The following is a 70940-nucleotide window of genomic DNA, read 5'->3' as shown; positions in this document are numbered from 1 at the left end:
ACTGACATAACATTTTTCAGTGGAGAGAGCCATCTGTCTTACCTGTATTGCATATCACAAAGAAATATTGTTTAAAACTTTCCATACAAGTTCCTACTCCAGAGGAAGAAAATGCATTTCACCTTTCATTTAGAAGAGATTTCTTTTCCTCAAATATGAGAAATTGTGGGCATATGGCCTTACTGAAAACCCTTTGTTCCCTTGTGTCTTGTCTCTGGCATCAGTGAGACCAAGGAAAGGTTGCCAGGCTGAAAAAGGCCACTTTGATTAGACAAATGCAGCCTGGGAGTGGGGTTAATGGCAGCCATGTTGGATTGTCTCATGACTGAGTCCATGTGGTCCTCTCTCTCTGAAGGGGAAAATCAGCAGCATCATAGGTCCCAGTCACAAGGCTACAGTCTTCGACCAAACAGTCCTCAACCAAACCACGTAATTCTTCCCAAATTAGTCACCAACTCTTCCGTTAATCACCTCCTCCTCTAGGAAGCGAAAGCAACAATACGCTCAAAGAGGACGCCACACCTTGTGTCCCCCCGCCCACCCACACATACATACATACACACACACTTCTGAGCTACGCTATAGCTTGTGCCATCACACACTGCCCAGAGATCCACATTAAAATGGATTGCGAAGCTCTGAGCAGTTGATTCTGGTGGATCTGCCTTTTATAGCGAGGAAAGGTGTTGAGTAATGTTCAATTCAAAGCCTTTCCCTTAATGATTTTCACGTCAAACACTGCCCAAGGTTGTGTTTTCTGTGTGCCAGACGCCATGCAGTAAATTATGTAAAATGAACTCTTGGCGTTGCTTTAGCATTATCTGGCACTTGGCATTTGGGTAATATTATATAGGCCTAGCATAGCATGGGCAAAGAGGGTTTATTTACTGTAGACAACGTTGAATTTATTGATAAGCACCCAAGGGCTTTAACAGAGTTGGCAGCAAAACTTGCACAGTGTTCTTATCATCACAAGATGAAAGGAAGAAAATAATCTTATAACATATTGCAACATACAGGGGAAGGGTTTTGGTAGAAAATAAGTTCTCCATTATTTGAAAAGTGACACCCCTCTTACACAATGATATAAAGGCAAATTATAGAATTTCTTTTTTTTAGTTTTCTTAAAACTTTGCTTATGAAATAGTAATAACTTTGATAATAGAGTCATCTGTATCATATATAAAATATACAGTGTTTAGTGTTCAAACTGTGTCACAAATAACATGACATGATAGATGAGAAAAGGTGAAACATATGACCAATTCATTGCCATTTTCTGCATCATGCCTAACAGCGCTAGCCTTACTATCCTTCCTCATCACACACACGCGCGTACACACACACACAGTAGAACCTCTGGTGGGCCTCTTTAGGAAAGTCCCCAGATGCCAGACAGACAGGGAGGGAGGCAGTGTTGTGAGGTCACCTGGGTTGGTGGCGCTGCTGTTGTTTCTCTGTCCCAAGCCCGGCCAAGCAGAGACTAACGTAATAACAATCTGTCTCTGCTCTACCTCCCCGCCCTCAGCGCTGTACAGGGCCAGGGCCAGGGGCCCACAGAGGCACTCACACACTCTGCGCTGCAGTGTTGTGTAACTGGCTGCACAACTGCAAGGGAGTGTGTTGTAGTCAAGTGTAAACTTACAATACACATTGGTGCTCTCACTTTTTCTCACCTATTCATTGTCTTAGTTTTTCTCAATTTCAGTTATCTCTGACTCTGGATCTGTCTCTCTCCCTCTCGCTCTCTCTCTGTCTCTCTCTCTCACTAGGAATGGGAGCTGGTGGTGTTGGGGAAGTTGAAGTGGAACCTGGCGGCGGTCACTCCCAACGACTTCATCGAGCACATCGTGAGGAAGCTGCCTCTACCCGAGGATAAGCTAGCACTTATACGCAAACATGTCCAGACCTTCATTGCCCTCTGCGCCACAGGTAGGACGCAACGAGAGGCGATGTCACACGATGTTTAGGAAATTATGTCATAAACTTCCTAACTGATTTTTCACCGTAACGCAGTGAAACGTGATGCAACAAAGAAGAAATGTCTCTGTTTTGACTAGGTGTCATTTGGAAAATTGATCCAAAAGTGCGATATCATCCTGATATCATATCTTTCCCTTTTTTTGGTGTTAGTTTTGCAAGTGGCAGTAATCATGGATCAGCTGCCAAGTCAAACCAGGCGATAATGGCTTGCGTCAACATAGTTGCGTGTGTTGCAAAATATCCTCATCTGCACCTTCTTCTTTCAGCACCAAATCAAAACCTCTTCTCTGAATAACAGTGACATGCGGGAACAACTCCGTTCAGAGGCGCGTCGTGGGCCAGTCATGGCGCGCTGTAACTTAAGTGAGACGCATTACCTCCATGTGAAAATATTCGGCCTTAGAAAAACATGTGTCACGGAAGACATCTCGGCATTAGACTCTCAGATCTAACGTCCATCATCTGTCTTCTCCCGGGCTGGTATGTGGTCGTGTTTTAGAGGCGTATCAGTGGCTTCCAGAGCATCCAGTAACACTTCAAAGGAGAGCCTGCCTGGTTGAGGGGCATTCCCATGTCGCGCGGGGTCGAGGAGAGGAACGGACAGGGGCGGAGGCAGGCAGCCCATTGTCTCTCTGCTCTCGAGGTGAATTGTTCCCGCAAGATCAAACATCCAGCGAGTCACGGGAGGGACGGGGAGCCGCTAACATGATCCGAAGACGCGGAGAGAACGAGGAGGAGGAGGAGACGCAAGAGGGGAAAGGGGAGTTTGAGGGAGCCGGAGGAGTGTATTGTTTTTGCCCTGCCAAAATTCTGAGGCATGTCATGTTTTCATATCTCTTTCCCCACCCGCCTTCCTTCCCCCCCTCTCCCGCCCCCCTTTCTTCTCACGCCTCCCCGCCCTACCGCTGGAGGGCATGATAACTTTCCCATAGTTGGGAGTCTCTGTGGGGCAGGTTCCTCCTGTTTGTGGCACCTCCAACGCCAGGTTCAAAGCTACAAAAGGAGGCAGGGGGAGCAGCAAGAGGGTCGCACCTCCACCAGTCCTAATCTTCACATTTGTGGGGGAGATTGCTCAATTCAACCCAGATCCATATCTCGGGGAAACTTCACCCTATTCCCGACACCTTGGAAGGGAGATCCGCACGGCTCCAGACCTCCAGCAGCGGGCTGGTTGACCTGGTGGCTCTCCCTAGGATGGCACTCCTTTCTTTCCCATTTTCCAAGCGACAACCCTCCTCTTCCCCCCCCACCACCACAACCAGCTCCGTTCTCTACACATTACTGGCCACAAACAGGAATGCTGACTACACCCCCTCATGGGAAACAACTGCTTGTGCTGAGATCATTTAAAGGAGTGTGTGTATAGCTAGATGAATAGGTACAAGGGAGGGTGACAGGTATTTAAAACATAAAGTGATGGAATCCCCTGTACTGATTGTGCAATGGATATTATAGGGTGAGAATAGGTTCATGGTTTCCAAGTGGAACAGCACACGTCACGGTGAAAAAATATTCATAGAAATGTCTCTTTTCTTCCTCCTCTCTCTCTCTCTCTCTCACCCCCTATTTTGTGCCAATGGATTAATGTGAGGAATGACAGCGTGTCAGTGATCGGACCTATTCCCAAAGCAACATTGTGAAAGACTCAGCATGCACTTTGTCCTTAATTGCTTCAATGAGGCAGTGGAAATAAATTTACGAGCCTCCTGGAGTCGTCCTCCTGACATTTTGTGTTTTAGGAGAGGCTTTCTGGAGATAGCTCTGGATTAGCAACAGGCCATTTATCTGTGTATGCTCTCCTCAGACTTGTATCCAGGCAAACAGAGAGCAAGGGCAAGATAGAGAAAGAGAGTGGAGAGAGCGAGAGTGAGTCAACAATTTGGTGCATCTGAAGATCTCTGGGAATTCGAAACCCCATTTGTGGAACGTTCCCAGCCGTAAATCTCGGGTTATCTGGTGAGAATCCTCCTTGAGACGTCCTCTGAGCAGAGCTGAGAAGGTAAAGCCGGAGCAGGAGGAGGAGGAGGAGGAGGAGATCTCTCAGGAGGATTTACATTTGCAAGACAGTTGACAACAGGTCACCTGTGGCCTTCCTATTTCATACAATCACATTCAACCCAGCACCACTCCCACCGCTGCTACCCCTATATTGAAAAAGAAAACGTGCATAAAAACCGGGGCTTTCTGTTTTCGAGGGAACAAGAAAGAGAGAGAGACGAGGAGAAAGTGGAGAAAAAGGCCTCTCATTTCTAATGGCTCCTCTCTTTTGATGAAACAGTTCCGTTCGGGCCACTCGGTGGGATTTTGTCAGGTGGCGCAGGCTGGCTCTGTATTAATTAATAACATTGGCTGGCCCATTCAGGACTATGCAAATGGCTCGGGGGCTCAGCTAGAGGCTGGGAGAAAGGAGACAAAAGGCCTGGCCCCTACATTTCATATGCAGAGCCATGCGAGGGTCAGCGCTGCAGGGCCACTTGATAGGAAACACCAGCGTTTCCCTCAGGCAGACCGCCGGATAATAGCCCAGAAACAAGCTCATTAAGGGAGATTATGAACCTCCATTCCTACACACAGACACCAAGCACTCCTAGTTTCCTCTTCTATTCTTATTCAATTGAGGTAAAGTGGGAGAATGGAGGGGGTGCATGGGGCAGACAGATGCACCCCAACCTGTCTGCTGCTGTTATTGAGCTCCGTCTTCTCGCCATATTGGCAGGGATTATGGTGTCGTTTTTTTATACCGACTCCAATAGCTCTTGCTGTAATGGTATGCATGGAATGGTGACAATGGTCATAGGAGTTGGTCAAAAGGAAAGCCTGGAACATGGCCAACAAAGTGTTGTCCAAGAGAGAGTCAATTGTCCTGGAGGACATCATGTCGATCTGCTACAAGACATGAGAGCAAATCAAGATTCTGCGTGGACAGAAGTGCTGGAACGCAGGAGGATGGGGATAAAATTCACCCAAAGTATTTCAATTTTATTTCAAAGCAATGAATATATGCACAAAGGACCAATCAAGCATTCCAAAGCCGTTACACCCTGACAGATTTTGCGAGTTTGCCTTTCAAGATCCCAGCTCTCCAAGCTGTGTACCTGAATCCCAGAGGCCTATTGCCCATACAGGAAGAGAAGTAGGCAAATTGAAACATGCCTGTTTATTTTTTATGCAATGGAGGACCGACCAAACATTCTAAAATGATCCATAAGCCCGCTCTCCTTTTAGCTATGAAGACTTAGCGGTCCTGAGGCTGGCTGGAATGCACCTCCCAGCTTCCTTTCCAAGTTGCTGTTGTATGAAGAATCCCCTCCAGGCCCAACCCATTCTAGAGAAGAATGATTCATCTCAGATGTGGTCAATGAGATGGTCTTTACTTGTGTTTGTTTACACTAAAAACTCCTTCATGTTTGATGAGTCAGAACCCCAACAAATTAGCCACCTCCTCCAACAAATTATCGTCTCGCTCCACACGCTCCACTGATGTTGGGAATCATGTCCGGTCTGGCCGTCTCGTCCACGGCTGAAGCAGGAGGAAGTTTCCTGACAGTATGCGCCCAGGAATGTGATACACAGAGTGAATCATCGAGTGGCATGTCCTGAGCTCCCCTCCTCACCTCACTGGTGTAATCAGCACCACACTATAAATACTGTGGCCAGCTGAGTCACACCAGAAAGGCCAGAGAGAGAGAAAGAAAGAAATTTATGGTTCGGATGTTGCAGTTGTCCCTGCAAAGCTTCAGAAATCAGAATCTTTTTTTATGCTTGGAAGTTTACCTCTGAGGTCATGTTAACCACAAAGACTAACATTTGTGGTTTGAAGTAAAGCAAATGTTAGTGGCAGCTCACTGGGGTACGGAGGCTCCGTAGTTTGACCTGAATGTTGTTCTCATGACACCAGAGCCTCTCTCTCTCTCTCTCTCTCTCTGTCTCTCTCTCTCTTTTCTCTTTCTCTTTCTCTCTCTCTCTTTCTTTCGTTCCATTCCTTTCCCTCTGCAAGCGCAGCTGGTCTTTCTGGGTAAAGAGGCTTCAACTACTCCTCCTGAGCTGTTTATTCAAATCATATCAGCCCTGAATTCTGTCCAAGAAGACAACAACAGAGAGAGAGAGAGAGACAGACAGAGAGAGAGAGAGAGAGAGAGAGATTAAAGTTTGCCATGGATGCGTACAGAGCGAGATGAGTATTCCAACAGGACATAAATAACAAAATTACCAATTCATGCTCTTCCAATTTGGAGAAAAGTGGACTTCTATGCTCCCCTCACTGGATCCGGTCCAAACCTGTACGCTCCTCTATGCTGCCGTTGCCCGAGCCTCTAGGCTGCAGCTGTGATAGTGGAGATGATGGTGCAAGACTGAAGAAAGTTGTCACAGGATGCTACAATTAAGGAAGAATCCTGCTTTCTGGCAAATGAGGTGAAATCTCAATTTCAGCACACTGCGTGACTCAAACTCTCCCAAGTTTTGTTGTTTGTTTGTCTCCAGAGTGACCGTCCGGAACGAGAAGTCGAATGGGATATGACAGATAGCAATATCAAATTATTGTTTTCTCAATCAGGGATTCCTCCCTGTGTCATGTGTGGAATAACTCCTTAGCCCCAGTTGTGAAGTTGTTGTTTGTGCCTCTCAAGGAGCTACGCTAGGTGTACCGTCTGAGTAGCTCTCTACAAACCTTGTTTTGACTACCAGGCCCTACTCCATTAGTGGTGAAACATACTGTCATGCCAATCCCAAAATGATGTTTGTGTTTGACCTTAATCAGTCAACAGGCCTGGGTCCTCGTAACGCTACCCCTTTAATAAACAAAGTCAATAAGCTCTACATGTATAGAATACAAGACCCTGATTTATAGCACTGGAAAGAGAGAGAGAGCAAGAGAGCGTTTGGGGTTTTTTTTTCTTCTTTCTTTTTTGGCTGTTGTTCAACTTTCCAACTTTAATTAATTTACAAGTTTAATGTGCATACTGTGCATCGCAGCCACCCAGGAGGAGTGGGCCATGTAGGGCAGCAGACTGTGTGACCAGAGGCCTGAGGATGAAGTTTCAGGGGGTAGAAACACGGAGGAATGGAGGAGAGGGGGCGTAGGGAGGAGAAAGGGCCATTGAAGGGGGTGAGAGGCGTGCAGGCCAGGCCAGCCAGCCGCTGCTCACAGGGAGCTTTCCATCGCAGGCGTCCCCACTCAGCTACATACACTGTTTATCCTCAACATGAATATCAATGAGGGCCTCCTAAAATACGGCCATTCTTCCCCCCACACGCAGCAGCCACCAGGCCGGAGTGTCAGCCTGCATCGGCTGCACGCGCGCGTCCTTGTTCTGCTACAGACCTGTCTTGTCTTGAGTGCGAAAAATCAGCTTGCTGCCCACTGCCCGCCACTCAGCTCTCCCACAAACCTAAGTCTGTGCTGTGTGTGTGTGTGTGTGTGTGTGTGTGTGTGTGTCGGTGTGTGTGTGTCGGTCTCTCTGTCCGTGCGTCTGCGTCTATGTGTGTTAAGGCATGCACGCATCGGTGCATTGTTCCCTGTCTGTGTCTCTGAGGTGTCTGCCTCCTCGCCTGTCACTCTGCGCTCACTGCACACGTACAGTAAATCCGTGTATGCCTTTGTCCTTTTTCCCCTCTATAGAAAGCTGCGCTCTTACAGCAGTGATGTAATGCCGAGGGGCTTTGTGTGCTCTTTCCTCTTGGCTCGAGGTAGCCTTTAATAAATCGCCCCTTGGCAGAGGCCCAGCGGCTAACACAGGGGTGTATAATAAGTTCATTTATTTGTCAACACTGAGCCCACAAGATGAGAAAGCGCCTGGCTGTGCATGTTAAAAAGGCAGTGAGGGGCTGCCTTTACAGCTATCAAAGGGCCTACCTCTTTGATTCCGGATAAAAAAAAAAAAAAAGAAGGAAGAAAAATCTCCTTCAGAGCCATCGCACGCAGTTTGCTTTGCAATTGAATATGGCAATATGTTAATGCGCAGGCTGTTTCTATGCCCCCACTGCCCACTCCTCCAGCCCATAGGTGGCCCAGGAACAGAGGCATACTTGTGGGGGGAGGAAGGGGGTGGCGAGGGTCGCTGGAGGGCGACTCTTTTCTTCTTCCAAAACCTCACAAGGGTCTGGACACAGACTTGAGAGCGATGTGCAGCAGAGCGGTGTTGTCTACCCCCTCTCCTCTCCCCACCACGCCCACCACCTTCCCCTTTTTTCTCCTTGTTGCCTTGTCGCCATACCATCCATCCCTCCTTCTTCATCTCCCCCCCCGTCCACCCCCCCACCCCCCCTCTAGCTACTCTTTGTCCAGCCTGTCTGACTGAATTGGTATCAGCAGAGAGGGGATGGATGCTGTGTCTCTCAATTGGGTGAAATGAGGTGATGACTCTGGACAATGGAGTCACACTCTTCTGCCTTCCTTCTCGCAGGCCCGCCACTCTATTAATATGCTAAAAGATAGGAGGGCCGCCAATGCAAACCGCTGCCTGTTGTAGCAACAAAGACTGGGGCATGTGTGCCATTCACTGGCCCCATCTAAGGAGGCCATGTGTTGTCCAAAAAAGAAAGGTAGAAGTTGAGCAAGACATAAAGAGAGAATAGAGAAAGGAGTGAGTGTGAGTGTGTATGTGTATTTGTGTGTGTGTCTCTGTTTGTGAAGAGAAGAACTCTCTCTCTCTCTCCCTCTCTCTCCCTCTCTGTCCGTCTCCCTTGCTCTCTCTCTCTCTCACTCTCTCTCTCTCTCTCCCTCTATGCCAGTCGCCTTGCCTTTTCGGGCTTCTGGCCCGTTCACAAGCTGTCTCATTTGCATTATGAATGACAGTGAGGGGAGCTAACAAGGTTATTGGTCTTTGAGACGCACGCCTGTGACCACACGTGGAAAAAGGACCTACAGCAGTGAGCATTGGCAGAGGCACTGAGCCTCTTTATTCCTCCCTTTCCAAGCGCTATGGGGCTTTTTTCAGCGAGCACACGATTTACTCAGGAGATGGAAGAAAAGGGGCCGGGCTGGGGGAAAGGGGGACGGGGGTGGGGTGGGGAGCGGGTGGGGGTGGTTGCTTTTCAGCTCCTTTACAAGCCAAGTGAACCCTCATTATCCAGGCCTCTGGTCATTAGTGAGCGCTGCGTTCAGACCCAGCGCAATAGAAGGATTATTTATTAGCTGACTGCTAGATTACCAAATCATATTGTCTCTGGGAGGGACGTATCTGTACCCCTTTTGTGGAGCATCTGAATTGAACAGTGCAATTCAGAAACCTCACCAGCTGAATACAGCATCCTGTGGTAAATCAACTGTTTCGGTCATTGGAGTTGATAAACTGAGCGTAAGATTTGAGCCCCTGACTTTCAGACAACAGTAAATGTGATGTCATCCCTTACCAGATGGGATATTATATAATTTAAAAAACAATAGCTTCGAAGAGACCAGATACTCACTGAAGTGTTTCTTCCTCTAACAGATTTCAAATTCGTCATGTACCCTCCTTCCATGATCGCCACAGGAAGTGTGGGGGCGGCGATCTGCGGCCTACAGCTGGATTCAGCCGACCAGTCACAGTGGGGCGACAGTCTGACAGACCTGCTGGCCAAAATCACAAACACAGAAGTGGTGAGTTTGTTTTATACTCCGCTGTGACGTCCAGAATACTCAATGCAGCTTGGTTTGGTCAGGCGTTTTTTTGTTGTTTTTTTTTATAAAACATAAATTGACTTTAAAACGGTGATTTCCAGTGTGGTCCCAGGATATAGCTTGATATTCCTACCTAGAAAAATTTGGGAGGATGTTTTTCTGAGTAATATTTACATGAGGAGGAGTAAACTATCTCTACCAGGCAGGCTTAATAGCTATATCTAATCAGTTTGGTGTTCACTGCTATTTATCTAAGTACGGTGATTCCAGTGAAGCTGTGATTCAACTCTGAAACAGCTGCTGCAATCATTGGAAGTTTTTGATCTCATCAGCCAGTATCCCCCTCCAGGGAAGCATCACAATTACTCAGCGTCTGATTACCACTGAAATATACAGTTTTAGAATCACACTTGTCACACTTGAAAACAAGCAAATGCAAATGTTTTTCTCCCAAATGTTCCTTTGCAACCATGCTGACTTTGCCTCTGGCAAAAAATTCCCTGTTATTCACGTCTGATGATTTCCCACCAACTCTGATCAGGGCTTTTAATGCCAACACGTGCTTATCAGGTTCATTAGGTTTAATATCCAAGTACTATCTAAGCTCACCACATCAGTCTCTATCTAGTCTCCTGTGTCATACACTGTACTGGACTTTGACCTCGAAGCACGCGGCAGGTTTCTTTCCCTCTCCCCAGCAACACGCTCCGGTTCGGCTGCTCGGGGCCCCTTCGTATAAAGAAGCCTCTTAATCCAGCCGGGCTGAGAGCGTATAGCTGCTCTGTCGCTGACAGGAATGCTGGCCAGGCTGTTGTGTGGCTCTCCGGGTACAGCGAGCGGTGCGGCGGTGGGGAGTTCAGTCCAAACACAGGCAGGGCCTCGGCCGACTCTGAGATGCCTGGCTTTCATCACGGAGAGGGGAGCGGGGTTCAGTTTCGAGCGGCGAGTCGGTGGGCAAAGCCGCGGAGGGTACGGGGCGAGGGGAGCGAGGCCGAGAGGCGCTGATGAGAAAGCCTTGGTTCGGTTAGTAATAGCTGTGGTAAATCAAACATGAGCGTGTGAGCCGATGTGTGCACGCTGCACAGGGAGCAGATCTGAGGGCATGACACTGATCCCGGGCCTCAAGCCTGGTATGTTAAATTCTGTTGTAGCTGTCCCAAAAGGAGGTGAAGGAGGAGGTACAAGAAAGCTGTTGAAGTGTGAAAAGGACACTGAGGGGGTGTCACGCCTCCCTTGCGACAGTCAGCCCTCTCTCCTCTCCTCCTATGGCCCATAATGCATCGCTGCTGGAAAGCATGGCTCCCTCTGGTGCGAGGCGTGTGAAGTCTCGCTCAGCAGCGGAGGAAAAACAAATAGCTGGCCTCAGCAGCACAGGGCCTCAGTGTGTCTAGGCAGCGAGGTCTTAGACTTGAGGGAATTAAGTCGCTCCATCTCTCCATGATCAACTCCTCACATTCCTGGATTCAGACAAGCCATGGCTCTCAGAAAACACAGGAGGCAAAGCAGAGGGCACCCCTCCTGATTCAACGTGTATGAGGGGCTTTAGTATGAAACGCTAAGCAGCCAGCCAAAAATAATCAAGGAGAGGATATTTTTTGTGTTAAAAGTTACTTTAGCGCACAACTCACCCCCGACTTGTGCACCACTTGTGATGCAACTTCAAATGAAAAGCTTCATCACAAATTTCTCATGACGACTTTCGGTCTTAAGAGGTTGCTTAAACGCTGCTAACCCTGTTTGTCACTGTTGAGCAGACGAGCTTTCACACACTAAGAAAGAGGAATTGGTCATCGCTGGCTGTGCCGCTTTAACACTTACGCTACCTTCCTTTCCCATAAGCTGAACCACTTAATACGTCAATTTAGCACCCAATGGCCACCTCACCCTCAATTATCTGTTTGACTGCAGTCATCAGTCTGGTGGTATGAAGCAGAGTGTAAAAGTGTACACACGACATATTTGGTTTTGGCCGGGGGTGTGCAGGCTTGGCGAGATGGAGAGATGTAGGGCAGCGAGACCTGGGGCTTCTCGTAGCTCGCCGGCCAAACAGCCAGGCAAAATATGAAGGCAAAGCAACTTTCGCCAGCCTCTGCAGCTGCCGCTGCCAACAGCATCATGGCCAACGCCACCCCCCTGGCACCCCGCTGGCATCTGTGGTATCCAGAAGCTGTGGTTTTCCAGTGGAAATGTGATAGGGCCAAGTCACCATCTCGGGCCGCCCGGAGGAATGTGTGTACAGCCTCACACACACCTGGTGTGGCCCAGTGGGGCTCCCGGTTGGGGACAGCAGACGAGTCTGCGTGCCAGGGAGCCGAGCCATGATGGGCAAAGGGATTGGCAGAGAGAAAGAATGAAAACTGTGTGAAAGTGTTGAGTTTGGAGAGGGAGGGAGATCAGTTGTGATTCCTTTAAACTGTACGGGTCATCTGCAGTGACAGTAAGTATGCTGGCACGTGTACTTCTCCGGAAAAAAATGTAGACTTTGTGGAATCTGTTGCAAGGGTAGAGTGTTGCTCTAATAAAAATAATACAGTTGAGGATGATGGTGTTGCATTCAGGCCAAATGTGGACAACTTCCTTTTATTCTTGGGAAGAGCGGGAGTAAAACAGGAAGAGAGGTTAGAGAGATGCAAGGGGTAAGACCACCACTTCCTAGTTTTCATCCTCTGGCACTCGTCCACTCTCACTCTCTCATTCATCTTTTTTTCCGTCCGGAAACACATTTCCCCGTCTCTCCCTCTCTTCCTCCTTTCATTCCACTCTTTCGTCAGCCTCTGACCAACGCTGAAGTCGTCCTAAATAAGTTATAAGATGGTCGAAAGTGTTTTTTGCGAAGGGGGATTCACCAGTAATGTGTTTGAGCCAGAATACATTCAACAATATTGCATTTATTGGGAAGGATAATTTCCCCATTAATAGAGCCTGTGGCGTCACTGCTTGTGATGTTTCAGCACACAGGCGAAAGAAAGAGAAAGGTCACATTTTCTATTGTTGCTTGTGCAAATTTAGGTCATGTGGTGACTACTTATTTCCAGCCTCAGCCTCAGGATACATTTTTTAAGATTCCCTAAGATCTGTGTGTGTGTGTGTGTGTGTGTGTGTGTGTGTATATGTGTGTGTCTGTGTGCCTCTGCCTGTGTGTGTTTGTTTCAGCTGTCTGACCACCAAGTCCTCCCAGAGTAGCAAACACTGTTTTGTGTGGTACAGTCAGCAGTTAAAATACATTCCATGGCTTCACACATTTCTTCCTTTTGGTTTTGTCTGTCTGCACGACTTCCCCCTACCGCCGGCTGTGATGTCACAAAGGCCGCCCAGGGATAATCCGCATGCCCCGATTCGTCAGAAAGCCAGTTTGTTGCAATATGATGGATGTTTGAGGTGGGGCAGAGGGAGGGCTGTAACGGCGAGGGAGGCTCGGAGGTGGTCATGTGTTTTTCGGGGGCTGAGGCTGCAACAACAAGATGCTGCAGCGTAGCACTGCCTTCCATTGCCCGGCTTATTCGGTGCTGTTGGCCCCCCCTCGGTATCCAAGTACCTTGAGCCTCTCTGAAAACAGTATTGGTGTTTCCAGTAGTCACACATTGAAGTCATTAAAGTTTCTCGAATAAAGCCCACGGGGCTTGGCATGGGATCCGAACTGCCGCTATAAAGAGCAGCAGAGAGAGAGGAGGGGGGGGCAGAATGTCTTTTAAGAAGTAAAGGCCTGCATTCTTGCGGTAAGACACAGGCAGTTCCTTTACATGTTCTGTGCTTTACTTAATTTTCTCACAGGAATTGAGATTTTATGACTAATGGGGCACATGTTGGTGGGAAGATGTTGTGTGTATGTGTGTGTGTGTGTGTGTGTGTGTGTGTGTGTGCGTGTGCGTCTGTGTGCGCACGCTCGTGTTAGTGGCCAACCTCTGGAGGAGATTAAAGTGACAGACGCCGGTCGGGTTTCCTCCACGTCAAACCCGTTGCCGGGGGAAACGTTCTGCCAGAGGCACCCGGCCCGGAGCAGTCCAACCTCCCCAGCATCACATCGATCCTCATGGATTTTGACCAAAACAAAACTCACTAGAAGTAATCATTTGTAGATGTTGGAGCTCTTAAAGAGATATAGATGTCAAGGCAGGAATTACTTCAGGCAGACTGCAGATATCAGCAAAAACCTCTCTAGGCTCATATTATGGATTATTTTGTCAATGGTCCTGTGATGTAAGGGGTTTCTCAGCTTTCTTTACAAGAGCTTTCATTCAGTAAACAAGTTAGCCATAACAGCCACAAGTGTAGAATTTCAACAAATTGCCAGTTAGTTTTAACAGTAGAGGTCGTTGTCAGTCAGAAATTCGTATAATTTACCTTTGAGGACGTAGTGCATGTTCCACCCTGTAATGTGTCATGCTGCTTGACCTTTGACACTGTGACCTTCTGTTACTCAGCCGTGTGCAGCTCCTGAGGAGCAATTCCCATGTGAGTGAGGTCTCTGTTCTCGTTTCACCGAGGCGCAGCAGCCCCCAGAAGCTATAACACAGGCTCAAACTGTGGCCCATCAGGTTTAAATTAGCTGTAAATTTCTAAAGAATGTTTCCCCTCTCCACAAGCAGTATACATTCACCCAACCCTCCGGCCATGGGGCGCTCTCTGTCATTTTTCCCACAGACGCCTGGTGCTTAAGTCCGGGGCGTTATGCGTGTGTGTGCGTGAGAGAGCAAAGGACTCGGCTTCAGGTGTGTTGCAGCATTGCACCACCAGAGAGCAGTGTTATCTCTGTGCTCTGGATGATGGGAGCCTACCTTATATGAACATATCACATGGCTTGTACCATGGCAGCAGTCTGGTTTTACTTCCTCAAGATCTTGAATGACTGTCATCGCCGCTCCTCACCACACAGGAGCAACATATTGGGGTTTTTTGTTACTGTTTCACCCCCTGTCTTCGATCCTCTTTTTTTACCACCCACACTCCTCCCTGTAGGAACTCCCCGCTTCTCTCCCTTCCCGGTTAGTCACTCCCTATGCCTTCGCGGTGCTGTCCCCTCTGTCAACCCTCCATCAGGGAAGGATATGAGGGCTCTGCGCTGTTGAGAGGCTCCTCTCCCGGGAGGATTCTCGGATTGCCGCGGTGGCCTTTGATGGTGAAAGGCGAGCCGGCCGGGTCTCAGATGGATCCCCTGCAGGCAGGCAGGCACACAGACTGGCTCTCGTTAAAAAAGCACCACCTTTGTGTTCCCACAGGAGGTGGATGTAATTAACATAGCTTTAGTACTACCTGTGTTTTCACCCGGCGTTGTCAAGGCTACTTCTGTTTGGGTTTTGTGTGTGTTTTTGGAATGGCGGAGGTGGGATAGGTGGGTGGTTTGGATGGGGGGCAGGGAGTAATGTGTGTGCATGTGTGTATGTATGGGTGTGTGTGTGTGTGTGTGCGTGAACACTATAGGGGTGGTGTTCAGTGCACAACCCTGGTGGGCTGATGTAATGCTTGGTCTGCTCCTTGTCTGTGCTCAGGCTTGGCAGTGTGTGGAGCTGCTGGGAGGGTAGCGGTCATTCAAAACCCCTGGCCTCTCCTGCCCAGGGGCCCCTGCGCCACCGCACCACAGACCCCCATTTCCCGTAAATTCACTACAGTTTTCCCTATCTCTCTTGTCACTTCTGATGATAGCTGTGAAGGGCAATTTCCCCACAGGGGGAGAGCAACTTGTCCGATTCAGGCCAAACTGTGTGATTAAGGACAAGCCGAACAGCCTTCTAGCCATATGAAATATCGAGCAGATAAGTAACTGTGACAGCAGCTGTTTTTCTACTCACCTGTGAGAAACTCATATTTGCTTTGGCTTGTGCACTGAAAGTCTTGGATTTGCCAAAGAAGTCATGCAGACACAAAATTCTAAATCTTAAAAACATTTTGTGTCATATTCAGTCTGAAAATCTTATTTTCTTAAAAACAAGTGAACAATTCAGCCAGTGGGAAGAGATACTTCCACTTGTTGCTGGTACAGTTTTACTTGTTGCATCAATTTTCTAGAAACAAGGCAGAATAAAGCAGATCACTCCACTAGTATAAAAAAAAAGACACTTCAAGAACATTCTGATTGATTTGAATTGGAACCAAGAGAACTGATTTCTCCCTCCCATTAGCAGCTTAAACGACTTCTATGAGACGGACATCTTTTTTGACAGCCTGTGCTTTCTCTCTCGCTGCGTTGCAGGACGTTCTCAAAGAGTGCCAGGAGCAGATTGAGCGTGTGTTGGTGAGCAGCCTGCGCGAGGGCCGGCAGCAGCAGCAGCAGCAGCAGCAGACGCAGCGAGGCTCCGGAGGCAAAGGCCTGGACGAGCTGGACCAGTCCTCCACCCCGACAGACGTCCGCGACGTCAACTTGTGAACCACCAGGGGGCAGCGTTGCGCAGGATTTTAAAAAAAAAGCAACATCAAAAAAAATCTCTATTTTTTTGAAAGAAGAAAAAAAAACGACAAAACAACAAAAAAACATTTTAAAAACAAACAAGCCCTTGAGAGAAAGAGAAAAAAAATGCTTGCTAGTTTTTGTAGATTTCTATTTTTCCATACAAAAACACGTGCCCATGTATCATGAAATCAAAGCTATCTTAGACAGAAAAAAATAGATGTTCTACAATGTTCTACTCTAAAAAAGCGATGAATTTGATACGAGGAGAAGCTCTGTGGTGCCTTGGATATACAGAAGGGAAGCCAATCATATTTTGCATTCTGCTCTTGATTGTACAGTATGATCATTAAGTTATATCTTAACCATAGCTTGATAATGAGGCTTTTAAACCTAGAAATGGGGAAACCATTCGAAAATTGCATATATGGGATCACAGTGGGGCTACCGTTTTTTTTTCTCTGTTTTGTTTTTTTCTTAGTATTATCACTATTATGTTTTTGGCTGGTCTAAGAGAGGACACTTGTCGGAGCTCCTCAGACCGTGAGAAGGTCCTCTCCACGTCTCTGCTGTGTGTCGGAGACGAAACGGAGAGGAGGCATTGAGAACATAATGCTGAGAGCTAGTAGGTCCCAATTCCAGGGAAGAGACAGGATTATTATTATTATTATTATTATTAATATTATTATTACTGAACATATTTTGGAATTCCGAGTAGTAGAGATCAATAAGCTCCTTTTGTCAGGCTGCTTGTTAGTGTGTGTCTCTGTGTTTGTATGTGCATGTGTGTGTGTGTGTGTGTGTGCGCGCGTGCGTGTGTGTCTGTATGTGTATGTGACTGCTATATGTGATCCTGTATCTATATCAGCAGTGTGCGTTCTAAGGCGTGAGGCACTTGAGCAAACATTCGAGTCGAGTCAAAGACTTGCGGTTCGATATTAAAAGACTATGGAGCAAGCCGAGGCTACAGATACTATGTCCGTCATTTTAACAGGGCATCTACGCTATGTCACTGCCTTCATGCGTTAACAATGTCTCATGGTTCGTTGTTGGCCAACAATAAACTCATGTGCATGGACTATGAGTGAGAACGAAAACTAGTTAGAGAGAGAGAGAGGATATGGGTGAAGGGGGGCGTCACTTGGAGCCCCTCATCTTTCCAAGAGCATTTTTCCTGAGGTGTTTCACCTCAAACTCAGAGGTCATTTTAGGTGTTTGTTGATCACTGCCATTCTATCAATTAAATATTACCAGATACTTCATTTTTCACATTGTTACTATATGGTGTTTCCTTAGTTGTGAAAGGTGTTTTAGGCTGCTTTGAGTCTGGACAGAGGAGTTAATGGTCACACTTTCACACGTACAGCCACGTATGGCACATGTGAAAACAGAGGAAAGGACGATGTCTTGAAGAGAGTAAGGCTTTTTTTTTAAAGTCTGGAGGACTTTGACTCCTCTGTGTTAGCGGCGAGGGAACAGGGTGTGGTGCGGAGAGAATGAGGAAGAGAGAGGGACAGTTTGCAACTAGGAAGGCACTGTGGAACTGTGGAGGGCACGGGACGGTAGGGCAGGGGGGCTGGTAGAGGTGCAGGAGCTTGCTGCTGTGTAGGAGATGGGGATGATGTACGGCCAGTGGCTGGAAGATACAGAACAAAAGACGCCCAAAGGCCTCACGTTAAAACTTTGATATCTGCATATTTGGCTGGATTGAATCGACAGTAATTTCTCGTAACGGATGTCTACAGTGACACGGCTAAGTGAAAAAAAAAGAAAAGTTCTGGTTTTCCAAGTAAACGGAAAATAAACGAGGAACTAAGACTGTACGCTGCCAGATCATCGTTTGAGGATGAACTTTTTTTTTTTTTCGGGGGGGTTTTAGAGGAGTTACAGGAAGATAATATACTATCAATGCATCTGGAGTCCCACATAGGGTTGCTTCAGCTCCCCTATATGATTTCAATGGCAAAGCACTTTGAAAACATGCTCCCCAAGAGACAAATGAAATGAAATACGGTGGGTGGGGATTGGAGATGAATGGATGTGTTCTATTTCCTTGTTAGCCTTTTCTTTGGTTTACTTTGTAGGGCTGGTTTCCCAATCGTCAGACGTACCCTTGTCAAGCAGGAGTCAAACTAAGAGGCTTATCGCAACTTATGATGAGAGGACATTCCCATCGCAAAAAAACAAAAAAACATTCCGATTCAAATAAAGTGCAAGTTTAAGGGGAGTCTGACCATTTCATGTAATTTGAACAAATACAAAAATGCCAATATGAATTGCAAAAATGCCTACATACAAAGTTCACTGATCGATGGATTTTTGTCTTTGTTTTATTTTCTTTCGGTTATCAAGAAATGAAATATTTGTTTTACTTGAATTTTTTTCTTTCCATTTTGATCTGCATCACAGCGACGAAACGTCACGCAGGCAACGAGCGACAAAGAAACGGTGGTCGTAACATCTAATATTTGCACATGTTCCTCAGAGGGCAATGAGGTTTTAACTGTTAAGATAGACCAGAGCCTTTGTTCGAAACCACCTTACCTGATGTGCGTCGCCATGGTCGGTCAGTTTTTTTTACGGCGCTGCCTTGTGTTTGCAAACTGTTCTATGTTGTGTAGTTCAGGCCTGCTGTCTGTCAGTCAACACCTCTCTCCCCTATGAGCTTTGCTGCTTCTATCAGATCATTGGCAAGGGGGTTTCGTAAGCCAGGCAGACATCAGCGCAAAACAAGAGACAGATGATTTTTTTGTTTTTGTTTTTGTTTGTTTTGTTTTGTTTTTGACACATGGTGTTGCCACAGCAAGGTGTTATTGCCTTATGCTTGAGTTTTCATGAGGGTATGTTGACTTTGCTGAGTGTGCGTATGTCAGACTGAAGAAAAATGTGGGGATGTAATGTTTTAGTGAGTGAAATGTTTTCAGAGAAGCATCATGGAGGAGCTTAACTGATAAAACTGGGCAATTTGATGACTCACGCCAAAACATCCCCCCCCCCCCCCCCTTTTTGAGCAATTGATACAACCCCTGAATTTTGCCTCTGTTTGCCTTATGTAAGCTCTCTCCCGAACATACTAGTTGTGATTTTTCTTTCCTGCGATTTACTGTTGCCTGTGTTATGTATTGAGACCACCTTTCAATTTGTGTTTGTTATGTTTTACGGGGTGACCAGACCCACAAAAGAGTTTTCTAAGATTTAGAGATACTGTATTCCAAAGTGAAGAGAGGACAGAGGAGGAGGTGTGAAGACATCAAGAAAAAAGTGTCAATATTTTTATTGAGTTATTGTTGTCTTTTTGCGCTGCTAAAAGCTATGAATTTGTTTCATTTCTTATATACAACAAAATAACATTACCTAGTTGTGATGTGTCACTTGAGTGTGCTGCTATTTTATAAACATTTGTATTATAATATAATTATTTTACTGCTTAAGAGATACATTCAGAAAACCGAAGTAGATGGTGATAGAAGAACATGAAATGAGTATTCGACTGGAAATGTTCTTTGTACAGTTTGACAGTTTGCTTAGATAGCATGTCTCCTTTCCCCTCCTTTTTTTATCTATTTTGCTCTCCTTTTTCAGTCACATTCTGCATCAGTGGTATTTCCTATACCTCAGGATTACTGGACAAAAAAAACAAAAACAAATCCATCACCTATACCTCTGCAGTTAGGGAGCCTGGAATGGAGAAGAATGGTACAGTGGGGGGAAAAAAAAAATCGCTTTATTGTGGATTATTCCTACTGTTCTGGCGGGGAAAACATCTTGCTCAGTGAGATGAGAAACAGGAAATATGCAAGGCTTCCACCTGGACTGAACCTATATTGGAGGGGGGGGCATGACGACATCGCAACACTTCCTTGGGGTGTTTATACCGTAGATAGTTCAAGCATGTTCATAAGTTCATGTTGGTGCTACATCTGACTTGTTTTGTGCGAGGGAGGGAAAACAGCATTCCTATGATGGCCAAAGTACAGTACTTGCTTTATACACCACAATCATTCTGAATGTCAGTTGATATGGATTCTGTATGTGATAAAGATACGTTTTGGTCTGAAATATTGTGTGTGTGCCATTGTAACTGCCACAAAATAATGGGTCGGCCTACACCTGTCACAACCAACCATAAATATCCTGATATCTGGAAGTTTCAATGGCGCAGATTTCCCTTTTAGTTGCCCCCCCCCCTCCCCCCCCTCCACTATAAATCATATCATGTACCTCAATGTCTGTTGCACAACCTCTGTTCAATAAACTTCTGCTTTAAAGAGTGTGACACCATATCAGTTCGCTGGTATTTCCCACGCCTGCTTTCCTTTTCATTTGTGTTTTGAATTGTTTGATTATCAATAGAATAGTTTGTGTGGGTGCGTTCATGTGCACATATTTGTATGTGGTGTGTGTGTGTGTGTGTGTGTACATAGCCAGTGATGCTACTTTGGTGCAAAGTTCAGCTGTATCAATTAATCACTAGAAAGCAATACAAAGCAGCGATGACGAACATGGGACAATACGTTTTCCTCTGGTCAAGATATGAGGAAGACCAGTTATAAACACACCATGCAAATGTGTTCAACAAATGGACCAATAAAATGCCTTGTTGCTCCCTGCTGTCCAGTAAATCCAAAACCAAAACTAAGGAAACACACACTGATCAGAAAAAAAAACAACTCTCAACCAAAAACACACTTATCAAAGACTGCCCTATCCAGATGGCTGGGAAATAGAAATGTAATGGGGTGCTTATGGACAATAAACTGTATGCAGAACAACACACTCAGACAAACAAAAAACAATCAGAGGGATACTAGGCTCCCAATAGTCCTGTCTGGGCTGGGGAACATCTTAGATGGCTAAATCAAGCGAATGAGGCAAGAAGACCTGTATAAAAAAAAAAAAAACTTCAGACATGATATTATGTGATCTATGACAGGTTAAGCTAAAAAAAAAAAAAAAAAGAAACAAAGAAAGTAGGCTACACAATGTTCCTTAGATGTTATTATTTGGGAAATGATCCTCTGTCATTAACTAACCTTGCTGTTCTAAGTTAGATCATAATTATTAAGCAGTAAGGTGTGAGGCCCTGCTTAAGAGGCGTTGTTAGGTGTGATGTGGAGCACGGCCTCCAGGCTTTATTGCTTTCATTAGACAGGTAGCACACCATTATATTGAAAAGGAAAGAACACAAATGTTTGATAAATCTTTGATTTTTAATTGATAATAAGCAGGCTAATAAGATTAATAATGTGCTTCTTCCGCCACGTAAAATAGTTCTTGAGCAGTGACTAAACTAAGTGGTTAAGTAACACTTAAGTATGTCACGTGTATGCATATCGGGTATTTTACAAGTTAACTCAGCCAATCAGAAATGAGGAATGAAATCAGAAATGAAATCAGAAATTATGTTTTTATAATTCATATTTAATATAGCCTAGCTGCAGTAAGCAAGGTTTACAAGGGGTTTATTATTATTATTTTACAACGACCAATATTACTCAAAAAAGTAACCTAAAATGTTACTAATTTGGCGACTCGTAGCCTACTTATTTCAAACTCGTTACATTAGCCTACTCTTCCACTACACTAAAATTGGCAACTGTATCCACTCTTACCTTCAGAAATTGGGATAACTGAATCACCTCTCCTGTGGATAATCAGGGAAACCTTTCACCGGGAAGAGGTAAACTTGTCAACGACGAGCAGGGCCTTATGGTGACTTCAACCTGATATTTGGGTAGGGTTACAACTTGAGTAAACAACTTCAGTGAACAATGACAGTAGGCTGTAGTAGGTTATTATTAGTGGAACTCAAATAGTAATTCTTTATACTAGCTACTCATTAACGGGGAGAGTAATGCTATCACTGTAACGCGTTACCGGGCCAATACTGATTACCGGTGCAATTTAAAGCACGTGGCTGGCCCAGATTTAGTGCGTCGACGTGACTGCGTCACCAACACGCTACGTCGTCCTCAGTTGACAGACACGGCAACTGAACTACCAGATAGTTAATCCATCATAACTTCGTCGTTACCTCAATTTCCAAAGCATGACATTGCTTACATTTGGGCTAACCATTGTTCGACAGTAAGTGCAGTTGATATAGTTTGTGTTGTGTGTGTGTTTAATTAAATGTAGTCGATACCTTCCCTGGAGCGGCTAGTGTCGAGGCTCGGACTGTCGCTGCCAGCCGCTTCAGGACCTGACTTGGTTTTAAAGTAACAATAACAAAAGGAACATATTGATATGTACATCGGTCTGAAAAATGAATAGCAAACACAAGCTGCCTGTGTATAGGCTATATATTTATCATATGAAGTTTGCTCTGAACTGGTGTCACATTTCCCAGTGACAAGTCTCTAATAAGAGTGGAGTTACACTGACAGAGAATATTTTTAAGCAGCAGTCTATTTATTTCAATACGGACAAAACGTTTTCTCCACTCTGGCCTTTATCAGTGTGCCTATTGTTTGCGGGTGACAGCTGAAACCATTCAGCTCAAATTAAAACAGTCATATCAAGTGTGTTCACATAAATCAATGTTAACAATGTGCATATGAGAAATTAAATAAGAAAAAATAATATAATAACGATAATGTGACTTCTGTAAGCATCAGGTGATGGTTCATAAATCAGCCTGGACAGAATGGAGGCACATATCCAACTTTTACTAAAATATCAGAGTGCTCAGCCATGCGACTATGAAAGAAAACCTGGGGCAGCAGGGGGCAGCAGGGTGGAGCAGGGAAACAGTCCCTCAGTCACAGGAACCAGTTTCAAGCATCCGCCCTGCTGAAGTGCCCTTGAGCAAGGCACTGAATCCCCACCAGCACCAGTGCTGTTCTGTAGCTGAGCGTGACCTCTGACCTCCCTGAGGAGGGGGGGAAGCAAAAGACAAAATTCTCCAACCCGCTAGAAGAAAGCTGCTTCTCTCCACAGATATGATAACAGCCCCACATGAAGTGAGCATGTGATGGGTGAACAGCAGACTTCATGAGCCTCGTTGGTCAACCTGTTGAAGATGACATTACTTACCTTCCAACTGACTGCTCATCTTTTATCTCCTGCAGTGGGGAAACGCAATACAATAAAGATGGCCTGCTACAAGGTACAGTATGGTTGAAAGTATCATCACAAAGCAGACAGTAGTAATGTGAAATCTGTGGCTAATTACTTTGCCCTCTAAAGCCTGCTGTTCATATTGGTCCATCTGTCTCTGTCTTGCTTTCTCTCTCTCTGTCTGTCTATCTATGGCCTGTCCACCCAGGCCAGGCCATAGATACTTCCTTGTCGGAGATAGGGCTGCGGCAGGCGGAGGCTGCAGGCCAGTACCTTAAAGATGTCAAGTTCAGCAACGTCTTTGTCAGCGACATGCTGCGGGCCCGGCAGGTAACATGCTCTGCTTTCACACAAGGAATATGCTAAGGCTAAGATTATATAATTTATCACACAAACCTGAAAATGTACAGCAAATCAAAATGTGGGCCATCTTTATTTTACCATATAATGAAATGTTAGATAGATAGATAGATAGATAGATAGATAGATAGATAGATAGATTTATTGAGAGAGCTTTTGAGGCCATTCTGCTCTTCAATACAGTATGTCAGTATGTAATGCAGATGATTGTGTATTCTGTCTTCCAGACTGTACAAACCATAATAAAACACAACAGCAGTTGTTCTGGTCTAGAAATGGTGTGTGACCCTTTACTCAAGGAGAGGGTGAGTGTTTGGTGTTACATTTGCATATGTATTCTATTCAGTTGTGTGGCCTGAATGTTAAACCTGAACCCCGAGTCATCCAGTAAATGACTTGTCATTTCTCAGAGCTTTGGGATAGCAGAGGGGCGACCGGTGCAGGACATGAGAGACATGGCCAAGGCAGCTGGTCAGTCCTGTCCAGACTTCACCCCTCCAGGGGGGGAGACTCAAGAGCAGGTGAGGCTGAGAAAGAGTCTCTGTTTCTCTGTCATTTCATATGTTTAATATTTAAGTGTCTTGTTATTTCTTTCTCTCTCTGTTCCACTCAATGACTTTCTCCCTATCCCTCTCTCTATTTATTTCTCTCCCTTTCACTCTCTCTCCCTTCTTTTAGAAGCAAGTAGCCAGTTGTGATATAGTCATATGGCTTGGCTTAACATAGTATAGCATGTCATGTTGTGCATGGCTAACATTTAGAATGAACTGCACACCATCAGAATTGGATTCGGGATCCATGTGCACCACAGGCCAAGTTACAAAACCCAGTGGTCATGAGACTTGTTGAAGTGGATTGCTAAATGCCAGCTGGTGCCTCATTCATAGACACATAGCCTACTTGGATTTCATTGTCAACTCATTGGATTTCATTTTCAGTTAGTAATCAAGTTGCCAGTGTTAGCCTGATTTATACAAATAAGTATAATAAATAAATAATACATTTCATTTATCAGTTACAAGTTGTTACCAACTTTTAGTTCCTGGACTAATCCACAGATCAATGGCCTCTTTAATAGAAATGATTGAATCTATTTTAGTAGCAATCCACATCACCGTCTTTATTTATAAAGCTTAGACTTGAACTGAAAAAGCGCTGGTGCTTGTGTAACCAGTGTACCAGGGCTGTAGCACTCAAGCCCAGTTTCGGTCTCAAGTCCAGTCTCAACACCACTTTTTTTGACGTCTCAAGCTTGTGCGTTTTTTGTTTATGTGCAGGTTGAAAAAAAGTTCATGTATGAGGAATGTGTGATTTATTGTTTGTGCTACACAAAAGCTTTTGGAAAGATGTACAAAATGTATCTGTTCTGGACTTCTGTCATTATACCTTTAAAAAATACCAACCTTACAAAAAATACTAAAACTAGAACTGAAACTTCTAAAATTACTAAACCTACACTGAAAACAAACTAGAACTAAACTGAAATTTAAATAAAAATGTAAAACTATATACAAATAAAAACTAATGAAAATCCAAAATGATAACTCTGGTTCAATGCATTTATCCCTGAACAGAGAGCCACAAGATGTTTCTCTTGGCCACCTCATGTTTTAGCCTCTGTTCACCTCATAGCATCAGGGTGGGCCAACCATTAGTGAGCCATACCATTCAGTCAGCACATGTGATATAAATCAGCAGTGACTCATCACATAGGATAAGCCTGTGTGTCCTGATACTAATGATGTCCCTAGTGGCTGCACTCTTTCATAGGAAAGGTGCTGACTGCCTTTCAGGTCATTCCTGACATACAGAATAGTATAATGATGACAAAGAAGCATGCTACAGATTTATTTGGAATTGATTTGTATGTTCTTGATTGAAGGAGACAGGACAACTTAGTTTAACTGAGTGGCTTTGCTGTCTTTGCTTGTTTAAGTAAGTTGCTTAACTCACTTAACATTTGCACTGCTTTTCCTGTTTAAGTGAAAAAAAATATCTAGACACAAATTGCACGTTCTGCAGTGTTTTATACCTAACTGATTTGACATGCAATCAAGTCGATTCCTGAAGATTTCCAGTTCCAGCTGTTAATGCAGCAACAAAAACATCAGATCTGTACTGCATATGGTAATAACATTGAATTTGTATGTGCATGTACATCCAGACTTTACTCCAGACTCCAGACTGGTTTCACCTGGTGCAGTGTACCCCAAGTACCACTAGGTGGCAGCATGCACACATCTCCTCAGTCGACCGTTGGTTCTGCAAGGATGTAACTTGGTATCCCAGGGCCTCTGCATCCACATGCGTTTATTTCTTATGAATGTGGTCGGTTCGCTTGGTGTGAAATGAGTGGGATCAAAGTACATGCTCTTCTACTGTCACGCAATCATACAATGTTCGTCACTGCCCCTGATTAAAAAGTCACCACTTAGTTTTGTGTTACAGGCTGTGAGAGGTCAGTGTGTGTGTGTGGGTGTGGGAAGGAAGGATGTTCTATTTGAAAAACGGCCTGTCGGGCCTCATCCATTAGATCCTGGCTTGGACGTTAACTCTTCCAGTATGATCCAACCCAGTACGTGACCAGCACATGGTCCGGGGGTGATGATGCAGATATGCAAAGATATATGTGACGTAAATACACAGGGCCCCAATCAATGTCGCCTAGCTGCCTCCCTCCCAGCTTTCCTAAGCTAGTTACAGGTTGTTGCATCAGGATGAAACTGGTGTTGGCATGTGTGATCTGGATAGATGGATGGGAGGGGTTCAGGCTGTGTTGTGTTGTTTTGAATACATTGTACTTCTAGCTTATGTCCTTCACATTTACAGGGAATCATATTGGGATGAAAGTGTCCTCAACAGGAGAGGTCCATATCAATAACATATGCTGTTACAGTAGAAAAAAGCCCAGTTTCCAACGAGTTCCTTGTTCTGTTTAGGTGAAGGAGCGGGTCAAAGAGTTTCTAGAGCTCATGCTGCAGCGAATCGGGGCCGAACACTGGCAGAATGAAGCCTCCTCGTCTGCTGAACAAGAAACGTCTCCTGTGGAGGGAAAGGCGGACGATGGGGTTCGGTGTGTCCCAGTCCACGCCCTGGTGGTCAGCCACGGGGCTTACATACGTGTGGCGGTGCGCTACTTTGTGGAGGAGTTGCACTGCCCCTTGCCTCAGGGTTCTGACAAAGCACACATGTTCTCCTTGTGTCCCAACACGGGCCTGTGCCGGTTCATCCTGACCACGAGAAAAGAGGAGGACAGGTTCAAGTTGCTGGGGATCCGCTGTGTGTTCGTCCACAGGGGCGACCATGTGAAACAACTGGGGTAGAGAGAAGAGGAGATGGAGGGAAGGAGGAAGGAGGTGAAAAAGCTGCAGAGACTCAACACTGAAATAAAGTTTATAATTTATATGAAACTTTTATATAACACATTATATATTTATATTGTGTATTTATTTGTTTCGTTAGGAGCTCAGTCATTACCTCACCTTGCAGTTGATTCAAATGTTAAACACTGGTTGAACAAACTGATTTCTAGCTTTTTCATAGGAGTTCATTGTAAGCATTTTATGACAATGGAATTGCAAAATACATTGCTTAGGTCAGATATTGTTAACCACTGGAAATCTTGACTAAAAAAAAAGGTTGTGTACCTACAAACACTTTTGTGGCATTTGATTAGATATCCAATTAGTTGGGAATTCCATTAAATCAAATCACAAAGATATGGAGTAAATTACAAAGATGAGCGACATCCGCCAACCAGTTTCTTTGTACATTCAAGGTGTTTCCAGCTTTAACTAAATTGAATCATAATCTTTGAATCGTACAAATATAATGCTTCTTCCTCTGCATTTTGTACTGTGGCCTCCAATAAAACACATATGTTTTTATGATTTGGTTTGTATGCTGTATCATAACTGGATCTCAGCACCTTCGTTCAACCTTAGATGGATGCTTGCTGTTGCGGTGCAGCGTCATCATGGCTTTGTGGCTCTCTGGCTGTTCATTACTGTAAATGTGGGCAGCTTTGTGCTCTAATGAGTCTCTGTTTCTATATTTATCCTGTGGCAGTTTATAGATGAGTGTCTGGACATAGAGCAGAGCTCCACCGGTGTTGACTTTTTGGAAATCAGTGACTTTGTCATTGTTGTGAATTAACACTATGGTCAACAAGGACACATGCATGCCAACACTTTGTGTGTTGTACTGTACCATGTATAAATATACTGTTTCTCTGTGTTGCAGTTTTTCACTAAACCTACTCTTAGACTAGGGTAATACCTTTGATATTAGATGATTATTTCTTCAATCCCATAATCAAGAGAATATTGATCTGACTAGCATTCAGGAATTAGAGTGCATGGGAAAAAGGTTTACAGACCCAAGTGCACTTGGCAAAGGGGGTTTGTAATGAAAACACTTTATAGTTGTCAAACAAAAATGATTTGTGCCTTTTATGACATACTATACAAGTCAGACAGTGAAGCAGTTACCCTTTATGTGTGAGTGTTTAAGGGAAAATCAACCAAAACTAACTAAGTTGTCCATTAGTTGTTGAATTACGAAATATAGCTGTTGTGCCTTTCCACACATCATAGCATTATCAATATCAATTGTACAAGTCTTTTCATATAAAAACACCATATAACACCACACAACCAATATATACCGGCTCCAGTAGAAGGAATTTTTTTTATTATAAAAAGCATATATTTTCATTGACTATGCTTTTTCATATAAGCATGTGTCTTTATTTGACATATATTTTTTTTGTGGATATTTGTACTTTCAGAAAAGCACAGACATTGTGCTTGTCCAGAACTAATATTTGCCAGTTGCATAACCAATTGGCTGAAATTAGTGTGGCTAATAACCATCTGATTTGTGTGTCCTTTCCCTGGAAAACTATGGGTTAGCTTGCAAACTGTGCTGATGCAGTTGTTTTGTTTGTTGTTCTGGCATGTTGTGTGCAGTTGTCTTCATTTCTGGAGAGGGGTGAATGAACAGAAAATGTTTAAATCTCCAGTGACTCCGACACTTCATGATGCCTTGGGGAATGTACTTCTCAAAAGCCGTTCAGAAATAAACAGTGTATAGCACATTTTTGTAGAGGATATGATCACATATTCATGACTCTTATTAAGGGACCTTAATGAACATGTGATCAAGTAAGTACAAAGGAGAGGAGACAAAGGAAGAGGGACCCACATTCAGTCCCAATTCCTACTCATATCCCTGCAGTATGCAGTGATTTATGAGATAGGAACTCATTTTTAGTTTTATTCAAAGTAATCATTGGCATTAGAAAATATAAAGATGAGAGTGCACAGACCATCAAGGGTCATTACAGGTCATTCCTCCATTCATTCTGATGTATGAGGGCCTGTTTCACATGTTCCTGACCAGGTTCATGTCTGTGACACCATTGTTGTTAAAACAAGAATGTATTCATGAGTGCAGCAGAACGTGTATACACTATGTATTATTGACAATATATTTTTGGGACAGCATGAATGTGTAGAACAGTTAAAATCAGACAATCCACTGAATAGTTACCATTTATTTTGCCACAGGAGAAATAACAAAACACGAAACATATAAATAATAAAACAGTAGGCTATATGTGAATTCATTTTACACATTTCAATAAATAAATACTCTTGTCCTGCTCATTGCTGTGGCTATCGGTGTCCGGCACCTGAAATAATTTGATTTTGTTTATAAATGGCATCAAATGACAGGTGATTCATCTCGGCATGCAGTGACATCTAAGGTTGATTTTTATATAATTAAATTCCCATTATGCAACATCTTTGTCATTAGATTCCTGAATAAATATTCATAATTACTTACAGATTACACATTTTTACACATGCACAACAAACATTGCCACATCTGGCCCTATGCCAACCTGGTTTAAAATTTAACTGACAAAAGAGGTGAAAGGACAGCAGGACACTGGTCCAAACTCGCCTCACCTAAAAGGTTAGCATAATGTTGAATGTTGCCAAACTTGCCCTTCATCTCTCGCTATTCAAACAGAGGATCTGTACAAGCCGCCGCATGATAAGAAACAATGATGTAACGCCCTTTGCGAGTGTGTTGAATCACCGTGTCTGATTTAAGATCTCATAAAAATAGCATCTGCATTCTCACAATCAGTTGTCAAATATTTAATGCTCAGAAAAACAACTTTCTCCGAAAGAGTTCACAATTCCAATGCAAATATTTCAAAGTGCATCACCAAACTTGCGTAACTATTGGCCAGCTGTCTTCAGAGATTACGGTTGTTTGAAACGTGGTAATTCCCATTATTTCTTAACTGTGGGATATTTTACTCTAGCTATAACATATTATAGCCTTGATATCCAGCCCAGACTGTCAGACTGTCCGAAATTATGGGTCAGGACCCACAATTGTGGTTCGCTGTATGACAAAAGTGTGTTTTGATTAGCCTGGGTCCCAAGGTGAGAAAGTTGAGGAAACATAGCAGTATGTATCAGCTGTCATGCTTGTTCTATTCATAATACCAAACCATCTCCTTGTGTCAGTCTACCAGCCCTTTCTAAGTTTTTCTGAGGTTCTTGACCTTGACTTTGATTGATCCTGCGTTCCACAAACACAAGACAAGGTGCTTACAGAGAACTATATCCACTATGCAGTCAAACAAAAAGTGAGTTTTCAAAACAAAAAAAAAGAAAGACTTCCAACCCCAGCTTTCACTTATTAATGGATTCCCAGTCAAACCCAAGTTCAGTATCTTAGTCTTGCTCTGCCCGGTCTGCAATATTGGTCTTGACGGGACTGACCGGCCCGCTGGAATGCAACACCCGCAAGGGGTCATCGCAGGAGGTGATGGTCTCTTTGGATACAGCGCCTGCCTGGTCTTGCTCTGGCTGCCCGTGCTCCGGGTCCTGGTGGTCCTTGGCAGGATTCGTGGAATGCGACTCTGATCTCAGTGGATCGGAGGGGTTCATCCGCTCGCTCCTCCTCTGTCTCTTCACCAAGGGACCCAGGAACTTCTCCAGCAGGGCAGAGGAGGGATTCGGTGACTTCTGGCGAGCAGCGTGCATCTCAGCCTCCTCCAGCCTGAGCAGTCGGCCCCCACTGGCGGAGTAGAAGACATCCTGGTGGTTCTCCAAGTCTAACCAGAGGCGCTGGAAAAGACACTCTTCTCTGTCCTTTTCCCTCTGTTTGGTAGAAAACAAATACAAAATGGTTTAAAATGATTTCTTTACCTGGTCTCACTTCCCGACTTCATTCAAATGAACCACATCTAAAGACTTTACTCACCGAATTGTACAGTTCTCCCTCTAAATCCATGCACAGAAACCGTTTTCTCCTCAAATCAAATATTGACACAAAGTTGCTTGTCTCTGTTCTTACTGGCAAAATAACTGTAAAAGAAAAAAACAAGTTTAAAATGCCATTATTAATTTCAGGTGGGAAAAAAAATCTGCTTATACTGAAAAATATATATTTCATATATACTACTTAAGAATTATGTTCAGAGATATTTTTCAAAATATACATAATTGACCAAAAAATGTATTTGTTGCTGCAGATGACATTCATTGGAAATACTAGAAATACAACATCCATCTGCAAGTGCATCCAAAACAATGCCACTCTAAATGTATTTCCAGTGAATGTCAGCTATATGTACAAATACAATTTTTGGCAATTTTTTGCAGATTTTGAAACATACCTGTAAACATAAACATAAGCATAAATATGTGAAATCATAAACACTAAAATATATGTGAAAAGCATATATATATATATATTTTGTGTTTTTTATTTTTATTTTTTTAATTATGGGAAATGAAACAGTTGATCTAGACCAAAAAAATTGCTACATAAAGTCTTAAACAGGCTTATTATGTTAGACAAATGATAGACAAATTTACCCAGAAAGTCCCGGTTGATGCCTTTCCTCACTGGTCCACTCATCTCCAAATAGAATCGTCCCGTACCGGTGGATCTCCCTGGACGTGCAGCTGTGCCAAAGCTGCTCAGCTGATGTTGGGGTTGTTCTGGGTCCAGCAGCCCGGGTTTACAATCCACCGGTACAGACTGATGTATGGCAACCAGGAGGAGCAAGAAGCAAGCCGGTCGCATGATCAGTGAGGATGCCATGTGCTCACTCTAAAGCCACAAATGCTCAGGCTGCTGGGTGGGCAGCGACTGGAGGAGGAGAAAGTCCAGCAGGTCTATTTAAACAGAGGGTCAATAAACTGGCTAACTCATTTACCAAAATTACTGAAAAGCCTACCTGTTTTTCAGTGGATAAGGGTCGCATTGGTCGCAGTCCTGGAGACTATAACTGATAATCTATAATAATTACACGCTCAGAGGCCCCCGGTGCAAACGTGATTGGAGGTCCACTTTCCCCCTTGACCCTCTTGACTACCAACTTTACACAATGATGAATGAAGGCTTGACGAATCGTAACATAGCCTTTTATTTGATTCTGATTGTCATGTCACATTTGGTCCTCCGTACATACACACTGACAGAGCCAACATCTTTTAAACCAGTGGCTCTCAACCTTTTAAGCTCGCGACCCCTTAAAATGAAGTGATGCCTACTCACAACCCCCCATCACAGAATGATTTCCCCTTTTCAGGTTGTTTCATTATGTCAACAAGGGAGGCGTTAGGGCTGAAAACTATTAAGTAGAAAAAAGCATAAATTGGAGAAAAATCGGAAAAAATACACGTTGAATATTGTTTTTTTCCTATCACAAAAAGTCAACTCAGGACCCACCAAAATTATCCTGGGACATCCCAAAATTATCTTGTGACCCCCTCGGGGGTCCCGATCCCTAGATTGAGAACCAGTGTTTTAAACACTCACATCACTGTCTAGAAATGCGAGAGCGTGTGAGCGCAGGGCCCCTACAGCTCAGAGCCCAGCTGGACAGGTTCTGAATTTGTGGACGTTATTGGGATATTTACAGGTCACAAGTGCAGTCCCTATGATAATTAAGTGATTATTGCATATAATATGTACATAATTATGCTGGGTCATTTTATGCTAGTGGCCCATTGCTTTGGCTGCCATGGCTCAAAGAAGTGATTTCAGCGAGTTCGAGAGAAACACATCAACTAGAGGCAGAGGCCCATACTCTTAAAGTGTGATGTTAGTGCTTTGGTTCGACATGCAAGGAGAAACAGAAAAGCAGTTCTATATCAGTGGACTGCAAATGTCAGTTTAGGATATGAGCAGGCAGTTTCAGCAAGGACTCTCTGTTAAGAAGTAAGCAGAGGGATATTATGGTCGGGTCGCAGTGCATACACCCCTAACTACACTTATAAATGCACTTTTGTGAGTGTAGTGGTGCAAAGAACAAAGGCCAGATGTCAGACGAGTCATACTTCACCCGGTTCTCAACAAGCAGACAAGTACAAGTCTACAAGCAGGGTCAGATTTTTCTCAGATTCATAACATAATTTATTGTTGATCACTCTATATAATTTAAATTTAACCCAGAATCTTCATTGTAATATGTATATTAACAATTCACAATGTTACTACATCAGTGTTTTCACTGTTTCAGTTGAGACCTTTTAACGAGAAGTCAGTTTTTCATAGTAGCTCTACCGAGGTCAACATAAATTGTATTATATATGAATATTTAGTAATTCTAATGAAGACTTGTTTCTCTTGTGTCTGAGTATGTAGACTGACATTAGTAGAACAAGCCATGCCTTGCTTATTGATTGACTGTACACATTTGTTTTCTCTGCCGGTCTCGTCCTGCCACAAGACTGCATATTGTAGGTTAGGATTGTTTTTATGTGTAGTATAGTAGTATAGTATAGTGGAGTATATATACTGATGCATGTCAACGCCTCCTTTTTCTTTTCTTTTTTTTCCCCATTGTTTAATGTTTAGGGGCCCTTTTTCGGAAGTTGTGCAGGCTACCTTTGAATTGGTGTGATTTCTACATTTACAGTCCTGCTATAAGTGACACTTTCAGGTAGGCAGTGGACATAGAAACTGTCAAAAAGGGAAAAGCCCATTCATAGTATTCCCATGATGTCACATGCATTTCCTACCAATATGGTGCTTTACAATATAGACAGTTCATTGGCTGTGGCTGTTGTTTTATTATAATCACCTGTTAATTTATTACAATCACCTGTTATTTTCCTACCAAGATGGCCGTGTGATGATGTAACAGAATACTATGAATAGACCCTGTGTACCTGCTGGTGAGGTAGTTGTATAGAGGCCAATGATAATTATACAGTGATTTGGGCAGCAAAGTGCTCTGTTGGATTGTTTTTATTTGGCAGTGATGAAATGGTAATTTGCATCAATTTCAGAAAAGCATAAGAGTTCATGTTTCAATTATACCTTTGCTTTCTCATCTGTCCAGAATTCATTTGGACCGATGAGAAAACAAAGATAGTCTCCTCTGTGAATCTAGATGTCTGCCTTTGCCAGCAGAGGGAGCCAGAGGCTCACTCATGACCCAGTTCACTTGATTTGGGTTTGAGGCATTTTGAGCCACAAAGTTTTGTCCATAACTGTCATAATATCTTATCAGTTATACACACTTATCTTAAAGTATGTGCCACTGGAGATGAACAAGCATCAAATAAATGAAACATGCGACGATGAGCATTCAACCACAACAGCTTTTACAAAACATCTTTTATTATCATTTCAGGAATACAGTTGACTGCTGTGCACAGCACATACGTACAAAAATAAAAGGAAAACCATTTGTAATATAGTATTTTACTTACTCGTCATCATATTTTTCAGAAATAAATGATTGGAGAAGTCTGTTGTTTCAAACTAATTTACAATCATTTCAATAAATCGGAACTAAGGCAGAAGGTGAGGTATATGTTAAAAAAGAGGAGGGGGACTCAGAGGAAGCACTCTCCCCTCAGTGCAGGAATAGAAAACTGAGAGAGAAACACAAAGGCTGCCGGCACACAGGGACACACACAAGTCTGATCCCACATCTTCCCACAGACCTCCTACTCCCTGTGAACCAATACATTGTAAAATCAGTTGGACAGGTATAAGCACAATGGCAAAATCCAGACATTGGATCCATAATCACAGGGGTAACACATACCCAGTCCCTTCAGAACTCAACAGGTATATAGGGAATTAAGGAAGTAGGGGGTTGATATGAAAAGGTGATACATTTCTGACCGTTAACTACCGTCTCTCAGTTACTGCTACCATACAACCTGTTCTGCCTCAAACAACATCACTGCAAAAGTTGTACAACTTGAGTAATATTAGTACCTTCCTTCAGACTTGAACCTCAAGTTTTGAAAAGCCGACACCATGATGCCGTTCCAGTTGACGTGCTGAGTTACCTTTGGCATAAACACCAAACATTTTCCATAAGCATCAACTCATCAGAAGCCATTATAACTTCAGACGATTCCCCTCCTGCCAGCTCAAATTAATTGCTTGTTGTCCTGACAGTGTCTTGGTGTCTGTATGAACCGGCTAAAATATACCATAATAAAACCATAAGTGACATTAAAAAAAAAAAACACAATGTTGTCATCAAAAACAAGTATTTTTGATCTTGCATGTCTTGCTTGTTTTGATGGTGATGAAAGGTTTTAGCGAGGGAGAGTGACAGAAAACAGCGTCTGCCCCTGCTCGGTAAATGGCACCCCGTGGAGAAATATCACCATTTGCACCTCTAGTTGAGTTTGCACCTTGTACGCCTCAACAAACTAACAAATCCCTCTCTACCAGCTACTCACTGCCACAGTATCAGCCAAGAAAACAAAAGCTACAAGTGATTTTCTGACCGTTGATGCAGATTGCGGGTAAAGGCTGATCAGCACTACTTTTCCTTTCAGCACTATTTTGCTCTGTCCAGTCAGACTGGGTAATAAGATGCTGAAATAACCACTCAAGGCAAACTCTCCACACACAGTTACCACTGTTGTCGATATCCCAAAGCATTAAACACGACATCCTGGGAGTATTCAGGTGTCTCCTTCAGATCACAGTATTCAGTCGACCAGCCAGCACCCATTTTAACAGCAGCACCCCGTTCCTCAACAGTAGTTTTCCTGGAAGCATTTGATTCTATTTCACATGGTCTTTTGCTACATAACTACCTGCTCAACCAACAGCCAGGCGTCTCCTTTTGACAGTGGCGGACCTTCCTAAGTAGCCTCTGTGTTGCATTTCCCATCCCTCTTGCCCTCCCTCTCCTGTGAGGAGAGCACAGTACATCAGCTTGCACAGTCAGACAATGCCCTGTTATTCCTGACTCAAGGTAAATTGATCTGATACCATCTCTGCTGTCGCTTTGGCAGAAACAGAACATGATGGGCATGCGCTCACACACACACACACACGCATACACACACTCATTCTGACCAGATACTGCACATTCGTTTCTGCTACTAGACAAAAGCTGGATCTTAAAGGGCGCCAAAGGTACACCGTTGCTCAGACATTTCATCAGCGCTTTACAGTAATGTTAGAAAGGGCATGAGGTAAAATATGATGAAGTATATCTTGCTACTTTATTTCAATCATATTCCACCGAGCCGATCTTACTTAGCTACTTACAGAGCGTTGTAGGCCAAATACCAAAATTTTGTCTAATCAAATTCAAAATCGTCTAAATCCTTTGAAAAACTCAACTCAAATGCACCTCAGTTCAACATTAAAAGACTCTGGCCAGACATATGAGAAAGGTCCAAAATCACCACCTCGGTTCATTGCACATCACGAGTCGCAACCCATCTCAGCTTGATGGAGGAATAGCTGAACAGGTGCAGAGCCAGGTAAAAGCCATTGTGACGGAGCTGAAAGCAGCCGCCCAGCGTCAGGACCAGAGAGGGCAGAGATCCCGCGCCTCCGACCTTGGCACCAAAAATGGCTCCGAGGGAGAGGGAGAGGGAGAGGGAGAGGGAGAGGGAGAAGACGCTGCTGGAATCCCGGCGTTGACCGCTCCGCTCTCACAGCGTCAACTGAAACCAAGGGGCCAGCTTGTCTGATGCTCAGCTATTCGCCCCACATTATCCACATCCTCACCAAGTTAAACAAACAATGGGCGCCACATGCGGAGTCCCATATAAGTCCTCTGTGCATCACTGCTACCCTCCTTTTTCCTCCTCCTCCTCCTCCTCCTCCTCCTCCTCCTCCTTCCCCCTCGTCTCCACTATGGAAAACTACAGTGTTTGAAAGAGGAGAGCGAGCAGTTGTTGAATTCAAGTATGGTATGCTGCATACACAAAGCCTGAATGAACTAATAACCCTTTGGTACATTGCTTTTTTTTTTTGCAACATTGCTCCTATTCCTTTCTTTCACAAGAAGCCATAGTATGACTCAGTGACCAGTTTGAATGATGCATAAATAGCCTAAAAATCAGGTATCAATAAGCACAATCCATATCATCTAAATATCAGATATCAGACATATCAGACAGACTGGGTTACCTGAAATATTGTTCACAAATCCCCAGTATCATCAACTGAGCAACAGTTCTAGTTCTCCCTTAATCAAATAGGAATATTTACACTATTTCAAATTGACGCATTAGACCTTCATATCTATAGTGGCTTGAAAATCAATAGCATCCACTGTAGCTTCACCACCGTCTGCATAAACAGAGGTTCCTGTAAGTGCCAAGTAATAAATATCATCAAACCAGTGCGAAAGTCCAACCGCTCCCTTCCTCTGTTTTGCTAGATCTCTCAACAGTTTCAAAAACAAATCGAACAAATTACTGTTTGAGTCCTCAACTAAGCAAATTCACAGAGTCTCAAGGCCAGATGCAGATCGAACCCGGGCCGTCTGAACCGGGGGGAACGTAGCATATAGCAGACAGTCAAATAAATAAATGTACAGGTGAAGGAGGATATTTAGCTTCATAGTGTCTCAGGCATAGATACTCTGCTACACAGACACTCCTTTGACCTCCCACAATGGGCGGAAAAACCCTTTCCAATTAAGCGGCCCTGTAACTAAGCAATTCCACATACATACATAACACACATGTACACACACACAAACACACACACACACACACACACAAATCAGTCAGGCATGACGATCTAGCTACAATATCTGAACAAATAAAACCCGGGATTGTCAAAGCTCCCTTGGACATGATGGGGGGTTTAAATACTGACTCCAATTCGAGCTTTCCATATTAACAAGAGGCTCCACTGGGTCCTGTGCAGCACACGGTCTCAATTACTTAATTGATCTAATTCTGGAAAGAAAATAAAGTGAAGATACTTCTGGCCCTCTAGGAATTGGGCTAAAGCCCCCCGGGGGTGTCTGAGGGAGTGATGACTTGCGTTTCGTTCCTATTTCTGACTCGAGCAGCGCGTTTCTCGCATGCAAGGGTAAGGGGGCCACAAGTAGGAATCCAAGGCACCGCTACCTCATGACAAAGCAGGAGAAACCACCGCCATATTTGCAAGTGCTCTAGTTGCCCTTACAGTGACACAGACAATAATACTAATAATCATCAAACATGGAGGATGGAAACGGTCCAAGTCCTTGATGGATGACGACAAAACGGTTTTAAGTAAACAGGCATTCTTCTCTGTAGAAATTTCATGCACACGTGTTTTTTCTTTTTCTTCTTCTTCTTCTTCTTCTCGGGATATGGCGCTTTGAGGTAATAAAACTTATCCATTTCGTCTCCAGAGGATGAACCGTCATCCACTGACAGGGCAAGGACTCGACCAATTATGGCAAGCACCCATATAAACTGAAGGGGCAAACAAAGCCTCTCCATCCCCTTCATATAACAAAATGATGAAAATCATAAAAGCAGCAAAGAATGACATTTCCATAAGTTCTAATACAAAGTAAGCTACCCAAATATACATATAAAGATTGAATAAATACTATCAGATATAGTGGTATTTCTTTCTTTTACAGTCCATTTTGTCTTTTGTGTATGCATGTACGTATACGGTATTTATGTTACCTGGGAAATAATCCACATGTGCAAATAAGTTTGTTATTGCCAGTTTTTGCTCATCATATTCGGGGTAGGAAGTGCGTTACAGTCATGGCAGTGGTGGCCTTGTTGCCCCTCTTCACGCGGCCATGCTTGCTGAGAGCGATGTAGGAGCCTCTGTAAACCCAAGACTCGTAGGCGTTGTAGTTGTTTGGCAGCAAGCTCTCCTTGAACTTGCACTCGTCATGGAAGACTGTCTGGAAAGAGCAAAGGAGGGACAGGACGCCTTCAGGAACAGCTTGAGAAAAAGTCACATTTTGCAGTTTGAAGCTCTGATGGCACGAAATGGAAAAAGCTAGGCAACGCTTTGTTTTCCTGGTCCGCAACTTCCTAATAATAGGAACTGTTCATTTCTCAGGATGTTTGCTGGAAAGAGCCATGACATGGTGTACTAATTACTGGGAAAATAGAGGAAGAGTTGCAATGCTAGAGCTGGTAAGTACCTGGTCATTTCTTTTGGAGTTTTCAAGAAAGAAGCATGAAATTATGTAGTAGTTATATAAGAAATGGAAGAGGTCAGTTTAGTGGTCCTATAAAGTTATAAAGACAAATAATTCAACAAATACCAAAAATAACTTCTTCCTCTAACTTCCTATATATATAATTATATGAATAATGAGGGTTACCAAATCGACCTCTGCCTCTTATTTTTCCAATAAATACTAAATAGTTATTCAGTTCTTTCAACTCCACCAACCGAACTCTTCCTCCATTCTCCCTATAATTAGTTCATAATATCATGGTTCTTTCCAGGGAAATTCCAAAGAAATGAACAGTTCCTTTATAGGAAATTATTAGGAAATTGCAGACCTGGATAATAAAGTGTTACCAAAATCTGTTTGAAAAGATCTTGCATAATGTAGAACAATGCAAATATAAAGATGAACTTGTCATGGGCACAGTGATTTAAGATTTTGACATTTTAAAAGTTATTATCCTGCCATCTCCTATGAATTAATTTTGCAACTTCTGTAAAGATTAACGTGTATTAAAGATTAATGTTTATTAATTTAACTGCATTCAATAACCCTTATAATCTACTATACAGTATAACATAACATAATAACATAATAACCCTTACAATCTACTTATAACACACACAGGGAGGTCGCATTGACTATGCAGACTATTTACTACTATGTAACAGTGACAATACATAGAAATAAACATGCTGAACATAACACGATCAGTTCAAAATTAAAATCTTGAGGAAATATGTAAGTTATATACAAAGGTAGCATTCTATTGACAGAAAGCTTTGATTGTTAAGTAACAGATACAGTAAATGCCAAGCAACACAACGCGACTCAGAATACCAGTCAGTGATGTCAGCTCCAAGGTCCATGTGTGAACCATCAGGAGGATTTTAGGTACAAGGTATTTGGTACCTTGAAGGGAATCACTGATCACTGTTTATCTCATATAATCCCTCTAAACATCTCTGAATATCTGTCACTATCAAGAACAATGTGAGCTGTGCTATGCTGAGCTGACAGGCTGTGACTTATATAGTACAGTAGCAGAGCAAATAAGATCCATCAGAAGCCATGTGGCCTAATTCAATCTCTTATCAGATCATCAGCCTCCTCAGTTACACAAGCTAACGCTTCATCACCCGTGATGACTGACTCGCATTCTGTCTGTCAAATATGTTGGCTACAGCAAGTAAAATAGCAGGCACGTGCCGGGGGTCCCAGCCCCCGCCCCGCGCTCCACTAATCACACAGTATCCTCCAGAGGGCCGGGACCCCCGGGCAACTACACATTAATACCTGTCAGTGTTCATGCTAGAGGCAAACCAGTTGTGCCTGATATGTTCCAGTAATACCACATTTACAGTATATCTGTGTGATGAAGGTAAGTGGATAGAAACTTGATTACAGGCCATTCATTACATAGTAATGATTGGTAATTACTGAGAAATACACAAGTAAAAAAGGTGTTTTTTACCGGACTACACCTGTTCTGGAGTTTCTGTTGTTTTCTGTTGTTATTTGTGTAGAGCTGGTATGGAGTATGTTTGCATAGCTATGTAAATATTGTACAGTACTGGTATGTCTTTTCTAAAATATGTAATGTATTATTGTATGTATTCTACATTATATACAAATGAAAACCTAATGAATAAGCATTGATTGTTTCTGCACAGGTGTCGTCACTTTCTCTAATGAGTGTCCCTCCCCTCTGGAAGACAAATCAGTGGAGACAGACAGTGTGTGCCTTCCTTTTTGAACTAGTTTATGCTTTGCCTCCAGCACCTTTCTAAGTTTTAAAAAAGTGTGTGGTGCCACTTCTCTAATGCAATTACTGGCAAAAGCACCATTTTTTACTTGTATATTACTCAGTAATTACCAGTCATTCTAATGTTATGAATAATCATTATATCTATTTTACTTGGCTATTACTTAGTTATTTACAGTCATTACTGCATAATTAATGGCCTGTAATTTAAAGGGTTACCGAAACTTGAAGTTGAGGATTGAAGTTGGGTCTCTTTCCTTTTCTCACCTATTTCCATCTGTTCCTTAAAAATTCCATCTTGCCTCAAGGAGTGCAGACGCCATATTTCAAGGCTGTACACAAAACATCCAACAGATTCAGCAACAGGGTCGAAATGAGGCCTTTGGGGGACTTGAATTCACAGACTTTGATGAAACCATTCTCAAAGCCCATAAATAAAACCTAGCACTTCTGCGTACCTTTAACATTATGACCCTCATGGGGGCCATACCCCATGGAAATGCTGTTAAAACAACTACCAACAAATAAAAAGACAGCCAGGCCTTCAAGGATGCTGAAACATACATATACTCACTCAACACATTCAGCCCTAAGTTGCTGATGCTCTTAAACCGTAAAACCTTTATCTGTAAAAGCCATGTTACTGTTCTTGAGCTATAAAAGACACAGTCTCCCAAGTGGTTCAAACCAGAGTGCCAAGGGTTTCCATGTCTCTGCTCTAGTTTAGGATCTATAGCAATACTGTTACACTGATCAAACTTAGGGTTTCTTTGAGGATGCTTCAAAGAACTGGAAGGTGTTTGGAAGATCCAAAAGGTGCTCAAAGAGCCTTAGGGTTCCTTGCAGAGCCCCTGAGGTTATAGGATCTGTGGAAGCAGCTAAGCATTGTTTTGCGGTGTTTCAAGGTTTGCTTTTAAGAGCCTCTGGACTCGTACAGAGGCTCGTAAAGACCTTTTTTCTGAACGAATTTGCATACATGTACCAGCATGCTATTAAAATCTACAATTTTGCCAATGACTCTGCTAGCATTGTTGTGTATGGACTAAGGAGAAATTCAGTGGTTGCATTTATATTGATTACAGCTGGACACAGGTCTCCAGAAAGACAGGTTTGTGTAGGGAGTTTGTATACATCAACAAATAGTTTTTGGTCCTGTATCATTGAGCCAGATGATTTAATATTTACATGGATTCTTACTCATGACAGACATGGATATAAACAAAGCATATTTACTAAGCAGCAGAAAGGACTATAGTCCAATAGAAACACCTCTTAAGGTAGGAAACAGATAAATGTTAGGGTTCCTCTAGAACCCCTAAAACCTTCATGAGGCGTCCCTAGAGGCCGTCCAGTTGATTCTGCCAGCACTACAGAATCTGAGGAACCTTTGATTATCAGGGTGTAGGCATAAAATTAAAGGAGAGAAAAGAAATAATAATAATAATAATAATAATATATTCATATACACTTTGTAATAAGTTTCAAAGTATTGGCTGAAAATGTATTTGTACATGAGTGGCCAAAATATATAAAAATATATTTATATATATGTTGTCAACACCACATCAGATTGTATCTCCAGTGTCCAAAATGTATTTGAATGCATGTCAAGTACAGATTTTCTACCTCTAAACATATTCTGAAGTATACGTATATGACATGTATCTTTTTTTTTCTCAATATGAGAGCTGTCACTTTTCGGATGATTTGGGGTTGGGGGGGGCTGGGGGGCTGGGGGGACTTTTGCCTCCCAAGATGTGTGCGTGCGGCCCTGCAAAACAGCGGTTTACCTTTAACATCGATTTCCAACTGTGCTGACAGGTTTCGGTGCGTCCTCACCCATAGGACCACATCACAGCCCTGCATCTGTTAACCTCATCAGTATTTCACCCAAAGGGCAACACACCTATTAGCCTACACCTTGCTTCACCCAAGGCCTTGGAGGTTAATAATAATAAAATCTAAAAATATAAATATAGGCCTTACATATTTCGCAATACGGAATGGGCAGCCCCTCTAGCAGATAGGGCAAGAGTCCCATCCGAAAATATGACGGGCAAATAAGAAGGCCGGATCAGGCTGCAAGAGCGCCCTATTTTCAGGATCCCATTAACAAACATTGCTGGACAATAAATGAAATACTGTGCATACCTACCGTTCCGTATAACCTTCCACGGCTGTTCATTGCGACAAACAGCTCACTCTTCACCCCGTACAAGCTCACCACTCCTCTCTCCACCGTCGAGATCTCTATTAGACCTGATAGGACAAAGGATTATTACATTAGATTTTTTTTTTTTTTTTTTTTTTTTTGCAAAATAACAACCGATCATCCTGGCTGCTATATTTTATAATGGTGACTATAGCACTGTGCTCTCTCTCTCTCTCTCTCTCTGCGTCTATGGGTGTAACCTTGCAGATTGCTGCGCAGCATGCCGAGCCTTTGTTCTGCATCTTTCACCCCACATTACAACATTTCCATCCATTGCGCGTGTCAATTAAGGCTATTAGGATTATTGCAATAATTGCAATTATTGCAATTGACGTGCACGGCTATTGGTCTCTGGACCGCCCTCCTGGGGCTGCGTAAAAATAAGTTGTGTCTAAAAGCGTCCATACATTCATGTCATGGTTGAGCTTAGAGGAGGAGGGAGTGGGGGGTATTCAGCACTGATGGATACTTGTTTTTTAATAGATTTGTCTTTGCCGTGGAAGAAATTCAATGCTCCCTCAGTGGCGGATGACATATGATCATGCAAATTAATAGAGGGGATAGACTAGACACCTCATCACAGATCCATACTTATTGACCCTCCCTCCCTTTTATGTCTATTGCATTACATCCGTGGAGGTATAACTCACTGTACTGGTTTTCATTATGTACACCGTTTATCCTGCCGTCGGGGAGGACCTGAAGGTGAAACCCGATGCCCACGTTGCAGTAGAGCCTCCGCACTCTTTTGATGCCCAGCAGATAGTCACTCTCCCAGTTCAGCTCCGGTTTCTCCCCGGAGATCCCCAGCACGGAGCGGGAGAAGAGGGTCTCCCATCTTTTCTCCAGCAAAGTTGCATTCGTCCTGCTGCTCGGTAACGGGTACGCTGACACGATCCCCAGCAGAAAGCCCAGGAGAACCACCGCGGTCAGCGTCCAGTGCGGCGTGCCGGCCTCGCAGGACATACTGACGAGGAGCCTCTGCGCAACGGCCATCCGGTTTACCTTCGGGCCACGTGGTCGAAATTAATGACCCTAAAAATACCGCTCTTCTTGTTTTGCTTCCTTCGGCATGCTGGCTGCGGGTTATTTTGGGAGCGCGGATCAGGGCTTTGGGCATGAAACGAAAGCCCCGGTGCAGAGGAGGAGAGGAGACGGGAGAGTGCGCGGCAGAGCTGGAGGTGATGGTGATGGTGATGGTGATGTTGGTGATGTTGGCGGTGGTGATTACCATGTTTTGCAGCTCCTCCGCGCCTCTCTCTCTCACACTCTCCCCTCACTCTCTCTCTCTCTCTTTCGGTGACCGTGAAGAAGAACGCCTGTACCACTCACCAAAAAGCCCGTTTCAGCCTCGCCAGGGCTATCGCATCCCTAGATGACATCATGCTGACTTCACCGCTGGGGTAATACAAGGGTGGAGAGGGTGCTGACAGCGGGGGGAAAAAAATAATACCAAGTCTGTGGAGAGTTGAGGGGAATAGCCTGCCGTCACTGAACTGGAAAGGGAGAAACCTTATTGGTGGCGTTCAGCGGCCGTGGGACGCGATGGGGCGCTCTGGCAGCTCCCAAATTGGGTCGGTGGTCATATGTCTGACAGCCCGCTTCCTTATTTAGAAGGAAGGTGTAAAAACAGGCCCGCTTGTCACCGGAGAGCAATGGCAATGGCAGCTACTCTTGTGGTCCCGCTTCCTTTGCTGCGCAGTTTAAGAGCTTTTCCCAGCAAAATGAGCAGATTTTCTGGGGCTGAATGACATTTCACCCTGGAGCAAAGCAGCAGGGTGTACAGTGGTTAGAGCCCGTCCCTCAGCCCGGGGGATCCGGGTTCAGCCCCACAGTTACCGGCATGCATCCGCCCTGCTGAAGTGTCCTTGAGCAAGACACCGAATGTACAGCGCGGTTCTGTAGCTGACCCTGACCTCTGACCTCTCCGGGGAAGTGGTGGGTAGGGGGGGGTGAGAGTAAAGAGAATTTCCCTATTTAAGAGGGGGATCAATAAAGTATCACATTTCCATAGGCCATTTATTTCTTACAGTGCATTCGTGAGAACTGTGGGAAGCAAACTGGAGAGGCCCGCTACGAAATGGCACACATTGCCGGCATACCATTCCCCGCGACATGAAAGCCTATCGTCGTTTCCATGTAATAGATAATGCCACCAGCAGCATGCCCATGCGTCAGCGGAGCCAGTGCAGTTGCGCACCAGCGGTCCTCTCTTGCACGACACAGTTCCTCGAGATTTCCAAAGGATGGCGCTATTTCCAAGTTTTTTAAAACGCTCACACGAGAAATGCTTTGTGCAGCCTTTAGGTTTCAGTGTAGTTGTGACCAAACTACACCAAGTTAGGGTCATTTAACTTTACAGGAGAGACACTTTACTTGAGGGAAAGGTTTTATCAAAATGCACTTGAGATTCAATGATTCATAGATTCAAGTATTAACAATGCAAACAACATTTATTAACCCCTAGTATGTAATATACAGTTTTAAAGCCCTGAATGAAAATAATCTATGAAAAACAATCTCCAGTAATGTGCCTGTTTCTCCATGTTGGGTCACCAATGTGTTCCATAACATTACTCAGGGACAAAACCTCATTTATAATGCAGTTCTTTTATTTTGTATAAAATCTATTTGGTAACTGCATATTTATACACAATGTGAAGGATGTACAATGAAAATAAAATACAACTTTCTGTAATGGGTAAATGCATTAATGACAATGACACATCTGGTAGGAGAGGAAATTAAAGTCCTGTGGCAAAAAACTGTGATAAATGAAAATATCCCTGATCAATGTCTTTCACCTCAGAACAAAACATTTTCTGGCCTTGACATAATTTGACCATTGGCACTTTGCTATCTTGAAATCAAACTGGACATTTGGTCAAGAGAGCTATGGGACTGCAAACAACTCCGCCCATCTACTCAAACGAAATCCTTAATGCTTAACTGTAAATTAACAAACAATATAGTAGAACAGAAAAAGAGTGGTTATATACGACCCGGGTAAAGCAGTATTTGTATTTGCACCAGCAGCACTAATATAAAATTATCACTTCACAAAGCAACTCAATTTTCTAAACATGTACTAGCAAAGGTCAGGGTCAGGGATACAGGCTACATGAGTAATGAACATGGGGTGAAATCCTGATTCAGTACCAAAACAGTGTTGTCATTTGCAACTGATCTGGAACATACTGACAGCAGGCCACAGCAATAGGCTCTGTGATGTTATCAAAGCTACAGTAAGAGGAGGGTCATATTAAAATAAATTATAGCTTTGAGGATGCTTCTACACCACATCTATACAAATAATTTATCTTTTTCACAGAAATAGCCTTTGCCCTTGCACCCATGAAAGATGCCAAAAAGGCCAATAGTTTAATATGTGCTGATTTCTTTTCTTTTTTTTAATAAAAGCATAATAAATAAATACATATGTACAAAAAATGTTGAAATGCGTAGAGGCACTTGAAAAAGTGAACCTTTTCTGACACATCTGCTACGGCTAGTACTCCGTTACGTTTTAGCCTAACTAGGTTAGAGACACTTTCCTGTGCATTTAGGGTGACAAGGTTCATTCAGTTGTATATTCGACTCTTCTACTCCTCTGCTGTTTTTTTTCCTCCCATGCTGAGTAAGTTACAGCTTAGGCCCTAAGATCCTTAAATATTAGACAAATCAAACTCATCACCCCTTGAGCAGGCGCAGACAACTTATATACAAAATGCAAAAATTAAGTAAGTTATTGATTGTAAAACAAGCATTTTTTTTTTTTTTAACACCAGCCACCTAGTTTGAAAAGCATAACTGAAGGCCACAATACATTTCCATATACAGCATCATAAGGGGTGAAGTCATTCTGTAATTCATTATCGGTGTGAAAAAAACTGCACACGCGTCATATCGCTCTCTTCATTAGCCTCACACTGAATATATTACTCATCCTCTCTCACTGTCCGTCCCACACACACATACACACACACACATCACCTGAACTCAGCAACAGGTGAGGCTTGGCCTTCAGCCAATCAATATTCAGTACTTACTCTCAAATAATTTTCAGTAACCAAGTGTTTCTGTTTACCACATGACTTTTTTGGCCTTTTACAAATGGGTGCTATAAAATGGGGCTTCCAACAGAACCAACCCTACATGTTTATTGTTTACAGCATGGAATAACAGACCCCATCCCAATTTCCTAGATTGTCATTTTAGAATACAGTAAAACATGAGGGTTCAGGCAGCAGGGAAAGTGTTTTATCAGTGGCATAAGGACGAGATGGGACACTAAGAAAAGGTGACTAACCTGAGACGACTGTCCTGATCAGATCCACAGCTGGACAGGATGAGAAATGCAAGATGTGCAAGAGTATAGCCAAATCTACGCATTTCCATGGATACACATTGAGACTGGCCTTCCATCTATCACCCGGCAACACAAAATGCATACAAGTTCCAGGTTTTTACAAATAACATGTACATTTCTTCTCACAGCTGTACATCAGAATTGTCAAACAAGAATTACCATTCCCCATTATTTTAGGTTCTTGTTTCCTTTCAGTAACGGCTTATAACCATCTAAGCTTGGGCTGTTTCAGTCACGTCATGCTATAGTAGAGGTTGGCTCTACTCTTGAATATCTAGTCTCATTACATAGGATGTTTGACTCAACATTCCAGTTCCAGTAAACACCTTCATTCTAAAACCACCACATATACACAGTCCATAACCTCACCTAAACAGGTTGCATAACAATATTCCCATAGGGATATACAGTAAATATGTATACAAAATATTTACAGTAAAACTGTTAATTAAACTGGGGAAAGACACAAAACATGGGGCCAACATGATACGAAAATCGCATTTTTTCAGTGTGTTTTCATCCTTGACGGACAAGTCCAATGGTCCCACTGGGAATTCTCAGTTGTGTGATACTATTTTGTGTGTGGGTAGAAGAAATGCATTAATCTATCCATTCCATCGTCGAGGCAAGACGAGCAGTCTTGCTGCAAGAAACAATAAGACAGAAATGTCCTTCCACTTTCACAGCTGGTAGGTGAAGAATGGCAGGCCTGTCTCATTTGGAGGGTGGCTGTTCTCCAGGCTGGCTTTGCGATGCTGTAGCCTCGCCTGTACAAGTCAATTTTGCTTGTTATGATATGCAGACACCATCCTGTGCCCACGGCTCACATTGGTGAGATGTCTGAGATACTGTTTCAAGTACAAACCAAACTGTACTTGATAAATATGTGGATAGCCGGGGATAAAACATGAGTCAAGTTCTACAGTAAATCTGTTTGGTTTTACCTGAGGAGAAGGACGATAGACAGAGAAAGGTCATCAGCATAGCTGAAAGGAGCAAGGTAACAACAGAAATTTTTGATTTCTACAGAATTCAATTGGATTCAGTACGATGAGTGCCACACGTGACTTGAGCACACAGTTGGCTGTTCAGCCAGTGCCAAACAATCTGCATGTACAAAGTAACTGCATGTAACTGGCTGGGAAAATGTTTTTGGGGGGGTTCATATCCTGTCACTCACTGACAGACACACACAAAGACAAACAAACACACACACACTTCCTCAAGGCAGCACTTCCACAAAAGCAACCCCACGGCACTAGAGCAAGGCATTCTGGGAACAGTAGTGCATTGCGGGTTGAGCTCCATCCACGGAACCAGAATGATTAAATTCCAATTTTGTGATTCCATCGCTCCCGCATCTTCCGCATCCATCTCTCAGCTCTTGAGGTCCTTTTGCTCAAAGACGATTTGACTGGCCAAGTAGATGGCGATGGCGCCAAAGATGGCAGAGCAGGCGATATAGGCAGTGACGGACTGTGCGAACTGAACGATCATGCCCATGAAGAGGGTGGGGAAAACCTGAGAGAGGAGGAAGGTGCTGTCTAAGATGGCAAAGTCCAGGCCCACGCCACGCTTCTCAAACCCCGACTCCATCTCCTCCTGCTCAGCAATGCCAAGGCTGTGAGATGAACCGTTTTGGCCATGTGGACTGGGGTAGTACTCCAAACCATCTTGGCTGAAGAAGGCATGGCCATTGGCGCCCCCCGTTTTGTGGTTCAGTCCGCCCTCCTCTTCCACAGCGGTCAAATGCACCGAGTCCCGCTTGACTGCGATACCATTTTTGTGCATGCTTTTGGTTTTCCTTTTTGGCATGTAGACCTGAAATGAGACAAAAATCAACAAATCAGTCATACAGTGACATCTAGTATACTATGTTACGTATTAAGTTTGTGCTTCTTTGCGTACCTCTTTCTCCTTGTGGTAGTGGCAGGTGAGTGTGTATGGCAGGGTCTGCAGTGTGGCGTAGGCGTAGCCTGTGAGGGCCGACATCAGAGTGACCAGGACCACGCTCTTGGACATGCAGATGACCAAAGCGGACACCGTGAAGCTCACCATACTGCTCAGGTAGACCCGCCGGGAGCCAAAATGGCGAACCAATCGACTCATAACCAGGGAGAAGAAGGTTGAGGTAGCACACTGCAGGAACAGCCCCAGACTGCCCATACGGATGCCTGAAAGAAAAATGTGGGACTTACTAAAAGATCACAAAATTATATGTTTTATTATAACAGGCCCATATTTAGGCCTGTTTAAAAAACATACCATATATTTCACAGTTTCATTATAGGATCATTCATTGCCATTTACACAATAATTCATACAGAGTTTGCTTTAACTGGAGGATATACAGTTACTGATTACAAGGTTTACAACTAAACAACCTGTTTACATGGAACTTGTAAAATATTAGAAACCTTACTAGTACACTTGTGGCTCACAGCGACTAACAAACATTCTCTGTAGGAGCCACTAGCTATAAGGATGATTGCTGTAATTTCAGGAAGTTTGACCTCAACTGCCATCAGCACAAAAAGAAACATCAGCATTAGTAACTCATAAGTCATTTCCTTCTAAGGCCATGTGTAAGAAAGATACACGGCATATTTTACAACAGATGAGTCTATGGTAGCTTTTAACTGTGGTGCATTAACAACTCTTTGGTAAGCTCGAAATCCTTGTTTGCTCAAGCCCATAAACACACAGGCAGGGGTCCGGTCGGGAGACATTCACAGAGCATGCCAGTGCAGACAAACAGTTTGGGTTGACTGAGTTGGACCATCACAGACAACATTAACCTCAGATAAATCCTGAAGGAGAAAGCCCGGAGGGTGAGGCAGAGAGGCCGATACGCGTTTGCTGAGCCAGTGTGGCTCTTGCCCCATCTCCAGCTCAGTCAGCCAGCCAGACAACAAGCATCTGGATGAGGTCTCACCAACTGAGGTGGAATTCAGTGTTCAAATATAGAATAGAGGAAGAGGTGCAGACTCCCTAAAAATATATCTGTTAATTTGGCCCTCTCTCCTTGTCTGTTCAAAGGTTTTCCACTCCCAAATAAACACGTTAATGGAATGTAATGGTCAAAATGAAAATTTGTCAGTGTCAGATTTTAATCTTGTGATCCATCATCTCCTATATCTATCGTCAGCCCATGAAAGCAAGGTGCTAGATATTACAGTGTATGTGACACTATAAAATGTAACCAATACTGGAAACAACGCTGCTGGAGGCATTCACAATGTTCTAATAGTGACACTGCAACCGTTATTTATAGAGAGATATACTGAATGTTTGGTTAGTTCTCCCATGCAATCATAACAGAAATTGTGCTCTCCCTTTAAACTTGGTCTTTTACCAAACAGGGGAATATGAGACGTGCGATTTTCATCTTTTGACAGAACGGACAAACGCAACAATTGTCTCCAGTGATGACACGCCTCCAAAATGGTTTTAGAAATGTGCTGTAAAGTATGGGATTTTGTACGCTATGGGAAAAATGCTCCCTATTTAATATTGTTCCCTGTTTATCCCCAGTTTTGTTTGCTCCGTACTGAAGTTATGAAAGTTATAGCTTGTTTTCTTGTAACATCAATTTTAGTAGAAGCTGGACTGGGAAACTTGCAGTTGTAGCCTTTGCAGCTATCAGCCTGATATCTCAGCTCGCTGATGGTGAACAGTGCGGGTCAAAAGTTCAGCAGCAGGGCAGCTAATCTCTCATGTGAAAGGAGGATGTGGATCATATTACTGTTTGAAAGCAAAGGTACTGAGCCCACTCTACAAACACTACAGAAGCTAATGAGGACCGAAATCCAAGCCCAGAGAGATAGGGGACTGAGCCAAAATGCCATTGAACCCGTGTACAGGAAAACCGCTGCAATGTGAGAAAATGGCTTTTTGTAGTGAACGCTATATACTGCACACTGCAAGCCTAAGAAAGATGATCACATAAAGAGGGAAGCATTTACTGCATAAAAATCAATACAACCACTATGAGATTAGACATAATGCTGATTATTTCAAGGTAAAGTAACATCTGCAGACTGAACAATGTGGTCTAATAACATCCGCTGTGTTACAGATTAAACAAACAGGACTCAGACAGACCTCAGAATGTGGTGCTCTGGCCCGTCTACCTGACTTGAATGAACATGTTCTTTGTGTCCTGATTCCTTGACATTAATTCTTTGTGAGTGTGACATTCCTCGTGGTCCAGCAGGCACAGACAGAGGGAGGTAAAAAGTAAAGAAAGTAGGGAGGGAGGGAGAGAAGAGAGAGGGGAGAAAAGATGGAGTGGGCGGATGGAGGAAAAGGTGAAAGAAAGGGGAAGAGGGGAAAGGTAGAAAACAAGGATTTAAGAAAGTGAGGGAAAAGATGAGAGGCACTCAGGGACAGTAGTGGGAAGGGATACATAAAATGGGAAGGGAAGATGAGAGGGACATACATGAGTTAAGAGGGATAAGGGCAAAGCGAGAAATCAGGGAGGGAATTAGGCAAGAAGATGGGAAGTCTGGCTGAATGGTAAACAACAGGAGACTTAAAGCACTTCGCTCAGACATGGACCCATAGGTTTAAAAATCTGCAACTTCTCAACATGAGCTGGCACTATGCCTGCCTTTCCTCTGTTTACTTCAGCTCCGTTTTCCCATCTACTGTTCTCTCCTAGACTTTGTGTGGTAAAATGTACAATAAACATAAAAACCCTCGATCCTAGCATGCTTGGCCCTCTTACACCAATGATTTGTCCAGGCAAAGTTGCCATGTACTCCACCTTATTAAGTCTACCTGAAGGCTATATTTAGACGGACAGTGGCAATGCTCTTTGTTTACTAAATCACATAGAGGTATGCAATCTTCTGGCAGGATTAGAGACACGACTCAATGATTTGCACATTTACAGAGCAGGCACAGCGACAATACAGACAGTCTGGCTTTTTGTTTGTGTTTTTTGAGGGGTGGAGTGGTCTAAATTCTTGGCCAGGCCTTGGACTAGCAATGGCAGACTTGACATTGGCTTGTGCACACTCACACGCGAGGGTTTGTCAGCTGTACAGTGGCATTATTACCCAAAACGTTCATCACACTGTCCAGTTTTTGTAGCTCAGAATCTGTATAAGTTAATGGCTGGTCCTTACTGTCTGTGTCCCACACCTGGGCCAAACCCAAAATGAGGAAAGCAGGCAGGCATGCAGGAAGACAGGCTCTGTCTCTGTCTCCCACCTGTTCCCAAGGAATGTGAGTGCATCCTGCCCAGCTGTGCCGGAGCAGACAGCAGAGCCAGGATGGACCCGAAGCCAACTATGTGGACAGGTGGTGGAGGAGAAGACATGAAGAGGACCGAGTCGAACAAGGAGGCTGGCCGTGTCTGAAGATTCACTAATATAATAGAGGTACATTGTTTTATAATATCCACCAAGATTTTCCTGGGTATGTCATGTTGTTGAGAGACTAGGTGGATACATAAGGAGGTGAGCAGAAAATGAACTGCAAAACATCAAGTTACTCTGTAATCAAGGCAATATCTCATCGCTCATTTAGACAGACATCGTTTGAAGACAAGAGGTTCTCTCCTAAAACACACAACTAACCAATCACAACATGTTTGTCCAACACAGTCATTCAATACATGAAAGGGAGAATATCTGACCTTCATCATATCTCTGCCTGGATGCAGTTCCTGGTGATGCACTGGGCACGCCCTCATAAAGGCCCTCGCCCACAAAGTCTGTGTAGAAGAGCATAAAGGACATGACAGCCATCCAGCTGCAGAGCTGGGCCACACACAGCTGCCTCATCACCCTGGGGACATGGCAGTAGCTCCTGTAGATGGCCGGGGTCATGGACCAGCACGTTCTCAGCAAGCACAGCAGGGGTCCAGACTTTAGCAGCCTCAGCTTGCACTTCAGCAGGTAGCAGCAGGAGCGTGGCACACCGCACTGCCCGGCCTCCAGTGAGCCGACTCCCGACTCCAGTAAAGCTCCAGATCCTGCCACACTGCTGCCGGCACACAAGGGTTCCTCAGACACCTTCATGGTGATGAGCACACTGGAGACGAAGATGAGGATGAGGAGGGAGAAGAGGCACTCCGCCTGGCCTCCCAGGTAAACGGAGAGCAGGCCACGACTCCAGTCCAGTGCGGGCAGCAGGTAACCCACACAGCCTCCTAAGCTCACCATGAAGGAGAACATGGCAAAAGCCTGGCCGCAGTCCTCCTCGTCCCGGTACAGGTCAGACAACAGCGCCTCCAACGGCGTGAAGCACACTTGGCCACAAAAGTCAAGTAGTCCCACCCCAAGGATGAGGAAGCCCACCTATAGCAAAGCAACAATGAAATGAAACAAAGAATTTTACTTTTTAACCCTGAATAGGTCCCTGAATTCCCCAACTTTCTTCCTTAAATCATAAAAAAGGAAACAAAGAAGCCATGTCAACAAAAAAAAAAAATGTGTTTTGCCTTTTCACATAATCTCACATAACCTTTACACCTACATATTTTTCCAGATAGGGGTATCTGCTGTGCAAAAGTCCTTCAGCAGTCTGGGGTTCAGTGGCTTGCTCAAGGGCATTTCAGCAGTGGTAGTGGACATCATCAATATAATACCAGCCATTCTCCCGTTGCCAGCTCACAGTTGGAATACACCCTCCTGTTGATGCCATGGATTGAAGCCCCAATTTTTCTTTTACTGGCAGACAGTACAGTGCCTCATGCCAAGCTGCCACAACTACATGCACTTGACAGTGTGAATCATAACCATGGCATACACAAGTAGAATTTCTTGTCTTGTGTGCACTGTATAAGTGGAAACTAACAAAATGACGAGCAAAAAGGTAGCCCACCTGGAGTGTGCGTCCGCCCCAGGCGAGGCGTGCGGCCAGGATGTCCGCATGGGGGATGATGAGGAGTGCCAAAAGGACCCCCAGAGACAGCAGCCAGATGAAAGGCCGCCGTCGGCCATAACTGCTGTTGCAGTGGTCACTGGCTGAGCCAATCAGAGGGATGAACAGGAGACCCAGCACTGGACCAATACCTGGGGACAGAGCCAGGGAAACATGGAGGAAGTGAAAAACAATACTGACGAAAGATAGAGAAGAAACAGCTTTCTAAAAATACAGGATTTGTATGATGGCAAATTAGAGCTCATAGAAAAATGTTCACACACACACCTTTTGAGATTCAGACTTTTGGATTATCATTTTTAAATGTGTGAAATAAATTTGCATAAATAATTGTCTATATGTGAACGTGTATAAAAGAATTCATCAAACAAAATTCAAATGTTTGAAATGTGTGAAAACATTTTAGCTACATAAAATTTTCCCTGTGCATAATATTTTGTTAAAAGTGGAAAAAATGTGCACAGATAATTATAATCTGAGTGCATACAAGAGATTCAGAGCGAAAATATCTGAATATTTGAGTGTAGCCTTGTTTCAGGTGAGGTGAAATAAGCACACAAAAAATTTAGTATGAGTTTTGACCCTCTCTTGTTATGGTATTTGATTAACCAATGGAGATAGAAGGATTAGCATCTAATTTGACTACCCAGTCAGGGAGCGGTTGGGTGATGTTTTCTAGGAAAGCAGTGCCAGCATCCCAGTTCCCCATCTGGCTAGCATGGAGCGTCCGGATGTGTCTCAACCGCAGGTGGGTACTGTGATGTTCAAGTAGCACAGCCAACAACTTATGCTTAATGCAAATGGTTTATCTTGTAATGAAAGAGGGTTGTTCATTTATCTAAACTAATGTTGTTCAAGGCTGTGTTAACGTTACCTAAACATCACCTTGAACACCTACCAGTGGTTGAGACTCGACTGGCTGCTCCATGCTTTACTTGAACACTCCGGTACTGACAGCAACTTTGCTAGAAAATATCACCCAACTGCTCCCTTACTGGATGGTCAAATAAGATGCCAAACCAGTACAAAAGAGGTTAAAAACTGCACAGATTGTAATTATCTGTGTGAATGTGATTGCAGTTATCTTATAAATTGTGTCCACTTGTTTTGAAAATAGTTTGCGCAACTACAAATCTTTTTTGCATGTGGAAAAATTTAAATTAGTTAGTTCAAACATTTTAATTTTGTTTGATCAAATCTTTTACACACATTCACACAGGAATGTATTAGTGCAAATTTATTTCACACATTCACAAATGATAATTCAAAAGTTTAGGTCTCAAAACATCTGTGAACGTTTTTCTACAAGCTTAAAGTCCTTTAGAAACCAAGTTGTAATGACACGGTTTAATTCAATGGTTCATTATGAGCATGACAAATTCAAATTTATGCTATTGCTATTATGCAAATACAATCTCTGTTTGCACTAATCTCCACAGTAAACAACGTCACATTTACCAATATGGAACCCCAGTCTATGAGGGTATTATAGTAGCAAAACACACCTCAGAACTTGCATATTGTAATCTGTACTCAGAAAATATTCACACACCTGTGTCCTAAATTTGAATTCACAGATAAGATTTACAAAGGTGCAAGTCAAAATTTGAATGAACGGAGTAGAAGCTGCAATTTCTTTTTCTTGAATAGATTTTTCGAGTACAAGTGCAACTCTGTGATTACAACTTCTCAAATATGCTGTTGCACCCTCTCAGATACCATCTTGCGCATCACAAATGGTGAATCTGCATGCTGTCAATTTTCATACAGCTTTGCAGGGAATTTGTTTCAAAAGTGATTTGTTGCCCTGAGGCCTCAAGACACTGCAAGGAGACAGGAGAGTGACGGCCCTACGGTGACTGCATGACCAATCAGAAGAGCTGTTTCAGGCAGCTTTTGTTCCTGGCGAAGTATTTATCTCAAGATTTCTCATCATATTGGATTTGGTTAGTTAAACGTTGGCAGGCTACTAGACCAATACATTCTGTTCTCCTGGAGAGAACGTCTCACCGGACTCTGTGAAAAAGTCTGGCAAGTTAATGTTGCCTTATTTATCAGCAAACGATACACATGGCATCTGAGAGGCTTCAGCAGCAGATTCAAGGAGTTGTAATCACAGATTTGGACTTGTACTCGAAACATATATTCAAGAAATTTTTTTTTTAGCATTGATCACATTACAAGTTTGCACCTTCTATTGCATTCATTCAAATGTTGACTTGCACATTTGTAAATATTTTCTGTGAATTCAAATTTAGGACACAGGTGTGTGAATATTCCCAACATGCAAGTTCTCAGGTGTTTTGCTACTATAATACCATCATACAAATCACATTGATACACTACATAGAGCACTGGGAAAACTGGGAAAAGAGAAACAGAGATGTGCAAACAAGCTCCAGGCTGCATTGGGTCTTTTTCATTGCATTTCCACTCATACATTAGTAATAGATTTTCACAGCATGCCACCCCCACCCCAAAAACCAAGAACTTGTGTGCCTGTGAAATGTCTGTTCAGCTTTAGAGGCTTACAGCAGTTACCACGAGTGTAAACTATGTATCCTGTAGTTGTCTTGCTGACTGGTGTTTTCCAGCCTTCCCTCTACTGGTGCTGTCAAGTCTCACTCGCTGCTGCCCCACCGGGGGGTGGGGTGGTGTGTGTGTGTGTGTGTGTGTGTGTCTCTGCCATCGACTGCGAGTGATGGCTGCCTACAGATGGCCCGCTGCCCGAAGGTAACCCACCCTCAGCTCTCTCTCCACACATGGCCGGGCCTGACTAATTAGAACACCCCATGGCACGTGCGCACACTGTGCAAACACACATGCACACACAGACATGTACACACACACGCACACAAACAAAATCTAAAATGACCAGATGTAGGGGCTACAGTTTCACAATAGGAGAATGCCAGGAATGCATGACTTGAAAACAAAGTTTCCAAGTCCTCCAGCAAGAAAAAAAAAGATCCACATCACACTCTTTCAAAATTGTTTGATGAGAAAGTCAGACGCATGCACACACACACACACACACACACTGCATTTTACAGAGAAAGGGAGAGAGAATTTGTGGTTTGGGTGTCTGGAGCCTATTGCAAACCCCCTCATGAAGCATAAAGACACACAGACAAGGCAGACAAGCAGGGAAACAGACAAGCACAGAGACAGGCAGGCAAGCTGGCACAGAGACAGAGACAAGTTGACTGCAGCCACGCAGTCATCCCCTCTGCCACATTTCTCCCTGCTGCAGCTGTGGAGGCCCATCATAACAATCCACACCATGTACGCTACAGCTGTAAGTCTCACACATACTCCACTCAATAGCTCACTACCCCCTCTGCCCCAATATATATTCATATATATAAATATAAATGATGTATACATCAAAGCATGCTTTCCAACCTCTAAATACAATGCGAGTAGCCTTCTAACCCTCTTGGCCATGCACATGCTCACACATACAGTGAGCTGTGCTGTATCTAACCTAACCCACAGACCACATACGATCAAAGCAAATATAGAACATGTCGCATTCCACAATACGCTTTCTTATTTAAATACACACCAAAATACACTCCAAACATGAGTAATGGACACCATCTCACTGCCAAAAACCCCTGACTCTCCTCTGACGGAGAGGGAGAGAGAGAGAGAGGAGAGAGAGAGAGAGAGAGAGAGAGAGAGAGAGAGAGAGAGAGAGAGAGAAGAGAGAGAGAGAGAGAGAGAGAGAGAGAGAGAGAGAGAGAGAGAGAGAGAGAGAGAGAGAGAGAGAGAGAGAGAGAGAGAGAGAGAGAGAGAGAGAGAGAGAGAGAGAGAGAGAGAGAGAGAGAGAGAGAGAGAGAGAGAGAGGAAACTGGAGAAAGAGAGTAGCAACTGGGGGATAAAGCAGCCAACAAATGGCTATTAGATAAAATAGAAAGCAGCCATCTGAGAACCTGACACTATTGCTTGGGGAAATTAGCTTTAAGCCTCCCAAGACACAATATCTATCTTCATTCAAATAACACTCAGGCACTCCATTATAATACAAGGAGACGAGAATTAAGTTGGGTGCCATTTCCAGATTGGCTTACAGTGTAGTCTGTTTGGGAGGAACTCCACAATGAAATCGTTTTTCATCTCACAAGCAGCTGTTAGGGAGAGGGGGGAAAGGAAAAGTAGAAGTTTACAAACATCGTTTTATCTTTCTACTTGAATAGTCACCTCTAACATCCACTTTGTTGCTTTGGTTTGGTGGAGCTGTCTTTCATCGGTTTAGTCCACGGTTTAGTCACAAGATAATCTCTCAAAGAGATGCCTTTACTGAAAACCATGTGAATGCCATTTGGGCTGACAGGATAAAGCAACTATTCACGCTGCCTACTCAACTGAGCAGTACAGTGTCAAAATATAGCTATACCATATGGGTGCTGCTGATGGTATGTATGTATGTGCATGCCACTGATTTGAGAGCACCAAGGCAAATGACCTGAAAGAGGCCTGTCTTTATGTGTCTGTTTGAATGAGCTCCAAATGGTTTCGGCACATTCTTACTAACTATTGTTAGATCGAAAGGTCTAGACCAACCCAAAGCCACAAACACACATCTTGGCCAGAACCAGATGCAAGACTTAATTATGAGTTAGCTAGACATAATGGTGTGGTCAATCAGATGCACATAAGCTACTCCAGTGTGTGTTTGTGGTGTCTATATCTGCTCTTTGCTTAAGGCAGTGCTCACAGAGGAAAACAAAGCTACATCTAACTCATAAGCAAATATTTGTCACCAATAACTGATTTTTATTGCTTACTTAAGAGGAGGAGCTAGCTTCTGGTGAAACTCCAATTTCTTTGACAAATCATGGTTCAGTGGAGGCAATGCTATCCTACCTGTGCACAGCTTAATACACACTACAGCGGGGTTAAAATCTTAGTTTAGAAATCACAGCTTAAAACTTTGAAAGCAAATGTGAGATAATACTGTTAAAAATATCTGTCACCTCCCTGTTTACACAACAAGTTTTCTTTTAGATCTCAGGCTTTGATACCACAAACCATAACATTTTATTAGATCACCAGAAAAACTGCACTGGTGTCAGGGATATTCTGTAGCTCTTCACACGTTCAGCTCCTAGCTTTCAAATAATATTTTCAGTCACCATTGGCAAGTCATTCTCATCCTCAGCAGACAACATGTCTGGGGGTCAATATTGGGGATCAATATTGAGCACCATCTCATTCTCACCTGACATGCTTCCATATACATACATACATACATACATACATACATACATACATACATATATATTCACTGTCATGCCAATGACACAGTTATTTCTGCATATAAAACCTAGTGACACTAATTATCTAACTGCTCTCATAAATTGCCTGGCTGTACTGGACGTCACAGAATTTTCTACAACTTCATGAAACCAAATCAGAAATATTTTGGTTCAGCCAACTTGATTAAATTGACCATGAATTGCTTCCTTCAATTGAGGAATATTTCCAAAAATTAAGCAGTTTTTATCTTTTAGTGATCCTGAAAAAGTCATCCATGTATGTATAATTACTTGTTTAGAAAACTGCAAGTTACTGTATTCCTGCCTTAGTTTGCCATCAGCGCTCCTTGACTTTGGAACGCCTACCTGAGGAGCTTAGGTTGGCTATTCAGTCAGTTCTTGACCCCCGTTTTATGTGTCTTGCTTTGTTTATGTGTCTTGCTTTACTTACATTGCTTTTTTTTTACCGTTGATTTTTTTGGTTTTATTTAATCTTTTGCAACAAAGTTTGCAAAAGTTTTGTACCCATTTTGAAAAGTGCTATAAAAAAATAAAGTAAAAAAATTATTATGATATTACTACTGGGTCAGCTGTATATTTTACATATCAATGTGTTGAACCAGCAATGCTCCACAACAGGTTCAAAACCAGAGAGTGGTCAACAAGATAAAGCTTCAGTCAGCTAAACATGCAGATTGGCCGTATCTTTTTGTACACTGGCACAAAATTATTATTTTGCCTCTCACATTCTCTCTTCTCCTTATTCCTGTGCAGAATAATGATCCACAGTGAAGGACTCCAATGTGTCCTATGGGTCTCTCTTGCAAACTCACATTGTATTCATATTACATTCCAAGCATTTTCTCATGCCAAATTGCTGAAAATATGACAGCATACAACTACAACAGTTTCCATGTAAAGCATTGCACCTCTGCTCTACTAAGAAATGAGTCAAACACCAGCAAAGGACGCGGAGCCTTGAATATACAATGAGTCATGTGCATCACAAGCATGACACAAACAGTTATGCATAGATTCATAATTAATGCTTACGTTAAATGCCCATCTCAATTTGCAGTGAGACCCAGAAAATGGAAATTTGTAAACTGTAATTGATGTCTTCACTTAAGCTACTATGACTATAAAGGCAGTTTCATGCAAGTACAGACCCTGACAGAAAAAGCTCTCTGCAGCAAAACGCAAATCAAAAAGCAAACGGAAACAAGATTGCTCTTCGTTTCACATTGTGTGACCTAAAGTGAATTCCGCGAGTTACATTCAGTGGCACTATGTGTGAGTCTGACTGGGAGACTGTGGCTCTTCCTCCGGCGGTTTCCTCTCCTGCTGCCTTTCAATTAGCGCCTGATTACCACCTCAACAAAACAACAGGTGATTTGGCCACTGATTTGTGTAACGGCCTCAATTATGTCTTTATGACCTGAGTGGGAAAGAAGCTAGTTGCCTTTCATGTTTAATGAGTGCACTGACAAAAAGGGATAGACATGGAGAGAAAGATGACAGAGCATACATGTGTGAGAGATAACGGGACGCATGCAAAACTCCTACACACAGGCGAACACGTGCACACTCACACACACACAAAAACACTATGTGGCAGTAATGAGGTCCAGTAAGCAGATCCCCCCTTCAGGCTTTACCTAGCACCTTACCTAGCACCATAGTCATGTAGCGCTCCTCCACCCCAGCCTCCAGCAGCAGTGGAGGCACGTATGTGATCCCAGCTGCCACGCAGATCTCCAGGCCACAGGTCAGGGAGTTCAGCAGGACGAGACGCCACTGAGACCTCCATCCAGGCATATTTACAGGGGCTGGCTCGCCTTTCCTCTCCTCTGGGACGACCACTACTGAGGGCAGGGGACGGGGGAGGGACCTGGGCAGGGGCGAGGGGGGGAGCGTGGGGAGGCAGATGGTGCCCCAGTGGGACGAGAGTGCCGTCGGGGAGGGACAGCAGCGAGGACACGTGGACGTCTCAGATGACCCGGAGGACCCATCCTCTTCTCAGCATTCTGGATCTGTAGAGGAAGGGAAGAGAAGAGGGAGCTGTGAGAAGTGGGGAGAAAGTTTTACCAACTTTAAAACAGCAAAATCAAAGACAAAAGAACAGAATACGATAGGATTTGATGCACTGTCACTGAATGGCATGTCTCATGTCGTTCGCTGCCGTCTCTGAGTGTTAGCGAATGTGAGTAAAGGCTGAGGCATGCTGCGCTAGACAGGTCAGTCCCAGGTTACGGCAGTTGGCTGTCAGTGGCCCCAGGCTGCAGGGAGAACGTCTTGATAGCAGCAGTGACAGCTTTCTCACAATCAGTAAAACCACAGAATCTACGTGGATGCCACCACATTTTCAACAAATATGGGAATGACTGAGAGACAGTCATGAGGGTATGGTATTGATGTATTCTCTGAACTCCTCACCAACAGCTTCAGGACAGCAGGAACAACAACAGGCAGACAGAGGAGATGAGTCAGCCGGAGCTACGTGGCAAACATGCCAAACCATTTGCCAAGACAATTCTTTCTCCCTCTGCCGCTTTTTTTGCGTTATTTAAAAGTCTCAGCAATGATAGAAGTTTGACAAAAAGACCAACCATCTAAACAAACTTCTCTGTCTGCCTTCCTATCTCTCTCTCTCTCTCTCTCTCTGTGCCTGTCCTTCACTTCTTCAAAATAGTGGTAGAATTAGTGTCTGGGTCTGAAATCCAGCCTTCTCTTCATTGTTCCCTGTCATTGTCTGTGTTATTTAGCCCTGTCTGCAGTTATAGTCACATGCCTCTTTCCAGATATTGTCAACAGATTATTGCCATTGTTCAGCTGAATCCACTACTAACGAGACAGTCTTTACCACTCACTCAAGACATCTCACTAGAGAGATGATAAGGGAGGCAGATTAAGACGCATGTGAGAGGGACGCTATTGCGCAACGTGTTGGAGTACAACACCATACAAAGCCATGCTCAAAAAGGGAATGCTATGTTGTGCCAGATACAGGAAAAGCAGCACCAAAGTTGTCAACAGATCTGTGTGATTCATTTAGCCATTAAGGCGGTGTGTTTAAGTTAGGAGCTGACTCAGTCCATTCAAACACGCTGCACTGGCTTTGTGCATCAAGACTGTAACAAAAGAAGTACCACGACTGCTTCACTGTTCATTTCCACCCACTATCCTCCGGAGACACACAAGTCGATCTCACCCTTGAAGGACACTTTCCCCAGGCAATGACAGTGATGAGACCTGCCAGTCTCCATTATAAGCCTTGTTGCCAAGATACCTTCCGTTCATCCTGTCTCTGTTCTCTCCACAATAAACTCTGCCCTAAACTCTGATTTTTTTAAAACACTGATCATCTCCACAGTGAATTTTGATTGATTTTCATCACATGGAAATTAAAAACGGAAAAGCACAAGATGGGAGGCAGGGTTTGTCTGGGGAAGGGTTGTGCTGTTTCAGCCTCGAGGGTAAAATATGCAGTGTGACATTAATTCCAAAGACAAAAAGACAATCAGTTTAAGACAAATTGATTGTAAGAGATCAAAGCTGAGGAGAGACAGTATGGCAGGCAGCTTGATGAAGCAACATTTCCTCAGCCAATATATCAGACTGCCTCCAATGTGTGTACATGTGTGTATGTATTCGTTTGCTTGCCTGTGTGTAACAAAGCAAGACAGTCCCCAAAACTAGCATTACCATCATCACCAACATCATCCACAGGTGAGGTCTGCATTCCTTTTAAGCAGAGGGAAGGAGTGAGAACAGTCAGAACAGCCGCAGACACAGAAACAACAAGGTGCTATATTTACATTTGGTGTGAGATTTCTCTGCCAATGCTGCCCATCTGTTCTCTCCCAGCAGATAGAATGGATCTGTCATCTCCAATATCAGGCTTGGTTAATCACAAAAAATCACAGCTCAGTAAATTATCTGATTAGATGTATTCATGATTCAGTGTAACAAATTTACCATGTCGGGGTGACCTTCTTTTGTTAGGCAACGATTGTTGAACAAACAAGTAATGTGCTTTAAAATTTTAGAAGACAGAGGAAAAATAAAGACACTATTTTCTGTGGAAACTGTGGTTCATAGCATAACATCAAGTAGTAGGAGTTATCCAGATAGGAATTCCATATTTGACTCATCTTCAGACACCGTTGTGAGGTCTTAGATTTCCCTGAAGCATAAGCTATCCTCACTTGCCACAGTCATCAAGCATCTCAGACTAGAATGGCAACCTAAAACCTCCTTTGCCTTCCACGACACTACAAATGAAAAGGTTAAGGGGATAGCATCAGCTTTCCTACAGCATTCACACATCCCCAGCTTGATAGTTACAGACCCATGTCTCTTTGAGAATCTGAAGAAGGACAAAGCGACAGTGTTAGCAGGCTGAACCTAGCAGGGGCCTGGGTCACAGGGAGAGAGGACCATTTCACACCCGTCAGATCTCATTCCTGCCCAGCCCAGGCACACTGAAAGACGCCCATCAGGGGACCAGCCTTTGCCCCTACGGCCTGTCTGCCCGCTACAACCCCCAACCCGCATAGTCTGAGTGTGTGTGTATGTGTGTGTACATTTCACGTGCTCGCTCCTCTCACTCCCCCTCCCTCCCCTACTTCCCTCCATTGCTTCCTTCTCCTTCCTCAGCCCCTGAGGTCAGCTTCATCTCTGACCTGCATTCTAAGCGGACCCTTTTGACATATCTGCCCACGACTGGTTATGCTTTTATGATTCTGAATCACAGTTTGAATGCTTTCTATTCTAGCCCCAGCTGACTTCCCGTCAGACTTTCTCACTGAAAACAGAAGGGCCCCCAATGGCAGGAATAGAGAAATCTGATTTGTCCGCCCCAGCAGCCGCGGCCCGTCTGGACGCCTGCCCAACAGCGAGTCGGATTCCAGGGTTTTGTAAATTGAATGGTTGTTGAAGTCTTGACCCAAGCAGTGGTGGCTAGTGTTAGGACTGGGGAGAAGATGGAGGACGAAAGGAAGGAAGGAATGGAACGGAGGGTGAGAAGGAGGGGAGGCAAGGAGATGGAGACTACTGTGGAGCAGTATTTATCAGTACATTTATCCACCTCCGAGTTACATATAAAAATAAAACCCATGTGTGTTCGTTTTAAACCTGGCACTCTTTGACCAGTCAGATTTGCGTGGCACAGAGCAAAATGCAGCTCTCAGGAGGCTAGTATTTTAGGGATGGAAGAGAGAGAGCGAAACACACTGGCAACCCACACAGTCATTCCACCGCTCGCTTAATGACACCTCTGACTCTACAATGTATTCCAGTCATGCCCATTGATTGTCTTCCCATAACCTCAGTAACACAAACGCACGCACACGCAATCAGGCAAACAGCCCTCCTTGTCACCTTAAATGTTTAAACACTACAGGCACAGCCGGGCCAGGGAAGAGGGGGCGAGAGCAAGGGAGTAAAAGAGGGGAATAGAGAATGGGTAAGAAGGGGGGTGCTTTTGTCATGACAACTCAGCTCTCCCATTGCCCCATTACCAAGCCCTATTCAGCCGCAGGCCCCCCAAAATCAGCCCTAATGACTCTGAGCTGTATTCTTACAATACAAAACAGGCTTTGTGTATATTGTGCCAGGGAGAGTAACTTGATATAGTGAGGTATCAGGCCCATTTCAATTGGGCTTTTATTAGTGCAGCGTTCATATAAATGGTAGGATATAGAAGGTGGAGAGGGAAAAAAAAGCGCCAAGCAGAGTGTAGGGTCTTGAGTCTGGAAGAGGAGAAGAGAGGAGCGGAAGGAATTGCTCCTAGATGACATCAGAACCACAAGCGCCGTTTCAGCCGTGGCTGTAGAAACCTCAGGAGGAGGTTCTGGCGGTGTCTTTGGCTCGAGCTGAATGGCTGCAGCGCTGTGGCCCTCCTCCCCTCCGAGTTCCTGCACATTCATGGACTTGACTCGTCTGCATGGAAGGACAAAAACCGCTGTCCACGACAGCAGGCCCAGCCTCCCACGTCGACTGCCCGCCTGGCTTACTTCCTGCAATCCTTTCTCTGCGGCTTTCCTCCTCTCTCCTCCATTCTCCTCTCTCCCTACTTTCTCTTCCCGTCTCCTTCGGTCCCTTTTCTCTACCTTTCCTCTTCTTTTGTATTTCTCCTGTGTTCATCCCTACCAGGCGTTCTACATTGTTCCATGGCCTGACTTCCAGTTGAGGGAAGCAGCAGAGCATCAGACCTCTAGCACCAGACCTTCTCGGGGAGTACTTTTTCGAAACACTGCATTTCACTGACATCCTTAGACAGTGAAATGCAACTTGTTTAACTGGCTTCAATAAAAAGTTCAGGGTTTGATTTGTGTTCTGTCTCCGCTCACTTGAAAGACGGCCCTGACCTCGCTGACACCCCCCTCCCTCCCTCCCTCAAGCCTGTAATCTCAAGCCCACATCCGTCACCGTGACCCCTGACCCTGCCTTTCACCACAAATCATGTGACCAACCTAACATTTCAAAGACAGTGCCAGCAGGCGAATGGCAGCCAGGCAGTCTGCTGCTAATGTCCTCCTCCTGCGCGGTGCTGCCTCGCAAAATGAAAAGTCATTCTGTCACCAGTTATTTTAAAGTAGTACTTCTGAGAGAAGATTTGATGGAGGGCCATACATCTTATGTCGGAGGAGGAGAGACGACCTTGTCTTATTTCTGGAGAGTCTAATAATACTCTTGGCAGTGCCAAAATGTGAAGTGCTCTTTCCATCTCTGCACCTAATTAGGACGATGACTCAGAATACATCTCTTAAGTTTAAAAGACCAAAAAGATGACAGGAAACAGGGTTCATGGCTCCTGAGAGTGCAGTAGAGAATGTTCAGAAGCATTCAATTGATATGCCTGATTCTGGGAAAAAATCTATTATTCAAGTATTCATTCACATTCACTCATTCATTCACTCACTCACTCACTCACTACACAGGAAGACAACAAACCCCCCCATCCCCTTTAAACAGCATCTGTACACCCATCCTGGGCTCTATAGACTTCAGCATCAAAGGTGTGGAGACCCATGAGTTGCTCTTCAGGAGCCCTCGCCTAAGGCCAAAACCTTGCAGAAGGGAGTGGAGAGTAGTATTAGTGGGTATCTGAGGGGAAGGATGGAGATCCACACAGACAGTCTAACAGACACACACACATATACACCCACACATGCGCACTAATCAGGTGAAGATGTGAGAAATGCAGGCAAGTTTGGGTGGTGCTGGTGTGGGATTAGAGTGCGAGATACTGTGTGTGTGTGTGTGTGTGTGTGTTGGGGTGAACTAAGGAGAGTCATCCCACCTCCGTTCACAGAGAGAATGACGGCGGCTACGGATCAGGGAGGTGACCGTTATCACACTGGGCCACGCAAATAGCACAACAATGGAGCGCAGCAGAGTGCAGCCCTGTAGCCTCTTGTGAGTCAATGTGGCTGATAACGTGCCTCCCCGAGGGCTGTGGCTTTCCAGCCTCTGAAAACCTATTGTGTGAAGGTGAAAGGGCTAATAAGAGTGAATGCAAATGCTAATGAGTTTCATTCAAACAAGATCAGGTGTTTACATTTAGTTAATAGAGCAGTCAACATCTGAATTAAGTTTAATATAAAACATTGTGTTAATTGCTCTAAGATGGCATTTCCGATGAACACAATGTTATAACAAGCAAAGTGTGATGATAATAATAATAATTATAATAATTTAATATATGGCTTTGTTGAATTGGCTTTGTCCTGATTGGCCAGTGAACAAATTCTGAGGTCAGTTATTTCTGAATAACAGACCGCTGTTTCACATAACAGATTACTGTTACACATCTAACATATCACTCCACAGTTTAGTGTGGCCAATTTCATTTAGGTTTCTAATCAAACTATTTCGCAACACCTTGTGCCAAACAAATGTTACTCCTTCATTACTGCAGACAGTCGTGCTGGACTATTTTTTTCTGGCCGGAAGTTTCTGAGTCACTTTAGCTTTAATAAAAATCATATTAAATCAATATTTCCAGTCAAATGGTTGTCTTTGGTAAGTACCCATGTAATAAGCGCTTCACATCAGGGGCTTGAATCAGTCTGTTAGGGTTTATTTTAATAAAAGTAAAAGTGACTTTGGTCACATCGGAACTTCCCTGTCAAAAACTGAGCTTAAAGTACATTTAAATAAGAAAAAGCCAATCTTTCAGTACCATTAGCCCACACCATACAGAGGTACAGTTTCACTTCATACGCTACAATGAGCATATCCCAGCCAGTGGAGATGCATCATGCTTGGCTGAATGACAATATGTAAAAATCCCAAATGTCGTTGCAAGACTGAAAGCCTGCCTCCCTGCAATCACACAAGTCAGTTTATCCTTTACACACACTATTTGCATCTCTGGGCTCACACAGGAGTCTTTTTGTCTTCTTCAGCTCACACACAGTAGCAGGCAAAGTGCAATAATAGCAGGATAACCTGATAAGATAAAAGAGGAGTGGAGGCATTTGGTAAAATGATACTCACTAGCCAAAGGAGAGATGCTCACAAAATGTCCATCTACAGACTTGCACTGCTGAAATCGAGCACGTAATCTCATTCACAGGCCGCTCACACTCTTTATCCAATCAACACACTCCACTCACTTGCAGAGCATATCTGCACAGAACCTTTTGACTACCTGCTTCAACTCCATGCGCAACAGTCTGAGTCTTTCTCCCTCGCTCTCTTTCCCTTGTCCCCTCCTCTCTATTTAGCCCACCTCCTTTACATCCCTCCCATTATTCCCTCTCCTTCCCTCCCTCTCTCCCTCCCTCTCTTCTGTGCCTCAGCCTGTAAGGTGGGAATTGGGAAAATCCCAAAGCACTTGAGGAATCCTGTCGCTTTCTGTCTGTCTCTGTCTCAGACACACTCTTTTCTGTTTTCCTCCTCAATGAGTAAAACACAATATGCAAACCAAAGCCCTGGCCTAAGATAGACAGACATACATACAGACACACACACACACACACACACACACACACACTCACCTGTGGTATATCACCGGAGCACAACTGGCAGTTGGGAAACAAAGAATGAATTGATATCACCTCAGAACCGTACACTCAGACCACTCCCCCTTCCTTCTGTCTCTCTATCTATTACCACTCCCTAAAAGTTCTGTATAATAGCCCCTGACCCAGTATCATGTTCAACTGCCTATCAGGGCAGGGGCAGGGGCAGGGACAGGGGGCAGCCCTACCTCCCCCTCCCATTAACTCCCCTCCTCCAGCCTAGTCTTAGTTAAGCCCATACCCCTGCATGTCTGCTATCTGGACTGCTTTAACCCTTTTCCTGGTTCACCGGCTCAGCCAGCAATAAGCCTATTTGATTAGACACACACGCACACGTGCACACACACGCACACACAAACCACCCCCGGCCGGCTGCCATGTGTGTACCTCACGCCTGCAGGCCAAGACCAACCCTCTATAGAAAAGCTTTTAATTTGATAACAGTGAGAGGAAGAAAAAACGTGGAGCAGAGGGAGATCTGAAATAGAAGGAGGGGGGTTGGGGGGTTAGTAAGTCATTAGACAATGGCTGGCTTTAAGGAATCTCCATTTCTGGAGCCCAGAAGCAGATCAATATGAAGACAGAGTGTGGAGAATGGCTGCTGGCAGCACTTCCTCACTGCAACAGGAGAGGCTTGCCTGGAATTAAGGGAGTTCTGAAAATCCCCCAGTTTGGAGAACGTCTGGGCTTCACTAACTCAGCCTGGACCTCTGTGTCCTGACTTAAGAGAAAATATTTACCCTGCTCTAATCTAATCTAATTTTGTTCAGATAAAATCTGTAACACATAACAAGACCACACAATAACAATGTTCTTCCTTTAAAATCAATGCCAAAAGCATATCATCTCATTGGTATGCAATTATCTTCCCCTACTACAAACATGCTTGTCTAGAACACACACCCTCGTAGTAATCATTAACAAGGAATGGAGACCTCCAAAAAGCTTTTCACTGTATGTCAGTCTGGGGGAAATGTATGGACCTTTAACAAAGTAAGAATAATGAGGTATATACTGAGCAAATTGACTTGGCCAAAACGCCCAAGAACCTTAAGTTCCACCCACACAGACGTTTTCTTGTCCAAACCAGCTGACAGCTCTCTCTACAAATGGCCTTGTGACTAAATTAATGGTATGCAACAAAACTTCTTCACAAACCTTAGACCAGCCATAGACACAGAAACAAAATTCCTTTTTGCTGTGCTACTGACTAAATTTCTATTGTTAAACTGATGTTTGTGCTTCACTACAGTCGGCTTCGGCTAAAGATGCAACAGCACTCGAGGCAGGCTGAGTTTATAATTCCATGGTAGCCTATTCCACAGAGCTGGCTCCTCCGGTGTTGGCCAAACCCAACATGCCCATAATAAGCTATGACAGACTTCTCTCTGCTTTGATAAACCCAGGAAACCAAAGCAGTATGTCAGAAATAGAGCTCAAGGGCCACTACTCTTGGCGTAGCAGCAGGGACCCAATAAAACCTAAATGTCACCCACATTATACATAGCACGAAGGATGGGATGGATCAATCACTCATTGTGTGCTTCCATAGCAAATTAACCTTTAAGTAAATACGTGATGCTGATGCTTAAACACAGGGCTGCTATATGCACCCATTAGCTTTTAACGTGTAGTGCCTTGAGGACTAGACACTGCTCCAAAGACTGTCTCAGCTCACCAGACAGTTAACATTCTCCAGGCGTTACAGCTACACTGGGATATAATGTAGCTGGTCCTTCCATGCTGTCCTCTAAGGCTTGAGAATTAAGAGAACCCCATGTAGGATTTTATCAAAATATCTCAATAACGACCTTGATTGCTACATTCTCCAGACTGTGTGAGTTGATTTCTACTGGCACAAATCCTCACTTCTCTCCCTCGCTGCTTTTGATGTGTAGTTTACAAGTCTGCTGTAATTGATTTTTCACAGGGAATTGAGCTCAAGAACCACCAGATTTGGATCACATAAAACCCAAGAAGGAAATTATTGGGACTACTGTTTGCAACAACAGCCAACAACTTTTCTCTTTTCCTAGTATTAAGAGTGGCTAATTTCACATATTAATAACAAAACCCTGCATAAAGAATCACTGAGTAAACCATAGCTGCATTGTCCCCAGCTAACCCAATTAGCTGGACTAATAGCTGGAGACGTAACATCAGAGACAACGACTGTGAAAGAGCACTGCTGTTATGTCCCCTGAGAAAACGAGAGTGAGTGTGAGAACACTTGTTGGTGCGATTTCTCTATGAAAAGGAGACGCACTGCAGGACATGAGTTAGGCTACTGGGAAAACAGGCGGCCTTTATGATAACACACACACACACACGGGCTGTTGCAGACCGAGCAGACAAACACTCACGGGGTTCGGACAGAGACGCATTCATCAAATGAAATGTCCATGGAGGAGCCCAATCCGTGACTTTGGATGTGTTCGTAAACACTTGAGGACTTTGTCTTACCGGGAAACTCTCACTCTGTCATGTTCTTCCCTGCTGCTGGTGGGAAGAGGAGAAGGGACGGAGGAGGACATGTTTCGGTTAGGTAAGCCGA

At 43.8% G+C, this 70940-nt stretch overlaps 5 protein-coding genes across 6 annotated transcripts in view; 2 read left to right on the top strand and 3 right to left on the bottom strand.

The window, feature by feature from the left end:
* Positions 1-20239, top strand: part of LOC139642248 (G1/S-specific cyclin-D2-like) — a 24131-nt gene extending 3892 nt beyond the window's left edge. For both annotated transcript variants that reach the window (XM_071516996.1, XM_071516995.1), the window contains exons 3-5: positions 1773-1932; positions 9417-9565; positions 15774-20239. In XM_071516996.1, coding sequence (XP_071373097.1) covers positions 1773-1932; positions 9417-9565; positions 15774-15947 — 483 coding nt within the window. In that variant the 3' untranslated portion in view covers positions 15948-20239. The remainder of the gene's footprint in view (positions 1-1772; positions 1933-9416; positions 9566-15773) is intronic.
* A 1707-nt stretch (positions 20240-21946) lies between these two features.
* Positions 21947-26782, top strand: LOC139642251 (probable fructose-2,6-bisphosphatase TIGAR A). Its single transcript, XM_071517000.1, has 6 exons — positions 21947-22055; positions 23039-23076; positions 23236-23357; positions 23615-23692; positions 23798-23908; positions 26327-26782. The coding sequence occupies exons 1-6, from the start codon at positions 22018-22020 to the stop codon at positions 26708-26710; spliced, it is 771 nt and encodes a 256-aa protein (XP_071373101.1). The 5' UTR covers positions 21947-22017; the 3' UTR covers positions 26711-26782.
* A 3363-nt stretch (positions 26783-30145) lies between these two features.
* LOC139642246 (fibroblast growth factor 23-like) lies at positions 30146-31505 on the bottom strand. Its single transcript, XM_071516994.1, has 3 exons — positions 31295-31505; positions 30678-30781; positions 30146-30574 (listed from the first exon to the last, which is right to left on the bottom strand). Exons 1-3 carry the CDS (start codon positions 31503-31505, stop codon positions 30146-30148), a joined length of 744 nt encoding a protein of 247 aa, XP_071373095.1.
* Positions 31506-38394: 6889 nt separating this feature from the next.
* On the bottom strand, positions 38395-43823 carry LOC139642250 (fibroblast growth factor 6-like). Its single transcript, XM_071516998.1, has 3 exons — positions 43478-43823; positions 42771-42874; positions 38395-38571 (listed from the first exon to the last, which is right to left on the bottom strand). The coding sequence occupies exons 1-3, from the start codon at positions 43821-43823 to the stop codon at positions 38395-38397; spliced, it is 627 nt and encodes a 208-aa protein (XP_071373099.1).
* A 1471-nt stretch (positions 43824-45294) lies between these two features.
* LOC139642249 (solute carrier family 45 member 3) lies at positions 45295-61172 on the bottom strand. Its single transcript, XM_071516997.1, has 5 exons — positions 61025-61172; positions 54031-54221; positions 52841-53504; positions 49105-49370; positions 45295-49017 (listed from the first exon to the last, which is right to left on the bottom strand). The coding sequence occupies exons 1-5, from the start codon at positions 61170-61172 to the stop codon at positions 48574-48576; spliced, it is 1713 nt and encodes a 570-aa protein (XP_071373098.1). The 3' UTR covers positions 45295-48573.
* Between the last annotated feature and the right edge of the window lie 9768 nt (positions 61173-70940).

The sequence above is a fragment of the Centroberyx affinis genome, unplaced genomic scaffold, assembly GCF_046629955.1.
Source record: "Centroberyx affinis isolate AG114_WGS23_722 - 3 ecotype Tasmania unplaced genomic scaffold, CSIRO-AGI_Caff_v1 ptg000442l_1, whole genome shotgun sequence".
Taxonomy (NCBI): domain Eukaryota; kingdom Metazoa; phylum Chordata; class Actinopteri; order Beryciformes; family Berycidae; genus Centroberyx; species Centroberyx affinis.
The sequence above is the reverse complement of the archived record's forward strand: the minus strand, read 5'-3'. Positions and strand labels throughout refer to the sequence as shown.

What these genes read in the sequence shown, in the direction of transcription:
- LOC139642251 (XM_071517000.1), top strand. Translation starts at nt 22,018, where the DNA reads ATGACATTGCTTACATTTGGGCTAACCATTGTTCGACA. An exon ending in GGGCTAACCATTGTTCGACA is followed by an intron (nt 22,056 to 23,038) that starts GTAAGTGCAGTT and finishes TATCTCCTGCAG; the next exon opens with TGGGGAAACGCAATACAATA. An exon ending in GGGGGGAGACTCAAGAGCAG is followed by an intron (nt 23,909 to 26,326) that starts GTGAGGCTGAGA and finishes TGTTCTGTTTAG; the next exon opens with GTGAAGGAGCGGGTCAAAGA.
- LOC139642246 (XM_071516994.1), bottom strand. Translation starts at nt 31,505, where the DNA reads ATGCGACCGGCTTGCTTCTTGCTCCTCCTGGTTGCCATACATCAGTCT. An exon ending in CATCAACCGGGACTTTCTGG is followed by an intron (nt 30,782 to 31,294) that starts GTAAATTTGTCT and finishes TTTCTTTTACAG; the next exon opens with TTATTTTGCCAGTAAGAACA. An exon ending in AGGGAGAACTGTACAATTCG is followed by an intron (nt 30,575 to 30,677) that starts GTGAGTAAAGTC and finishes TCTACCAAACAG; the next exon opens with AGGGAAAAGGACAGAGAAGA.
- LOC139642250 (XM_071516998.1), bottom strand. Translation starts at nt 43,823, where the DNA reads ATGGCCGTTGCGCAGAGGCTCCTCGTCAGTATGTCCTGCGAGGCCGGC. An exon ending in ACATAATGAAAACCAGTACA is followed by an intron (nt 42,875 to 43,477) that starts GTGAGTTATACC and finishes TTGTCCTATCAG; the next exon opens with GTCTAATAGAGATCTCGACG. An exon ending in GTGGAAGGTTATACGGAACG is followed by an intron (nt 38,572 to 42,770) that starts GTAGGTATGCAC and finishes TGCTCTTTCCAG; the next exon opens with ACAGTCTTCCATGACGAGTG.
- LOC139642249 (XM_071516997.1), bottom strand. Translation starts at nt 61,172, where the DNA reads ATGCCTGGATGGAGGTCTCAGTGGCGTCTCGTCCTGCTGAACTCCCTG. An exon ending in CTACATGACTATGGTGCTAG is followed by an intron (nt 54,222 to 61,024) that starts GTAAGGTGCTAG and finishes CTCTGTCCCCAG; the next exon opens with GTATTGGTCCAGTGCTGGGT. An exon ending in CAGGCAGAGATATGATGAAG is followed by an intron (nt 49,371 to 52,840) that starts GTCAGATATTCT and finishes TTTTTCTTTCAG; the next exon opens with GCATCCGTATGGGCAGTCTG.